The sequence below is a fragment of the Nerophis ophidion genome, linkage group LG25 (assembly GCF_033978795.1).
Source record: "Nerophis ophidion isolate RoL-2023_Sa linkage group LG25, RoL_Noph_v1.0, whole genome shotgun sequence".
Lineage (NCBI taxonomy): Eukaryota > Metazoa > Chordata > Actinopteri > Syngnathiformes > Syngnathidae > Nerophis > Nerophis ophidion.
Window position 1 is genome coordinate 25,164,760 of NC_084635.1, and position 72,089 is coordinate 25,236,848.

At 40.2% G+C, this 72,089-nt stretch overlaps 2 protein-coding genes across 2 annotated transcripts in view; both read left to right on the top strand.

The window, feature by feature from the left end:
• Positions 1–4,652: 4,652 nt before the first annotated feature.
• Positions 4,653–25,211, top strand: psmd13 (proteasome 26S subunit, non-ATPase 13). The gene is made up of 13 exons (XM_061887000.1): positions 4,653–4,869; positions 5,636–5,714; positions 11,095–11,129; positions 11,237–11,292; positions 11,362–11,405; positions 11,492–11,578; positions 13,951–14,122; positions 14,207–14,286; positions 14,375–14,500; positions 19,733–19,795; positions 20,383–20,463; positions 20,653–20,769; positions 24,951–25,211. Exons 1-13 carry the CDS (start codon positions 4,769–4,771, stop codon positions 25,044–25,046), a joined length of 1,137 nt encoding a protein of 378 aa, XP_061742984.1. The 5' UTR covers positions 4,653–4,768; the 3' UTR covers positions 25,047–25,211.
• Positions 25,212–42,159: 16,948 nt separating this feature from the next.
• The window catches only part of jph3a (junctophilin 3a), a 35,451-nt gene continuing 5,521 nt past the window's right edge, over positions 42,160–72,089 (top strand). The window contains exons 1-4 of the mRNA XM_061887310.1: positions 42,160–43,399; positions 64,226–65,006; positions 67,840–67,964; positions 71,252–72,089. The exon at positions 71,252–72,089 is cut by the window's right edge and continues 385 nt beyond it. Of these exons, the coding sequence (XP_061743294.1) occupies positions 43,018–43,399; positions 64,226–65,006; positions 67,840–67,964; positions 71,252–72,089 (2,126 nt within the window). The 5' untranslated portion in view covers positions 42,160–43,017. The remainder of the gene's footprint in view (positions 43,400–64,225; positions 65,007–67,839; positions 67,965–71,251) is intronic.

The window sequence follows — 72,089 nt, forward strand, 5'->3', positions numbered from 1 at the left end:
CAAAAAAGCTGTGAAAACAACGATGCTGTGTTCCAAATTTAAGTTATTTACTGAAATGGAGTGAACCTATGGCTTTGCACTTTGTTAATTATATATATATATATGTATTTGTATTCTATTTCAGTTACTTTGAATTTACAGCCCCCTGGCGCTGTTTTGTACTGTTTTTGAACTTTTTTGGATTATTGTTTCTTGTCTGTTTGTACATGTTGAAATTTCTAAATTAAGATTTAAAAAAAAATTACCATACATGAAAGACTACGGTGAGAGTAGTAGTTATAATAAACTATTCATTTATTCATTCATTTGTTATTTATCTCCTTCATTGATGTGCATCTTTGATCGATAGACAATTTTAACTCAATTATACAATTTTTCATTTACACACCAATGCCTGAGAAGGAGCAGGATGAATAAAAATCTTATATTTTCCTGCCTCCTTCAACATTATACGTAGTCTTACTTAATGGATATTGTACAAACCAACAAATACATCTAGATGTAATGAAAACAAAAAACTTCATGAAGTACAAACCAAACCAAAAAAAAATAATAATATTGATATACACCTCGCGGAATGATACAAAACAAATACAAAACCAGACAAAAAAATAAGTGAAATAATAAATAAAAGAATAAAAAGCAAAATGTAAACACTTATGGCTGTCCATATGATCTTATTTGTCAGGCTTGCCACTGACAGTATGTTTGTGTTTTAGTTTTTCCTCTGTGTGTTTAGTATTTCCTGTCCTTAGTTCTTGTCAGCACTCTTACTTTGGTTCAGCTTCCTGTTTGTCTCCCTGAGTGCTTTGTTTCCTCTCAGCTGCGGCTAATTGGCACCTGGCCACACCTGGTGTCAATCAGCCTGCTCCTATTTGTACCTGCTTTCTCTTCCAGTCAGTGCTGGATTATTGATTTGTCTTGTTGATGATTTCCGTATTGTCGCTCCTGTCGTGTCGTTTTATGTCGAGTAATTGCAGCGTAGCGGTAAGCTATCTTTCGGTATCTGTTTGTAGCTTACTGTTTTTTGTTCCCTGCTTCCGTTTTGTTTTCACTCTACAAGTAACGACTTCTGTTTTCCTTTTTGCTACCCGCTAGCTTCCACGCTAGGCCCCTTTTTGTTTCTTGCTAGCTTCCATGCTAAAGACCCTTTTGTTTGTTATCTGCCTCGTGCGCGTCCTTTGTTAGTACCATTTTGTTTGTACTTATTCTATGTTTTAATTAAATTATATTTTCTCACTCCATGCCTGCCGCCACCTCTGCATCTTGGGGTTCGTCACAAACTATCTCTGACATTATTGTTCTGTCTTTATATATTTTTTAAAATTGGAATGTATTTCTACAATCTTTTATCTCATTGTAAAGAGAATTCCATAGTTTAACCCCACCACTGATGTACACATTTGTTTTAAAGTTGTCCTTGAACACTGATGTTTGAAATGACCTTTTCTTCTATCCTCTGTATTCTCAGAAGTGATGACAATCATTTTTGGTAAATTTGCTAGTAATGTTTTACTTTTAGCCTTAAACATGACACATGATTTCTGTAGCTTTACTAGCTCCTTTAGTTTCAATAAACCAGAATTAATCAATAAAATGTTAGTGTGTAATCTACTTTATGAATAATCCTTATAGCTCTTTTCTGCAGTTGATGCAATGCCTTTATGTTAGTCTTATATGTGTTCCCCCACACTTCCACACAGTAGCTGATATATGGCAATATAAGTGCAGCATGATATACGCATTGCCCTATAACAGTGGTTCTTAACCTGGGTTAGACGGAGGCTCCGCCGCGGAGGTCAAGACACACCCGACTCATGGGTAAATAAAAACTTCTCCCTATCGGCTTTATGGATACGGCAACAGCAGAACTCAGACTGATTTCCATGTGTGTAATTTGTTGTGAGTTCATGCACTGTGTTGGTTTTGTTCTTTGAACAATGTGATGTTGATGGACGGTTCATTTCGTGCACCAGTAAAAAAAAAAAACATAACTTTTGTCTTGAATTTGAAAAAAAAAACGTTTAATTTTTCACTAAAGAAGGGTTCGGTGAACGCACGTATCAAACTAGTGGGGTTCGGTATCTCCAACAAGGTTAAGAACCACTGCCCTATACTCCAACACATTTTACCTTGTTTAATATAAAAATACTCTTAGATATCTTATTCCGTACATGTGCAATATGAGATTTCCATGTCATCCAGTATCATTCCTAAAAATCAAAGTCCAGAAACCCATCCATCCATCCATTTCCTACCGCTTATTCCCTTTGGGGTCACGGGGGGCGCTGGTGCCTATCACAGCTACAATTGGGCGGAAGGCGGAGTATACCCTGGACAAGTCGCTACCTCATCCCAGGGCCACACAGATAGACAGACAACATTCACACTCACATTCACACACTAGGGCCAATTTAGTATTGCCAATTAACCTATCCCCAGGTGCATGTCTTTGGAAGTGGGAGGAAGCCGGAGTACTCGGAGGGAACCCACGTAGTCACGGGGAGAACATGCAAACTCCACACAGAAAGATCCCGACCCCGGGATTGAACCCTGACTACTTGGGCCTTCGTATTGTGAGGCAGACGCACTAACCTAAGGGTGTCAAACTCATTTTAGATCAGGGGCCACATGGAGAAAAATCTACTTCCAAGTGGGCCGGACTGGTAAAATCACGGCACGATAACTTAAAGACAAATTTTGATTGTTTTCTTTGTTCAAAAATAGAAGAAGCACATTCAAAAAATGTACAAATCATAATGTTGTTGTTTTTTTTTTTTAATTCCCTGTTGCGGTTCATAGTATGCTATCTTTATTTGTCGTTATTTATATTTTCTGAATAAATGATGTGATAATGTTCATTAGTCAACTCATTGTTGTTGATTTTCAATCTATCAAGATAAAGAATTATGTCAAAATGAAATTACAGTATGTTATTAATGTAGTTTGCTCATTTTCCTCAACTGATGTACCAACACAGTGGTTCTCAACCTTTTTTCAGTGATGTACCCCCTGTGAACATTTTTTTGATTCAAGTACCCCCTAATCAGAGTAAAGAATTTTTGGTTGAAAAAAAAGAGATAAAGAAGTAAAATACAGCACTATGTCATCAGTTTCTGATTTATTAAATTGTATAACTTTTGTAGTGGTCTTTCTTGAACTATTTGGAAAAAAAGACATAAAAATAACAAAAAAACTTGTTGAAGGATAAACAAGTGATTTAATCATAAATAAAGATTTTTACACGTAGAAGTTATCATCAACTTAAAGTGCCCTCTTTGGGGATTGTAATAGAGATCCATCTGGATTCATGAACTTAATTCTAAACATTTCTTCACAAAAAAGAAATCTTTAACATCAATATTTATGGAACATGTCCACAAAAAAATCTAGCTGTCAACACTGAATATTGCATTGTTGCATTTATTTTCACAGTTTATAAACTTACATTCATATTTTGTTGAAGTATTATTCAATAAATATATTCATAAAGGATTTTTGAATTGTTGCTATTTTTAGAATATTCAAAAAAAATCTCACGTACCCCTTGGCATACCTTCAAGTACCCCCAGGGGTACACGTGCCCCCATTTGAGAACCACTGTACTAACATCATGTGGTTTATTTTGTACATATGTAGCATCATCTATAACGGGGGTAGGGAACCTATGGCTCTTGAGCCGGATTTGGCTCTTTTGATGAATGCATCTGGCTCTCAGATAAATTTTAGCTGACATTGCTTAACACGGTAAGTAATGAATAATTCCGCTGGTAATCACAGTGTCAAAAATACCGTTAAAAATATAAAACATTCGCATACATTTTAATCCTACCATCCGGTTTCTACTGCACCTGTCCAAGAAGTTGCTTTAATGGTAAGAAGTTTTTCATTTATTGTTGGTTAGCTTCAGAATAACAATGTTATTAAAAAAGAATAAGACTCTTGTTATACTCTAAAAATGTTGGTCTTATTTAAAAATACACGCATTTGGTTGTATTCAGTCTTAAAAAAATATATTATATGTCTCTCACGGAAATACTTTTGAAAATATGTGGCTTGTATGGCTCTCTCAGCCAAAAAGGTTCCCGACCCCTGATCTACAAAGATACAAACAATTGCTATTGTGACATCTATTGGACACATTTAGGACAGCTGTTTCCTTAATTCAAAAATTTCAGGTTAATTTTAATACTTAGCAAACTCATCCTGCGGCGGATAAAACCTGTTCGCGGGCCTGATCCGGCCCTCGGGCCGCACGTTTGACACCCCTGCACTAACCCCTCCGCCAAGTTCAGAAACCCTTTCAATATCAATTCCATCTATTGACAGTTTGATCGTTTCCTATCCCTTTTCATCTTACAAAAAACATAAACTTTGTTTTTTAACATTTAATGATAATTTATTGACATCAAACCATCTCTTAAGTTTAATCATTTTCTGTTCAATAAGGATTGGTAACGCTTTTAAGTCATGTCCCGAACTATACAATAAAACACATTTCAATAACTTTGATACCTCACGTAATAAACTAAATTAACATGTACGCATCCAATCGTTATTTACTCAATTTAAATATGTATCTATAAAAAACATGTCTATAATATTACGAGGACAGCAGTGGGTCATACGTTTTATGTAACTGGCTGCGCTTTCTTATCCCACAATGCATTGCGGCAACCACGGTAGCCCAACAACACCACAAGCTAGCTGACGTTAGCTGTAAAAAAAACCCTACAGGAGTTAAATTTATTTGTATTTTGTCGCCATAATGAAAGATGTCGGCGGGTTCCTCAAACAACAGCAGAGTAACAGCTCCACTCCGGAGATGGCGACTGAGTGGCACACTTTGGAGGATTTGTACAACAAAAGGTAAAAATCTACTAGCCCATTGAAGTGAAATGCTCGCTGAGTCATGGGCAGAACTAGCAATAGCCACATTCTAACAGCTCTTTTTGCTCGTAATATAAACGAAAACGTTTCCCCACTGCATTAAATACGCTAATTGTGTGTTTTAGTTTGAGTTCTTAGCAGGAACGTTGGATACGCAGAGGAAGTGAACTAGTTTACAGCAAGTTTGAAGGCTAACGGTTATTGCAATAAGGTAGCACGGTGGAACAGGGGTTAGTGCATGTGCCTCGCAATACGAAGGTCCTGAGTAGTCCTGGGTTCAATCCCGGGCTCGGGATCTTCCTGTGTGGAGTATGCATGTTCTCCCCGTGACTGCGTGGGTTCCCTCCGGGTACTCCGGCTTCCTCCCACCTCCAAAGACATGCACCTGGGGATAGGTTGATTGGCAACACTAAATGGTCCCTAGTGTGTGAATTTGAGTGTGAATGTTGTCTGTCTATCTGTGTTGGCCCTGCAATGACTTGACGACTTGTCCAGGGTGTATACCACCTTCCACCAGAATGCAGCTGAGATAGGCTCCAGCGACCCCAAAAGGGGCAAGCGTTAGAAAAATGGATGGATGGATGGTTATTGCAATGAAGAGTAGTGATAAAGTTTTCCAAAGGTATAATCTGCCTACACATTACACGTTTACCTTGTTTAGCCAAACGCACTGCCCATTGACTCTGTCCTGACCATCTTTTACCTCTTGTCTATGTGACTGACTGTAATTCATTTCATTTGACAGGCTGTGGCATCAGCTAACACTGAAATTGACAGACTTCGTTAAAGAGCCCTGCTTTAAAACCGGAGATGGCCTAATACAGGTAAAAACACTCTATACAATCGCTTTTGACATAGGGCTGGGCGATATGGCCTTTTTTAAATATCTCAATATTTTAGGCCATATATCAATACACAATATATATCTCAATAATTTGTCTTAGCCTTGAATTAACACTTGATACATATGATAACAGCTGTATGATGATTCTATGTGTCGACATTAAAACATTCTTGTTCATACTGCATTAATATATGCTCATTTTAAACTTTCATGAAGAGAGGGAAATTACAACTAAGTCAATTGACCAAAACTTTATTTATTATACATTTAGTAAAGGGGAACATTATCACAATTTCAAAAGGGTTAAAACCAATAAAAATCAGTTCCCAGTGGCTTATTTTATTTTTTTGTTTTTTTCAAAAATTTAATTAAAAAGCTTTAAAGTGCCTTATTTTCACTCTCTCGAAGCCACTGTTCATTTCCTGTGACGTCATACAGTGCTGCCAATACTAACAAACAATGGCGGATACCACAGCAAGATATAGCGACATTAGCTCAATTTCAGACACGGATTCAGACTCTGATTTCAGCGGTTTAAGCGATTTAACAGATTACGCATTTATTGAAACGGATGGTTGGAGTATGACACTGGAGCAACTTAAATCCGTCGATTGGTATGTGTTTTTTTGGCATTAATTGTGGGAGGAGAGAAAGGCTGGATGTAAATATAGCTACAAATGAAGCATAATGCTGCAATATGTACGTACAGCTAGCCTAAATAGCATGTTAGCAGCGATTAGCATGCCGTGCTAATCGATGCACATTCTACGTAAATCAACTTGAATCCGTCCCTGATCGTGTTGTTACACCCTCCGACAACACACCGACGAGGCATAATGTCTCCAAGGTACCGGAAAACAGTCGGAAAAAACGGAAGATAACAGAGCTAATTTGAGTTGATGCGTGTGATGTGGTAGGGAAAAAATGGCGTTGACTACCTAGGTGACGTCACGTTCTGACGTCGTCACTCAGAGAGCGATAAACAGAAAGGCGTTTAATTTGCCAAAATTCACCCATTTATAGAGTTCGGAAATCGGTTAAAAAATATATGGTCTTTTTTCTGCAACATCAAGGTATATATTGTCGCTTACATAGGTCTGGTGATAATGTTCCCCTTTAAGAAGTGGCACAAACATTCATGTAATTTCAAAACAGAAAGTGCAAGATTGTCAGATACATTTTAACACAAGCTATTGGTGCACTTTGGTGCATGATGTCAATAAGATGACATATCAAAACAACACTAAATTAATGTGCACTTTTTGTACAGAAGGCCACTACGATAGTTAAAAACAAATAAAGTGCACTTTTGTGCATGATGTCACAAGATAATTCAATAAGTGTCAAATAAAAATGAGCTGCATAATAGGAAATCAAATAGTGTATGGCCTTTGCAATGTGGTAGTTTACTGCGGACATTATCTCCTTTTGTTGTTAACTGTTTTTTTCATACGGTGTTAATGTGGAAATGTTTGCCTCAGTATTTTCTTGGTGTGGCACCGAATGGAGGTGTTGAAAAGCGGAGTAAGCTGTCTTCATTCTCTAGCAGGTGACTTTTAAAATGATGCTACATATTAGCAGTAATGCTACTTTCGGTAGCAACGCTTGTGTCCCACACTTGACAAATTAAAGTTGTCTATTCGACATATTCCCGCTTGAAGCCGAACCCCCGCCAGACAATGGACCCCCTGCTGTTTTTCTTGGGAATTAATTATTCCTTCAGTTGTTACTAGATTCGCAACTTCTTTCTCTTGTATTAACACTCGCACGGCTTTGCTAGCATCACAGCTAACGTTACCCATGCTGCTACCTCTCTGCTCCGCGAGGGGGTATACGTATGTGACGTATGACGTGACAGTATGTGACGTGTGTAAGAAGATGCGCTTACTGTCTGTGAGAAGGAGACACAAGAAGGAGTGGGAAAAGCCTGTAGTAGTGTAATGCATGAGAACGTACGTATACTCGAATATCACGATATAGTTATTTTCTATATCGCGCAGAGACAAAACCGCAATATTTCGCGTATATTGATATATCGTCCAGCCCTATTTTGACACACTGTATATCTTAAGGCAGACCTGGGCAAATTAAGGTCCGGGGGCCACATGCGGCCCTTTAAGCTTTTCAATCTGGCCCGTCGGGCATTCTCAAATATTTTTTCTAGATCTTTCAGATGGAAAGTGTAGCTGCCATTATGATGTGTAGTGATGTTTTCAAATTACCATGAGTCTTGAACTATACAACATATTTCAATGGTTGGAATCTGTGCTTTTGTATGATGCTTTAGTGACTAGTGTTGTCCTGATACCAATATTATTTTGATACTTTTTGGTACATTTCGATACTTTTCTAAATAAAGGGGCCCAGAAAAATAGCATTGTTGGCTTTATTTTAACAAACAATCTTAGGGTGTGGCGAACCGGTACTTTTCAGAGGCGGTATGGTACCGAATATGATTCATTAAAATCGCGGTACTATACTATTAGCCGTATACCGTACAACCCTACTAGTTACTATGTTAATCTACGTCACAGCAGGTCAGACGAGGCACCTAGCAGTGTGGGTGGGGAGCGTTTCCACAGAGTGTTTCCAAAACGGCCAGCCTGGAATATGTGGGTGTCAGGGACAAACGTGGAAGAAGATTTTTACAAGAAAGTTCTAAAGCTTAGTTATGTATCATGTATATAAAAATGTTGATGTTTTTTGCTGTGTTTTTTGCATTTTTGTTGCATTTGGCTTGATTGTAAAATATGTCGATTGAGGGGGTGTGATGTTCATATATTCTCAATATTCAGGGTTTTATCGTTCATAGAAAAAAAAACTCCATTGCATTTTAAGGCGATCTGTCATAACATTTTTACCATTCAATCAGACTTTATTGTGAGGTTTTGTATTATTTTTTATAAAAATAGATATTCCGGCCCCCAGACACATTTTTTTCTCTCAATTTGGCCCCTTAGTCAAAATAATTGCACAGGCCTGTCTTAAGGATCATACTTGCGAACATAAGAAAAGGCTGTACTTTAGAGTAGCCAGTGTATCGAAGTATATTTTTACTATCCACAGAAAATGACACCACACACATCATTATAGTCCAAATAACTTGCAAACAAGTTGGTAGCAAGTTAATTGTCTTCAGTCAAGCATGGTAATGGTACTAGTAGTGTAACGGTCTGGCTGGCGTGGGGTTGCGCCAGTGCTGATTGTGGAGCTGTAGTTTGAAGGGAAATAGAAACTATAACTGAATTTTGATGTCCTAACAAGTAGTCCTGAGTTAAGTCCCGGGCTCGGGATCTTTCTGTGTGCAGTTTGCATGTTCTCACCGTGACTGCGTGGGTTCCCTCCGGGTACTCCGGCTTCCTCCCACCTTCAAAGACATGCACCTTGGGATAGGTTGATTGGCAACACTAAATTGGGCCTAGTATCTGAATGTGAGCGTGAATGTTGTCTGTCTTATCTGTGTTGGCCCTGTAATGAGGTGGCGACTTGTCCAGGGTGTACCCCACCTACCGCCCGAATGCAGCTAAGATAGGCTGCAGCGACACCAAAAGGGACAAGCGGTAGAAAACGGAAGGAATGGATAAAGCGGTGCCTAAAACAAGAAACAAGTCTATATTCCAACATAACAATGCCATATCCCATGTGTGCACTTGTCAGGCATATTTTTATTTTCCAATGTATCCACTGGGTTTTAAAAAAGTTTAAATCCAATGATTTGAATTTAAGGCCTTACTATGTCTAAAATGATCATAAAATCTCATAAAATATCTTTAACACAACTTCCATTAATATTGTTTTTATTTAAAACATGCATGAACTTCAGTCTTGCTTTTAAATGTTTTGATTTTTGAGGACGCTTTTTAACTACAAAACAGAACCAACCTGTGCTGCCCTGGTCGGAATAATCCTGCACCATCAGTTAGTGTGCTGTGCTGTGCGGACAAAACTAAACGAAAGCCCACAGCAAAGCCGAATCACTTTCATAAAATGGATAAGTGCAGGTTCAACGATTTGCGGCTCCAGAACGATCAATTTAATTCAATTTTGAAGTTGGTGAATGGAAACATATAAAGTGTTTAGGACTCTGATGTGAAGCCATCGAGCAGGGAAGCGTTTGTAAACATTGCCGTGAAAGTGAATGAAATGATCTTGAAAAAGTCAAAAATCCATGATAAGTCTCTATCGAAAGCTGCTGAAAAGCCACAAACACTTGCACAACTAGACAAAGATCAACTTAAACCCTCCAAAAAAGTGTTATGTGGGCTAAGTGGTGCCAATTGCCTAGAGAGTTTAAAATGAGCTGTTTACTGGTGAAATCATACTATTACTAACAGTAAGCACGCTAATTTCTCTGTAGTAATAGTAGTGTACTCACATTAGATTGTAATATAATTCTCATATTATTTCCGTTATTTATTCTAATATTTTCAGCTCAGCTTGTAATGTCTAATCTTTTCTCAAAGTTCATCCAGAAACTGATATTAAAAGCTATGAAGGCTGTCTGTTTAGTGTTTACACTCAGTTAATGGTGAGGTGAGGAAAGCAAGAAAGATTTGCCAATGTCATCTTGTCATGCTTAAATATAAACTATTCCTTTTTTATTAGTGAAGTGAATATGTTGATGTTTAACAGCAATATGTTTTAAATAAGTCACCAAAACGGGTAAACATGTATTCATACATACCAGATACAAAATGAGCCGAGTACGTTTGACTGTTATCCACATTATTTATATCCAAATTCTGTTTTAGGCTTGCAAGCAATAATCACCTTCTTTCTTTTTTGACAATCCCGCTTTGTTTCATTTTTTCACAACTTTGTGCAGTTACAGAAGTAGTACTGTTGCCGTCTTATCTGTTTGTTCAATTCTGACAGCCACAAAAACACTGCAGATGTTAACCATCTAGCTTTGGCAGCGATGCGAACTCTCCCTTTCACAACATATTGGTGTGCTTTCCTCTACCATTGCTGATGTTCTGGTTGGTGTTGCATTAAAACACTTGATATCAAGCACAGTGCACTTTTTTGCAATAAAACAGTTTTATGGCAAATCTGAAAATGGCTGACTCGGGCGGAAGGTGGTGTAAACCTTGGACAAGTCGCCCCCTCATCACAGAGCCAACGCATATAAACATTCACATTCACACACTCAGGCCAATTCAATGTTGCCAATCAACCTATCCCCATGTGCATGTGCAGAAAAATGAAAATGAGGGCTATTCATTACAATATGTTGCTGAGTAGCAATATAAAAAAAAATATATAATTTTTGTCCCAAATACTAGTGGAAGATATGGCATAATTTTATTGTCATTAAAATGAACGTCACACATGTTAACTGTCTATTTTTTCTTTTACAGCTTTATGAGAACTTCCTCAATGACTTTGAACACAGGTGCACACGCCAAATAACTAACCCACCATCCACCTGTATCACACTTGCACTTTCCCCCCATGTATTTCTCCTTGTTTTTAACGTGTTGTTCTTTCTCCCTTTTGCAGAATCAACCCTTTATCCCTCATGGAGATCATTCTCTTTGTTGCCAGACAAATGTCAGGTAAGTCCAGAATCATGTGATTTATTTTGTATGATTGATTTAAGGTGTTAAGAAAATGTTTGTTTCCAGATCCCAAAGATGCCATCACTTTTCTAGAAAAAACCCAGGAAAAAGTAGGTTCAGCAATACAAATTTCATCTGCATTTGTGATACAAATGACTCAATATGCACAAACTGGATGTGTCTCGGTTTGGTCCAGGTGAAAAGCAGCGATGAAGCTGTCATTCTCTGCAAGACATCAATTGGCAGTCTCAAGCTTGAGATCAATGATCTTCCAGCAACTAAGGTAAGAATGAAGAACTGTTATATTTGGTATGAAAAAAACATCACATTAACACATTGCAGTATATTGCTCCTTCTACTAACAAGTTTCACCATTAGAGTTATTTGGGATGTTAGCTGTATTTATTTATTTTTTTTGCGTTGAGTTGCAAGCCAAAATAAGGATTATGATTCAGCTTCAGATACCCCATCCAGGGTATCCGCGGATCCTTAAAAAATCTTAAAAAGTCTTAAATTCATGTGTCTAAAATTAAGGCCTTAAAAAGTATTAAATTTATTAGAAATTCCTAAGATGGTCTTAAATTCAGTACTCAATGGTCTTAAATTGTCGGGCCAGTTTTTTTTTTTTTTTCGGGGCACGTCTTTGAGTAAAAGTAAGGGATTTCAGTGTCTGTCGCGCGCATAGTCAGGTCGCGCGCGGACTCCTTCCTTTCTTCCTCGCGTCCCGCCTTTCAGTCAGCATGGGGAAATGCAAGTATTGCGAGCGTTGGCTGGAGGACAGCCGGTTTAAAAGCTGTCTTAAACCTGTTGCCAATCCCGAGGAGGCCAGGTGCATACTTTGTAAGAGGGATTTCAAACTTGGCACCATGGGAATTAGAGCGGTCGAATCGCACATGCAGTGCGGTAAGCATAAAATCGCGGCAGAGAGCCAAAAACAAACACCGGGCATCTCTCAGTTTTGCGTGGATCCAGCGCCAACGCCCCCCCAGCTAGCAACAACTGCCGCTAGCAGCACTGACCTGACACTAATCTTCGGCGGGACAGCATCATTAAAATCCGAGGTGTTATGGATCTTGCACACTGTGGTGAAACATCAATCCTACACCTCAAATGATGGGATTGGTGATCTTTTTCGTGTGATGTTTCCTGATTCTCAGGTTGCTAATAAATTTTCCTATTGAAAGGATAAAACGGCATATATTACGAGAAAAGGATTAGCACCTCACATCCAAAACCTGCTCTTCGACCAAGTCAACGGGTCTCGGTATGTGTTAATGAAATGTAATTTATTTTTACCCTCACCTCGGTTATTATGTTTTTACTGGCCTTGGTGTTGGTTTGTTTGTTTTAGATGTCAAATTTTTTGGATCTCTCAAGATTTTTAATAAGCTGTTTGGCAAAGTGGTGCTTATCAGTTTGTTTAATAATAAACATAGAAAAAGTAAATTGACTGATTGTCATTGAGGTTGTAGTACAGTGGGATCCCCAACCATTGCTTTTATTTATAGATTTTTTATTATTTTTTTCGGTCTTAAATTTCATTGAAGGTGGCATTAAAAAGGTCTTAAAAAATCTTACATTTTACTTGCTGAAACCTGCAGATACCCTGCCATCACTACAAATACTTGAAATAACCAGTTTATTGTAGTACATTTTGTTATTTTGTTTTATACCGCAATATTTACTTAAAAGTAAACTTAAATTTTTTTGACTGGCTTGCAGTGCATGTGAATTAATTTAATTAATTTCTGTTTAAAATTCAACTCATAAATCAAGGGGTTTTACGGGCTACACATACCCTTCTTTTACTCACAATTTTACAGATAGTAATTTTTGCCGTATTTCCTAGCGCATGCTTACTTTTACCGCAGGGTCAAATTCGTGACGTCACGAGTGACGCTTCCCCTGTCGTCATTTCCAAAATGGCGGACGAGGTTTTTTTTTTTTGCTTTTACTATGTGTAAACCAGGGGTCTTGTTCCACAGCTGTACAGATCACACTGATGGTTGTGATATAAAACAACTTGTCTTTAACACTCTTACTAATAAGCGCCACACTCTGTGAACCCACACCAAACACCATGTTCTCAAGAAATGTGTTTGGTGTGGGTTCACAGAGTGTGGTGAATATTAGTAAGAGTGTTAAAGTTGTTTTATCACAACTATCAGTGTAAAAGGTATGGCTGTTGACCAAGTATGCATTGCAATCTCGCATGAGAAGCAGCGATATGCATGCGTCCGACCGGCACGCAGATAGCATGGTGTAAAGGTGGGCGCGATGACATGTTGTAGAGCAGTGGTCCCCAACCACCGGGCTACGGCCGCAGAATAATTATTGATTTATAATTTTTTTTTTGTATATCACACTCAATTTTTTACTGCATGCCATTGATAAGCGCAGGGGTGATAAGAGGTTTTAAAATTATTAGCGCATGCTTACTTTTACCGCATGCCTTGAATAAGCGCAGGAGTGAGAAGAGGTTTTAAATTAATTAGCGCCCCGGCGGATATTCAAGAAAATACGGTATGTTTAAAAAGATGACTGTGATGATTTTTAAATAGATGTGTCGAATTGAATGCTGTTTTATTCACCACCCTGTTAAAAATGTCCAGATTTCATTGCCTCCTGTTTTTTTGTTTTTTTTCCCTCCCCTAGAAACTTGTTGAAGAAGTTGAGGAAATGTTAAATAATTTGCCTGGTGTTACATCAGTGCACGGCAGGTTTTATGACCTCTCCAGCAAATACTATCGCATCGTTGGGAACCACGCTTCTTATTACAAGGATGCTTTGAGATACCTTGGATGTGTAGACATCAAAGACCTTCCAGGTTAGATCATGATGCATGAAGATAGGAAAATTGAAGCTAAATGAGTTTATCTTGTAAAAATAACCATTGCTGTTGACTTCACAGAGACAGAAAAGCAGGAAAGAGCCTTCACGTTAGGCCTGGCTGGTCTTTTGGGGGAAGGCGTTTACAACTTTGGCGAACTGGTGCGATACTCTTTTGAATCTGTCTTCACTATGTGTTATTTTATCAGTACACTGTGGCATTGAACATGTGTGCTGCTTGTTCTTGCAGCTGATGCACCCTGTGCTGGAGTCCCTAAGGAACACAGACAAACAGTGGCTCATTGATACACTCTATGCTTTCAATGGAGGCAACGTGGAAAAATTCCAGGGCTTCAAGTCTGCATGGGGCCAACAGGCGAGTCAAATTTATGTCATGGATCCCACATATGGATATAAAATACTGTAACATCTGCCTGGGTGTTGAAAAGATGGCAAAGACGTGGTCTATAAACAATCTTTATTTAAACAAACATGTTATTGTGGGCTGAAACCATGCCAAAATCCATCCAAATAATACCTACAAATATCTCCTTAACATCACGTCTGCTTTATTATCACAAAACTTGTTCATCCAATCACTATTCAAGACATTCACGACCTCACAGTCTGAAATGATAGAACTCTGTTTTTAAACTAGGGTTGTCAAACGATAGATTTAAAAAAAATTTTTTTATTTGGATTAATCACAGGTTAGAACTTGCTTGCTTAATTTAAATCAACTTAAAAAAGACAGAGATGCAATTTTATTCTCAGAATGTCATCCAGGAATGATTTTTAAAATATTTTAGTTTAATGCACGTAATTATATGCTCAAAACGTGGTAATAGTTTTATATTAAGTCCTGTCAGGGTGTATTTTAGAGTAAAATTTTCCAGTAAGCACACCGGAAGGAGTCTTCTCACATAGTTTTGCACTTTGTGTATGCATTGACCTTAACACTGACCATATTACTATGGAGTGAAATTACTGCCAAAACTCCACAAACACAAAATAGTTTATTTACTCATGCCCAATGAGTCGCAAATAAAAAAAGAACAACAACAACAATGTTCTTCAATTAAAAATCGATTCCCCCAAAAATTTTTAAGTTAAAATAAGTTTTGCAAGTACAAAAAACATTTGTTCAAATAAAAATGTAATCGAAGTATAAAACCATCTTTTGGCAGTAATATTCCACCCTGTGCATCCATGTTTCACACTCTCCAATGACAGGTAGTCCTGCTGAGTCAATATAAGGCCGTCAGAGGTACTGTTATTTGCGCATGCTGGTGTCTACCAAAATTAACTAAGAAGCGGGTGGGGAGTAAAATGGTCGACAGAAGAAGCAAACTTACAGGTTAACTTACAGGTTGCGCTTGTTTTCCCTCTCTTCTATCCACCATTTTACTCCCCACTCTGCTTTTTTACTTACAGAAAATGATTTTTATACTTTTTAATCATTGTTTTACTCTCAAAAAAATGTTTTTCATTTGCAAATATTTTTTTTTAGTTGAAGAAAATTGTTTTTTACTTGCAAATTGTTGGGCGTCAGGAAAAACATGTTTGTGGAGTTTTAACAGTAATTTCACTCCATGTAGAATAACCCTTGTCACCTTTCACGTAACCATCTACGTTAAAGGTAAAGCAGCATGTATGGTAAAAATACATTTTTATTAATTTGTATATATACATGATTACTGTGATAAGTTTTTTGTGACTAATCACATTAGTTAACTAATTTATTTCTGACAGCTCTAATTGTAACAATTTTGTTTATAAAAAAAAACAAAACAACAACTTACGATTGCAAACATTGGTAGTTGGCAGCTCTGCATCCAGTCAGACATTAGAGCAAGGGTGTTCAAAGTAGACACATTTTGCCCAGCAAGTCGTTCTATTTGACCCACCAAAGGATGGCTTCCCAAATTTAATTCATTTTCATACTGACCTCTATCAAGCTCTCAGTGGAAATCAAACTTGGCAACCAGTTAGCCTTGTGGACATGCCATCAATGATATATGGCGGTATGAGACTAAACTCCTCACTCATGGTGCTGCTGTATGCTTACAAAAGTCCGCTTACAGGTCCTCAATTCCGCCCATAAAACTCAATAAAAAAACATCCAAAAAGCGCAAACAATACTCCATTTTTATTTTGTGACTTGAATAATAACCAAGTATTAGTGATATTGTTATTATAACGCGCTAATGCAGAAAAACTATTTATAGCGGCGCCCTGATCACAAGCTTGTGTGCCAATGTTGACATGGTTGATGGATCAGCTGCTTCCTCGTTTCCTTGCTTGACAAACTTTATTGTAAATCATGCCTCTCACCTGTATAGTAGAGGATTGAGGACATATTCTGACAAGTTGGTACACTTTGACAGCCAATTTAGACTCAGGAATGGCAAGATTGACACGAAATGACCCTTGGTTCCACACCCCTTCTTTAGCAAGAATTGAGTCATTCTTCATCTAAATGGGAATTTATGAACATCCTAGCAGTCGGCATCCTAGTGGCAGCAGACCTTGTACCAAAAGCAGTGTTGGGTTAGTTCAGCGTTTCTCAAAGTGTGGGGTCGGCCCCACTGGTGGGGAATAGAGACATGACAGGTGGGGGGCGAGGAACGGAATGACATTTCACTTAAATATATATATATTTTTTTTATTGTATTCTTAGATTTTTTTTTTTACTATGCTTTCATTTTCTATACACACTGTAAATCACTTTGTGATTCTGTCTGTGAAATCCGTTATATAAATACATGTAAATTACTTATTTTTCCTATAGGCTTTACATTTTTAGGTAGGAGCGAAAGTTTGACAGACATAGCAACAGTAACTAATGGGGGCGAGGCTAAGCAGAACAATCTTTCACGCGGATGGGTAGCAGGCTAATGTGTGGACCACAATTACACAAAATTGATAAATTTGTGACTCGCACCTCAAAGGTCGTCGAGCCAGAGCCTGCAGAGAAACAAAAATCTGACGGGCTTAATCAACCAAAAAGCCAACTGAAAAAATATGATGAAGGGTATCTTGCTCTTGGATTCACGGCAACGGTGGTGGGGGCAGAGGAGAGACCCCTGTGTGTTCTGTGTCTAAAACCGCTAGCAGCAGACAGCATGAGACCCAACAAATTAAAGAGACACCTTGAGACCACACACCCCAATCACGTCAATAAGCCACTTGATTTCTTTCAAAGAAAACTGGCAGAGTAGTTATTTTATTTATTATTGAACTTGATGCAAGTTATACCACAGCTGCACAGTTATTTTATTTATTATTGAACTTGATGTTATTTTATGTTATTGAGTTTGACTGTATACCATTTGAATGTTACTTGATATTCAATAAATTTAAAAATGTTAAGCTTGGCATTAGCGTTCTGTTGGGGCGATGGGGGCAGGTGGGGCTTGAACACTCCCCCTTGTCCAAAGTGGGGGATGACAAAAAAAGTTTGAGAACCACTGGGTTAGTTACTGAAAACCAGTAACTAGTTCCAGTTACTAGTTACTTTATTTCAAAAGTAACTCAGTTACCAACTCAGTTACTTACACCAAAATGTAATGCGTTATTGTAAAAACTAACTATTTAGTTACTTATTTAAAAAAAAAAATTTAGGCTATCATTAATGCCCTTTCAGCCTTCATTTCAGTACTGTTATTGCACTGGAGAATAATACAATCTGTTGATCAACTTGACATGCATTTGCATCACTGAACACATACAAAACACAAAGACAAGATGTTTCAAAGGGCCAATTTATTATAGGCCAGAACAAATTGAAAAAACTAGTTTAAATAGCTGCAACATAACATACATAAGTAACAAACTGCACGATCACATGTCACAACATAGCTGTAAACCTGGCTTCACCCAAGGAAGGCACACATGACATGGCATATAATGTCACTAGATACAGCACACATACTGCTAGACACATGCCTATCCAGGCATTTTTTTTTTCTCAAAGAATTGTGAAATAAAATCATGTCTTCATGAGATCAATACTGTACTGAAGCCCAGAACCTTACGCATTTCCCCAGTTTTAGTTTGGAAATAAGGAAAAATTGTCCTGGCCCACTAGGATCCCTCTTTATGTTTGTGAACTTTATAGTCCATACATTTAGAGTGATGTGATAATCAAACACTCTAGAAGTCTTGAATGAAAGAGTATATAAGTGAATTGACAGTGTGTGTACCTTCAGTGATGAATGATGAGCAGAGGCAGAGTTTGGAGTGTCTTCTTTAGCTTGCTTTCCATTTTTATGTACTCACTGTCCACTGTGTCCAGCTGCCTGAAATCGGGTGACTCCACTGTAGAAATAGCCTGCATGTCTTCTAGCACATACGCTGCAATGGCTCTATCAATGTTGTCCTGGCTAGCAGTCCCCCCGTTAAAATCCAGCCGCTGTGTGTCTCTCTTTACTAGGTTTGTCGAAGCACGTTGCTTTTGTAGCTGTTTCAGCAGATTTGAATTGTTTTGGGCAGTAGACAGGATCTTTGATCCAAGACACAACTTAACTAAAATGTTCTTTTCTTTGTGCTCCACAAAATAGAAGTAGTGAGAATATCTCCATGTTAAGAAACTCCGCTTCGGCTCTGCCATGATGTCTTGTCAGTAAACACAGACGCTACCCCCCCCCCCCCCCCCCCCCCCCCACACACACACACTCACACACACACACACAAAGACCGTGCGGTTCGCCCCTTCCTTGTGACACAGGAACATTCAGAAAAACGACACCGCAGCAATAAAACACACTTGGATCTTCTAACTTTCTAGCCGATACTATATAAAAAAATAAGGTAAAGTAACGCATCATGTAGTTACGGTAACTGTGTTACTGAATATAAATACTGAATATAAAAAAATAACGCGTTGGACTACTAGTTACCGCAGAAAATAACTGCATTCTATTAAGTTGTAAGTTCTATTATTTGTTGCCTCTCATAAACTATGTAATGACCACTAATCAGTGATGTTGGGGAAAAAAGCAAATGTGATGCATTTTTTAAATAATGCACCCCGTTGCCTAAAAAGAGCAAAATAAGTAAATATTACATGTTATTATAAATGTGCCTGTTACTGTATTACATATGTACTTACAGTGTGTATGTGAAACCTTATATGGAGATGTTTGGATGTTTTTTTAGGCAGAATAGAGCAACTCTCATAGACTCCATTGCAAGCAGACTTTTGATCGCCTTTATTTAATATTTAGAATGCATAAAAAATGCATCTCTCATCATGTCTTTCATAATGATTGTGAACGATATGAAAATTCCAAAGAAAGTGCAGTTCCCCTTTAAAGTCTGTGTTTAGTCCACAGGCTATTAGCACATTTTCACTTTGGGTCCTTAGAGGCAAAACGTTTGGGCACCTTTGCATTAGAGGTTCAAAGAACTTCGAGATAAGCAAAGTGCTTTTCAAGAGGGAATGTGTAGTAAAGTTGATTGATTTAATATTTCATTAATTTAACGTATTTAGGTAGATGACACAAAAGCTTGCAAAGTTTTTTTTGTTGAACTCCTATTTTTATAATTCTTCCTTGAGGTTATTAAAATTGAAGAACCTCCCTCTCTCCCTATTTTTTGATTGTAGCCTGACCTTGCAGCACATGAAGCCAAACTGATGCAAAAGATCCAACTCCTCTGTGTGATGGAGGTAAGACTGTAAGGTTCCATTCTAGAAGTGGATATTGGTCTGTTTTTGGGCAGATTTTATTGTCAGAAGGTATTTGGATATGTCATGACTCACTACTATATACTTGGAATTACAAATGTTTTTCTACGGGTACTTAAGCTTTCTCCCATGGTTTAAAAGCATTCATGTCAGGCTACTGACTGGTATAGAGTTCAAGGGGTAGGAATATTAAGAATACTGTACCAACTGACAGACACGGTGGTGGAACACATCAGAATTGGGTGTGTAATTGGTAAAAGCAGGTCCGTGCCAGGTTTAAGTTGACTCTACTAGTTCTGCCAAGGGTAGTCACCAAATATACAGTCATAGTTATACCAAGTGTTTGATGATGGTCACAGAATGTGCTTTGTCTGCGTGAAATATTCCATCAATCAATTATTGTTGTTTTTTTAGATGAAGATGTCTGTCGTTTTCCAGCCTCCAAAAAGACCCATTGGTCTATATATTTAAAATACCCAAATTAATATGATAACAAGTGTATGTACACTTCTGAATAGATCAAAATGAAATTTTTTGCCGTAACAAGCGCTTCTTCTTTGAACTCGCAGATGACTTTCACACGTCCTGCAAACCATCGACAGCTGACCTTCACCGAAATAGCTCAGAGTGCCAAAATTCCTGTAAACGAGGTAGGATGATATATGACAATATTCTAGCAATGCCTCAAGAATGTCTGTAAAACCATTCAAAACATCAACCATAATGATCGCCTAGGAGTTGAAGAATGAATAAACAGGCTGATCTACACATGTGTTTAAAGGTTTTGCTTGGTCTATTATGATACTACATTTTATGTGTTGTGTGTGATTTATGTGCAGGTGGAGCTTCTTGTGATGAAGGCTCTCTCAGTTGGCCTAATTAAAGGTAACATTGACGAGGTAGACCAGAAGGTGCAGATGACCTGGGTGCAGCCTCGAGTGCTAGATCTGAAGCAGGTAACATGTGACTTTATTCCCCAAACAGAGGGTACTTTCATGGAAGGACCCACTCTTGCCCTTCATATATACATTTGCCAATCTTTAATATCACCTGTAAAAGCTCTAGTAAGTGTATTGTAGAAGTAGATCATTCAATCATCTTGCTTTTGGATCTTGTCTATTTTATGCATCCTCAAATATGTACAGTCACCTAAATATTTTACTTGGTGAAGAATGATAATTGTAACTGTCATTATAGAGTGGAACCTTAATTTACAAACTTTATTGGTTCTTGAAGATGGTCCATTAACTGAAACGTTTGTATTGTAAGATTCTAAGTAAACATGCATAGATTTAGATTTAGATTTAGGTTTATTGGTCCCCGTTGGGGAAATTCATTTTCACTGCCGTACATTTATACATATAGACATTACACATCACAAAACAAAAATAACAAAAAGACATCATACATGACCAACGCATTTACAGGCTTTATCAGATGGGTCGGCTGGGCTAACAGGGCGGCTATAGCTGCAGGGATAAGGCTTTTCCTGAGGCGGGCCCTCTGGAATTTGATGGTTCCGTATCTGCGCCCTGATGGTAGTGGGATTATGTATTTGTGGGTCACAGTACAACGATCTTTATTTTTTATCCAAACAACATTACAGCAAGCATTAATGCCAACACATACACAAAAGTCTTGTTAGTGCGCTCCAAAATGTTAACCACTATGTTGCTACAAAAATCCTTGTGTTTGCTAACATTTTTGTTATTGTGATTGTTGAACACTGTGGGAGTTTCGGAGTGATAAACGATCAGTGGCTTTACATACCGGTAGTCTGTATACATGATCAAATAGGCTTGATCATGTATACGGTACTCCCGCCACCCCGCAGGGGGCAACAGCGAGGCACATATGTGTTACAATGAAGCAGCAGTAAGGTGAGTAGAAGACTACTCATTCACTCCTGTGAAAAAAAATCTAAATAAATTGCAAAAATCTGACTTGGTAACAACGGCTGGACAACAAAGTATGAATGTTCTGTCCCGAGCAAGTACGAGGGTCGTTGTTTTCTGGCGGAACTTTCAAGCACACTGATCCAGAGAACTTTCAAGCACACTGATCCAGAGAAGTAGCAACAAAAGTAGAAACCCCAGCATGTAAACTTCATCACAAAACTTGGCCAAATATTTGTAAGTAGATATTATGTATAAAAATATTTAGTTTTTTAATTTCAAGTTATTGAAATTGCTGACTTCGTGATGTATTTTGTACTCGTGGCCGTGATTGTGTAAGTTTTTGTTTGCGAGTAAGTCTGCCAAGCAAACCAGTTTTAATACATCCATCCATTTTCTACCGCTTGTACCTTTTGGGGTCGCTGGAGCCTACCTCAGCTGCATTCGGGCGGAAGGCGTTTACACCCTGGTCGCCACCTCATCGCAGGACTTTTAATACATGTAGCGCTAAATTTGACCAGTGGAAGGTCAAATTTAATTGTGATAAGTCGCATACAGTGTGTCCAATGTTTGGTGTGTAAATGTTGTGTAATTTTTTTGTGTGTACACATTTGTAGTTTATTGTGTGAATACATTAAGACTAAACCTTCTATTTTATTTATTTGAAATACATAATGGAAATTATTTAAAATATACAATGGACGTTATACTTTTGTTATGTGTATTACAAACCTAAATGAAGGAAGAAGTGTAAAGAAATAAAAATAAGGAAGGAAAATAATTTAAAAGAAGGAACATTAATCTTCAACAAAAACTGGAACTTTTTTTTCTTCATGCTTTTAACTAGCTGCACATGCTGGAAACGGGTAGTACAAAACAAACTAAATATCTTTATGCACAAATTATATCTACTCACAAATGTTTGGCCAAGTTTCATGATGAAACTTTCACGCTGAGTTTTCTACCATTGTTGTTGCTTGTCTGGCTCAATGTGTCCGTCGTTTAAAAGGTCCGCCAGGAAACAATGACTGCAGCATTTGCTTGGGGTAGAACATTCATACTTCGTTGTCCAGTAGTTGTTAAGTCAGGTTTTTGCAGTTTATTTAGTTTTTTTTCCAGGTTTTAATGAGTAGTGTGTTCTACTCACCCCACTCCTGCTTAATTGTATGCAGTACTCCCAACTCGCCTGCGGGATGACGGTGGTAGTGCATACAATCATGATCAACCCAAGTTTTATTGTTTTCATCAAGCCCATTTGGGTGATTTTCGGCATGCCAAATAAAAAACATTGACGGGCTGGATGTGGCCTGTGGGCCACAATTTGGATAGACCTGGTTTACAGCATTTAAAAACCTAGAATTGAAAATCCCCGAAAATTTGCGGTTTTAAAAGCTATGATCATCAAAATTATTATAAAGACATTACATATCTCTTTTTGTATGCAATGAGGTAATTTCATATTTTAGTTTCACATTTGAAGTTGAATTGCTGACATGATTGAAATGTTAAACCATATTCTAATTGAATGAGTTTTACCTGTAAAATGGAAATATTTGTAAAAATGTGTTCGGAGGAAAACATGCAACTTTTCTCTGGCTACAATTGAACATTCACCTACCGAAAAAAGAGTGTCTAGTTTGATGAATGGTTGCAAGCTTTTGACCACAAGCATGTTCACTGCTTGGTGACATTCATCTAGCTACAGCAATGAACTGGATCTGCTACTGCCTGCCTCAAAACAAGTCAGCATTTCTCTTGTGTTATTCCTATCAAAATGAAAAAGCATTTGTTTCAAATTAACAACTAGTAACACTAACATTAAAAGCAGTGTTAGTACCTGTTGTATTTACGCCAGGTGACTGCTGATGGGATGACATAAAAGCGGTTCAAAAAGGTGACATTCATTTATAGTTATTGCATGCTGTGTGATCAAATGGTTCAGCATATTGCTTGTATGTCCTCAACTTGATGAAGTAGTAGCTTTGCAATTATTACAAGAAGCGCTGTTATAATCTTTCTTTGTAAAAAGACTTTGGTGTGTTTCTGCCGCCCACCTCATCAAAATGGCTGAGCTTGCGTGTACAGCAGGGGCGCTCACACTTTTTCTGCAGGCGAGCTACTTTTCAATTGACCAAGTCGAGGAGATCTACCTCATTCCTATTTATAATTTATATTTATTTATTTATTTATGAAAGAGACATTTTTGTTAACAAGTTAATGGTGTTTAATGATAATACAAGCATGTTTAACACACATAGATTTCTTTCTTTCATGAAGACAAGAATATAAGTTGGTGTATTTGATTCTGATGACTTGCATTCATTGGAATTAGACAGTGGTGCTGATAACGTCCGCATTTTCAAATGGAGGGAAAAAAGTCCTCCTTTCTGTCCAATACCACATGAAAGTGGTTGGATTTGGCATCTCATTTGTCCAACTTGCATACTCGTTTTTAAACACTTTGTTATGAGAGTAGCATATGTGTGTGGCCCTTTAATGTCTGGCAGCAGGTGAGTGACGTCAGTGACTGTGCGGGTGGGCAAGCAAGTGAGAAAGCGGTCGCTGAGGGCGGGGGAGAAATACATAGGCATCAAACTCCGTAGCTTGCTAGCTTGTGCATGCTAGCTTTCTGAAACTCTTATTTTGTTAGCACAGGCAGGATGAAACAGGTCTTTTATGGTGAAGACAGGAACTGTGCTGTCGGTCTTTAGAGTTTTGACAGTAGGTACGGAGTCTCTAGAAATAAAATGTGTTTCTCTGCGTCCGCCCTGTTAGTGATTTTTTCCTTAAATATGAGCTCGCAGCAGCCAGCGTCATCTCACAAGATCCTCGGGTGCCGAGAATGTCAAACAACTGACGAAAGTGAAGTCTTGGTATGATTGATGATTGCTCATTTTTATGTCTATTTTTTAATGCCTGGCTTGAGATTGACTGACACACCCTCCGAGATCGACCAGTCGATCGCGATCGACGTAATGGGCACCCCTGGTGAACAGGAAGGAATGTCATCAAAATGGCAGTCCCTGATAGCTTCAAGCTGCACGCCAAATGAATGAATAAATGAAGTGTTTGTACGTGAGACATGATTCGCACACAGAAGCATGTTTGGCGTAATGTAAACGCTCATGAACCGAAAACATCACAAATAGAGGTGTTTTGTAAATCAAGGTTCCACAGTATTAAACATGGGGGAAAATATATATATATTTTACCTTTCCATGTTACTCCCCATTTAATTTCAGATCAAAGGTATGAAGGAGCGTTTAGACTTCTGGTGTGGAGACGTTAAGAACATGGCCATGCTGGTGGAGCAGCAAGCCCATGACATCCTCACCTGAACCACCTGCCCACTTCAATCCACGCCACCTCCCTCTCTGACCAGTAATAACTTCTACTCATTTTCTTTCTGTTGGTCTTCAATCCTGATGTTACAGGCACTTCTCATTACCAACTTGTAAATTACACTGTAGTGTTTTACAAATAAATGCTTGTTTGTAACATGATCACAAGCTGGGTTCATATCTGTGCTTTCTCTAGTTCAACAGCGGTACTCGTTTAAGTCGACTACTTGAAAGGTGGGCAACTGTGCCGTGTGCTTTATACTAAAAAAAGTGCCCGCTTTAAACTGTTGTCAACCAAAATTCTGAGACCTCAAGGAGTAATTTCTTTGAAAAAATGGGTAAATTTATGTTGTGTTGTATTGTTAACTTAGTTATCGCTCATTTTTGTAGCAAGCAGACTGATGTTTGGCAGAATAAATAAAAACAAAGAAGGGTGGGAGACGCAGGAGGAATGACATACGCAGAATAACTCAAGTACAGCGGCACAGCTTTCTAAACCAAATGCATAATCTTGGTCATCCTTGATTCAAATAAAAACTCAGAGAATATAATTCTGGAATCTGGTGTCTGCAACACTGGCAGTTTTTTTATTAATTGGAAGGAGAAAAATGCTATAGTATTTGTTCTCTACCTAAGGAAATTAGATAAGCCTCCTGTACATGTTCCATAGGTGAGTAGTGTCAGCAACATAGGAAACTGACACTAAAGACGAGTTACTCCTTAAGCATGTCGGATGGAGACAAAGACCAGGTGATGATGATGGAGGTTTAAAGGCACTACTGCCCTGTTGTCTGCTTGTGGATACAAGTACTGTACTGTATGTCAATGAGGTAGAACTGATGACTGCAATTTAAGCCCATCTGCCCTTCCACATTACGTTTTAAAGATATTTTTTTTGATTTAGAACAATTAGAAAACTCACGCTCCTTTAAATATCTTTATCTGTCTTTTCAATGGATTGAAACATAGCAAGATGATAGCATCAGCTAGGACACCACTATTTAAATGTAACTCGACATAATTGATTCATGAATTATATAGATAGTCTGCGACCCCAAAAGGGACAAGCGGTAAAAAAAGGATGGATGGATAATCAATAGCATATTGATGGGTGTACTATAAAAATAGATTACACAATATTTGCGGTGAAAGGTGTTCTGATAAATGAGCTGATGGTAATTTTTCAAAAACACCTTGCTTCCTGTTAAAAACCTGTGTTTTATTTTAAAACCAGTTTTACAGGAAGTGAATGTGTATGTTTTTTTATCGGCTTTTGATAAGTTCAACACCAAGTCAAACTCTCCTACTTTGTAAATTTCAGCTTTTTTTTTTTTGGAGAGAATAAGTGCTCATAATTGAATCGTCCACCTGGTCATAAGCCGTCCATCCATCCACCCATTTTCTACCGCTTTTCCCTTTCGGGGGTGCTGGAGCCTATTTCAGCTGCGGTGGTTCTCAATTATTTTCGTATCTCCCCTCCTTGGGGGGACAGAATGTTTTCACGCCCCTGTGAAGTGAATGTTTATTTAGCCCTATGTGTCAAGATAGTCATATGACGCCACAGGTTTTTTAAATAAATGTTTTTAATTTGTCCTCAAATATTGTATAATATGATACGTTGTGTTGCTATTACTTTCTGGGATAAATGATCTGATCACATGGTTTGGAAAGAAACGCTGATTTCTGATATGATTTTAAATAGAACGTCACCCTTTTTGGAATGCATTTAAAGGTTTGAGAAAATATCTGAATGTTTTAAGAAATATGTCTTAACAATTGGGGAAATACCAAAGCCCCATGCCACTTTACCTAATTAACCACAGCACCACCTAGTGGTTACGAGTCTTAGCTGTATAGCAGGGGTCGGGAACCTTTTTGGCTGAGAGAGCCATACAAGCCAAATATTTTAAAAAGTATTTCCGTGAGAGCCATATAATATATTTTTTAAGACTGAATACAACTAAATGCGTGCATTTTTAAGTAAGACTAACATTTTTAGAGTGTAATATGTCTCTTGTTCTTTTTTAATAACATTTCCATTAATAAATAAAATACTTCTTACCATTAATGCGACTTCTTGAACAGGTGCGGTAGAAAGCGGATGGATGGATTAAAATGCATAAGAATTCTTTATATTTTGAACGTTATTTTTGACAAAGTGATTACCAGTGGAATTATTCATTACTTACCGTGTTAAGCAATGTCAGCTAAGATTTACCTGAGAGCCAGGTGCAGTCATCAAAAGAGCCACATCTGGCTCTAGAGCCATAGGTTCCCTACCCCTGCTGTATAGTGTACAGCAGAGGTCTCAAACTCACTTTACCTGTCGGCCACTGGATGCAGAGTCTGGGTGAGGCTGGGCCGCAAGAAAAACATTTCTTAAAATTTTTTTTGTAAACTCCTCAGCATGTGTAGTTGTATAATGATGTTTCAAATTGTGTTCCTTGTGTGCGACAACTTTCTCTGTGCAAATAAGACACGTCGGGGTTCCCCTGTGCTCAACAAAGAAATATTGAATCTCCCACTTTTCCTGGAATTGTCTTTGCTCATCACTAACCTTTCTCTTCACTTCAGGCTTTAAAAAAGACATATTTGGGGTTGTGGAATATATTTGTATTCAGCCGACGCACGGAGAAAATGTTATTTCCGCAATGTATGTCGCTTTACTTTTCCTCCCTACAGCAACAGTGCGGTCGGCGGATAATAGCCGGGAAAGTAGCGGGACAGCAAGCGCAAAAAAGTGAGGGCTCTCGGAGTGTTATCCGGCGTCATATAGAAATATATGTAGTTATCATCGTGTGAGGCAATGCAAATTAAACAAAAAAAACAAATAACTTTTTGAATTGGTCCAGGTTATCGGGGACTGTTACTACTAGGTGTCGCGGTGTGACTGCAGCCAGGCACGTAAGAAATCCCTCATCTCCATGGCAACGGTCGCGTTCACTCATTTGCCGTTTTTCCACCAAGCAGGGGTAGGCAACCCAGAACGTTGAACGAGCCATTTTGGACTCAAAAAACAACGCTGTCAAGCGCCATTCATATAAAACTTGCAGGCTGCTCTAACATTAAACTTTCATATTAAGGTGGGGGCCGCGTGTCTGAGATCTTTGGTGTATACTATCTATCCATCCTTCAATTTTCTACCGCTTGTCCCGGGGTCTCGGGGGTGCTGAAGTATATTAAAAATGGTTGCTTACAGGCCAAAAATGACTTTTGTCCATACATCCTCATGAGCGAGAATCCGTCCAAGGAGACTGAAGTGACCATTACATGCACGTTTAGCTCCGTGACACTCGACCATCCCAACGCTCAACGTTGGCTCCGCAGCCCCGTCTCTTCGTCCTCGTCGGCCCAGGCTTCTCCATATGGAGTCGTGTAGCAGAGAGCCAGCAGCTGGTCTCCGGTGCAAACATTGCCATGGCCCAAAGGTTTCCCCAGACAGATCCATAAGTTCACAAAAGTTGTTGCGCAGTCCCAAAAGGGCTTGAACCAAAAGGCAAAAAAAGACATGAAAACAAGTAGGAAACATCAAGAAAAAAGGACAGACTCGAGCGCAGAGCAGCTATGTCTCTATTAGATAGGCTGACCATATTGTGAAATCCCAAAAAGAGGACACATATATGCGTGCCAAGGCGGGCAGCACGCCAAGGCCGGGACTAGGTGACAATTTGCGAATGATACGTGAACTTGCTCTATAAATATATTTATTTAAATAACACATTTTTCCTCCTCTGTTGACAGCAGTGTTGGCGCTAGGAATTTTCAAAATCATTAAAATGGGGTCCCACAATAAATTTTTGGGGTCCCACTTATTTGTAAGCGTTTTGAAAACAAATGATAAATGTATGCAATCTCCTGTTATATCTCACATTCTATATTGTGTTTTGGAAAAAGGTTGTCATAAACGTTACTAAATTCATTAAAAAAATAATATAAAAATAAGATACATTTGTATGCAAATGTAAATGTATTCAGTTATAAACATTCATTCACTTTCTTCTTTCCTTCATGGATCTAAACTTTACCGCTGCTGGTAGTTTTTTCTATGTTTTTATTTAATAAGTTGCAGGTGTATTTATTTCAGTATAAAAGTGTAAAAAGTGTTTTGCTTGGGTCATGAAATTATGATAATGGTGTGCCAGGGCATACATACATTTTATATTTAACGCTTAAATCTCTGGAGTCTACATCAACTTCACATCTATTCCTCATTTCAAAATGTTTTAGTTTTTTTATGTTGTTTTTTGTTTCCCGCCCTTTTTTGTCAGACAAAACTATGATTTTAAAAGCAAACACACAAAATATGCAAAAGCTTTGACCAAAAATATTTCTCAAACTGGAATATTTGATGTGACATAATCGGAACCTTGGATAGGTCAATAATTCATAATAACATTGATTTTGATTCAATATTATGTTTTGAGCAATGACAGTTTGAAAGAAAAACAGCTTTGTGTTATTAGTCAACATTGCAATTTTTTCTAAATTACATTTCACCTTTAAGCTTTTTTTATTTCACTTTTGTTCTGTTTTTATTTTAATAGAATTTTAGAATGCACTGTGGGCCTTTAAAACATTAGCTGTGGGCCGCAAATGGCCTCCGGGGCACACTTTTGACACCCCTGCTATTGATAATAAAAAATATTTAATCTGATAAATCTATCAATTAAAAAGCAGAGCCTGGCGATGCATGTGTATCATAACACTCGCTCTCCCTGTCTGTGCCCCTCCCTCCAGATGTTGGTGCGTGCGCACACCTTCACAATTTGTTTTGTTTTTAACCCCTTCTGAACCCCGAACGTATATTGAAAAAACACGCAACCCTAACTCAAAATGCCGGACATTTTAAGCATTTAAGAAACTCCGCCCGGACAGCCCCGTAAAGGAGGACATGTCCGGGGAAAAGAGGACCTATGGTCAGTCTAGATTAGAAAGGCATAAACTAATTTTCAGGTTTATGTCTTCGTTTTATTGAGCATTTATTTCATCAGGTAATACAAGTTTGCTCTTTATTCAGCAGTCCTTGAAGCACCACAGTTATGTGTATGAGCAGCAATGGGCAGTAACAAGCTATATGTAGCTAAACTATTTGGCTTGACTACATTTTCCTGTAGCTTGGCGGTAGCTTAGCTAATTTTTTAATACGTAGCTTAGCTACTTTTAGACTCATCTAGCTAGGTACCTTACATCAAAGCTACAAGCTACAAAGAAAGAAAATGGACCATGATTCCAGTCTGAAAACAAATACAGAGAAAATACAACAACATGGATGAATAATAATAATAATACATTTTATTTATAAGGCGGCTTTCTGGGCACTCAAGGACACCATACAAAATCCAAACAATAAAATCAAATTGGATAAAAACAATAATAACAACAACAAAGATGGATAAGTTAATTAAAGTAAATAAGCAGTCCGAAATAGGTGTGTTTTGAGTCTTGACTTGAAGAGGGATATTGAGTCCAAGTTCCGAAGGTCGGTTGGCAAAGAGTTCCAAAGATGTGGATCAGAGCGGCTGAAAGCTCGGGCACCCATGGTGGACAGTTTAAATAAAGGGACAGTGAGATGGATGGATGAAGGGGATCTTAGGGAACATGAGGGCGTGGCGACATGGATCAGGTCAGAGAAATACAGTATGATGGAGGGAGGTTATGGATGGCTTTGAAAGTGAGGAGAATTATTTTAAAGTGAGTAGGATGTGTGATGGCTAGCCAGTGGAGTTGCTGCAGAACAGGAGTGATGTGCTGGATTGAAGGGGTTCTGGTGATTATCCGGGCTGCAGAGTTCTGGAGAAGCTGAAGTTTGTGAAGCGACTTGTGAGGGAGACCAAACAGGAGAGAGTTGCAATAGTCCAGGCGAGAGGTGACCAGGCTATGGGAACATCCCTGATGATTGGTTAGTGTTCGTATGATGAGTCACAATTGGTTAAGGTTAGGGTGAAACATTACGGTCTGGCCAATCAGAGGCAAGATAAGGCGGCTCATCGAAACCAGTAAGTAAAATCTCAACAGTCACACAGGGCAATATTTAATGTGAACATATATTTTGTATCTATGTATTTTTAATTCTACATACCTACAATTATTTACCGATTTACCAATAGTTTACCATATTTAAAAAAATATTCTTCTGATATACATATTTACTAAACAAGACACTGTGGTGACTTATCTGGCATTATGTTGAACGGCTACTCGTCAAATCACCTCAAACAGAAGACGGGGACCTCTTCTTTGGAACAAACTACAACCAGCTACTGAATCCACGACTCCTTTTGATGTTTAAAAAAAATATTGTAGAAAATAATGATTTTAGAGTGAAATATGATACATTTGTTTGTTGTGTATGATATTTATTGCATTTTACTTGTTTATTCTTGCTGCTGTGATGTCTAGGGGAGGGGGCTTTACAAGACCTTAGGGTCTTCTTAACCTTTCCTGCAAATGTGGTTTTCTTTTAATTGTGTATAGTCATTGCTAGTGTGTGTGTGTGTGTGTGTGTGTGTGTGTGTGTGTGTGCGTGCGTGTGTGTGTGTGTGTGTGTGTGTGTGTGTGTGTGTGTGTGTGTGTGTGTGTGTGTGTGTGTGTGTGTGTGTGTGTGTGTGTGTGTGTGTGTGTGCGTGCGTGTGTGTGTGAGAAAACAAAAAAAAAATACATAGAAAAACATTTTCATACAACCAAGTGTCTAGTCCCACGTTGATAGTATCAACAACTAGAAAATGATCTGACAATAGTCTGTATTATTATGTGAATCCATCCATCCATCCAATTTCTACCGCTTGTCCCATTTGGGGTCGCTGGAGCCTATCTCAGCTGCATTCGGGCGGTAGCCGGGGTAAAACCCTGGATAAGAGACCACCTCATCGCAGGGCCAACAGATAGACAGACAACATTCACACTCACATTCACACACTAGGGCCAATTCAGTGTTGCCAATCAACCTATCCCCAGGTGCATGTCTTTGGAAGTGGGAGGAAGCCGGAGTACCTGGATGGAACCCACGCAGTCACGGGGAAGACATTCAAACTTCACACAGAAAGATCCCGAGCCCGGGATTGAACTCAGGACTACACAGAACCTTTGTATTGTGAGAAAGGCGCACTAACCTACTCAGTGGCCTAGTGGTTAGAGTGTCTGTCCTGAGATCGGTAGGTTGTGAGTTCAAATCCAGACCGAGTCATACCAAAGACTATAAAAATGGGACTCATTCCTTTCCTACTTGGCACTCAGCATCAAGGGTTGGAATTTGGGGTTAAATCACCAAAAATGATTTCTGGGCATGGCACCGCTGCTGCCCACTGCTCCCCTCACCTCCCAGGGGGTGATCAAGGGTGATGGGTCAAATGCAGATAATAATTTCGCCACACCAAGAGTGTGTGTGACAATCATTGGTACTTTAACTTTAACTAACCCCTCTTATGTGAGCCATCTTGATTAATTATGAGTTAATTCTGGAAATGGTGAAATGTTGGAATTGTTACACTGCCCAGTTAATCGCAATTAATTGGGAATTAACCGCGGATAAAAGTGTGATTAATCGTGATTGAATATTTTAATCGTTTCACAAATGACTGTGGAATTGTTTGGGGAGATTTTGAAATGGTTGCAGGGCTGGTTATGAATAATGAAATGGTAAAAACCCATAAAAAAACAAAAAATTTAATCAATTAGAAAACTGTAAGGGGACAAACAAAATCTTTTGCTGCACAAACGATTTGAACGAGTTTGGGGAAATTTGGACAAGGCAGGGGGCGCCACAAAAAGTTTATAACTTAAAGATTGTAATGTTAAATATATAATATTTTTGCAGCATAGACGTATGTTTGGGTGATTTTAATAACACGTTAATGACATGTTAACTTGAGAACTGTAACCGCTAAAAAGAAAATTTGTTTATGAATATTGAAATGTTAATAACTTAAAAACTATAATAATTTAGACCAAATGTTCCTGCAGCACCACCATAACATGTTTGGGGAGATTTGGACAAGGAAGTTGACCAAGGTTGAGCATTGTCCAAACGATGAAGTGAACATCAGCAAAAGCATCTCCCAGCCTACTACAGCAGACTCGTCATCCTCCGATCGTGCATCCTGGCGCATGTCCTCCTCGAACAAACACACCGCACACCCACCTGACAAAATGATGTAAGAAAAATCATGACTCATCATAACATGCCTTCCTCCCTTTCACTCCCATCAAGAGTCCATTTTAGGTCTGTTATGGGGTCTTGCACAATGAGCATAATATTCTCATTGTTTTATTTCTAGCCCGTAATTTGAATGTAACTTTTAAATGTTCATTTTATCAATCAATCAATCATCCATCCATCCATTTTCTACCGCTTATTCCCTTCGGGGTTGCGGGGGGCGCTGGTGCCTATCTCAGCTACAATCAATCAATCAATGTTTATTTATATAGCCCTCAATCACAAGTGTCTCAAAGGGCTGCACAAGCCCCAACGACATCCGTGGTACAGAGCCCACATAAGGGCAAGGAAAAACTCACCCTAGTGGGAGGTCGATGTGAATGACTATAAGAAACCTTGGAGAAGGCCGCATATGTGGGCAACTCACCCACCCCTCTAGCACTAGAAGACCCTGGATTTTTTGCTCTACCTATAAAACCTTGAGGGCAGCCGATCGGCTGGAATGCCCACTGTGAACCTTCCTTTTGTTATGTAAAAGGATCAATCCCTGGGGGACCACAGGAGGGGACATGCTGAGCCACTTCACTCAAAACACCTTGACATAAAATGGGGGAGGGGAAGAGTCAGATAGGAGCTGCCAACTGACTGTCTGTCTTTAACCAGTTTCCCAAGGTGGCAGCCTGGGCTGAACATATGAGCTGAATCAAAATGTAATATATGTTATATATGTAGAAGGATGTAAAGGGCCCTAAAACCCTAAAACACTGGGCTTCCAACATCCCCACCAGACACATAGGAAAAGTAAAAGAACAGAACCACATTTAAAAAACACTCAAAATCTGTAGTAGCCCCACCAGTCATATACAGCAGTGGTTTTCAACCTTTTTTCAAGTACCCCTTAATCAGAGCAAAGCATTTTTGGTTGAAAAAAAAGAGATAAAGAAGTAAAATACAACTATGTCATCAGTTTCTGATTTATTAAATTGTATAATTGTAGAATTGGTCTTTCTTGAACTATTTGGTAAAAAAAGATATAAAAATAACTAAAAATTTGTTGAAAATTAAACAAGTGATTCAATTATAAAAAAAGATTACTACACATAGAAGCAATCATCAACTTAAAGTGCCCTCTTTGGGGATTGTAATAGAGATCCATCTAGATTCATGAACTTAATTCTAAACATTTCTCCACAAAAAAAAAAATCTTTAACATCTATATTTATCGAACATGTCCACAAAAAAACTAGCTGTCAACACTGAATTGCATTGTTGTATTTTTTTCCCACAGTTTATGAACTTAAATTCATATTTTGTTGAAGTATTATTCAATAAATATATTTATAAAGGATTTTTGAATTGTTGCTATTTTTAGAATATTTAAAGAACAATGTCACGTACCCCTTGGCATACCTTCAAGTACCCCCAGGGGTACGCGTACCCCCATTTGAGAACCACTGATTTACAGAATTGCTCATCAAGATGATATCTGTACAAGAAAATGATTTATTTTATGTCCCATTTTTTTCAAACTGAGATACACCAGAAACGTATTTGATTTGTTTTATTTTAGAATTTGTATATTGTTTTTGCCTGTTTTGCTCTTTCCCTCTATTTTCTCTTTTCCTGTCTCTCCCGGTCTCAACTCATAGATAACCAGACTGACTGTTGCTGTTTGCACATACTGTAATGTGAAGTTATGTCAAAGATATGATATTATATGTCTGATATTGCTGAATTTCCCCCAGGGATCAATAAAGTACTTTCTATTCTATTCTATTTCAAAATACCAGTTATGGATTTGAGCTGTGCCAGGTTCAGTTATGGATTTGAGCTGTGCCAGGTTCTGCTCAACTCCTCAGGTTGCCTTTACGCAGAAGACAAAAGACATCTCACACCTCAATTCTCAGATGTGCTCAGAGAACGCACCCAAAGGGCACTGCCATGCCAATGACCAATGTGGCCATAATGGCTCATGTGATTGCCTCGTTTACATAACAAAAGGAGGGCCTTCCAGCCGATCGGCTGACCTGTGGACAGATCCAGCTGGAGACACACCGTGAACACTGGACTGAATGCTGGCGAGGCAAAACTCCGCCAGCTTGCAGATGAGAAGCGAGCTCAGAGAAAGAGCAAGTAACTACATCCTGTAGCTGACTCGACCTACAAATGTACCAAGTGCAACAGAGCCTGTCACTCCCGTGTGGGTCTGTACAGCCACAGCAGACGCTGCATGACCAACTAAAACATATCCAAGGGGCGCCAATCCATTGTCTTCCGAGACTTACGGATGCCAACAACAACCTACAGTCTATCTATATATTGACAAAAAAACAAAAATGTTGTTTGGGAGCAGTTAGTAATGATTATGTGCAGTAAAACTTTTCATTAACTCAACTTACTTTAATGTGTGTTGGACGTCTTATGATTTTGGTTTACAGTGTAAACAACTAAAAACTAAGGTTAAATAAATTATAAATAGGTTATACTTGTATAGCGCTTTTCTACCTTCCAGGTACTCAAAGCGCTTTGACACTACCAGATGTGACGAGGTTGGTACTAGGTGGGGATTGAACCAGGTACCCTCGGGTTGCGCATGGCCACTCTACCACTGCGCCACGCCGTCTCTAGGTTTGGGGCATTGTTTTCTCTAAATGCATACATCTGTCTAAAAATGGCCAAGGACACACATTATTGTGGGTTTCCTTCACGTCATCTTCATCACGAAAGGAAAAATCTAATCTGCATGCAGGAGAGAATCCCTCTGCCATTTTCAGTTGTTTCTTTTTTTGGAGTCTTCAGCTTGAAGCGTCCCTCTGTCTCTGACTCACTCGTCGTCATCATGTGACATGAGTGTGTGTCTGTTATGATTTTGCTTACTATTCTCGTCGATCCGCCTTATCTTAACTTATACTAGCCTTAGCCACTCATCATACGAACACCAACCAATAATCATGGATGTTCTCCATATATATGGATGTTCTCTTTCATCCATGTCATTGTATTTTCTCTGTATTTTTTTAGATTGGATTGACAGTTCATTTTCTGTTTATGTAGCTTTGATGTAAGGTACCTAGCTACATGGGTCTAAAAGTAGCTAAGCTACAGGAAAATGTAGTTAAGCTACATAGTTTAGCTACATGTAGCTTGTTACTGCCCGTCACTGCTCATTGTCATGCTTCAGTCAACTCCTGGGTCATATTCAGACGGCCGGGAAAAAAAGATGAGCATCTGCTTTGTGCATGCTATCATAAACACAGTCCTCTTTAGTTACAAGCATGAACTACTTGGTGAAGGTCATTACTTATACTAGAATATTTTATCAAATGTTTTACTACAGTAATTAATAGGGGTGCACCAAAAAATTGATCCACGTCCGAATCTCGATTCTGATCAACCCTGATTGTAAATTGTTTGATCATTTAAAAAAGACAAAAAACAAAAAAAAAACATTTTTAAATGTTTTATGTTTTTTTTTTAATCACTTTGTCAGGCTCACGCATTGCCGCAGTAGTCGTGACCCCAAGATGCAGGAGACATGAGGGCCATGTGCAGGTAAGACAAGTATTTCATCAGCAACACATGCAAAATTGTCAGAATCCAACACATCAACAATTTTCCAGAACTGACTGCAGGGCAGACTGGCTTATAAGGAAGCCTGATTGGCAACCATGAACTGGTGTGCTCAGGTTGCCAAGTGAGGAAAACAGCACTCAGGCCAGAGTGGCGTAGCCAGACTGGAAGTGAACAAAATAAGAGCTTTGGGCAGGAAACAAATACAGAAAATAAGGAAAGACAAGAACGTGTCAGACATGACACAACAGGTTGTGAAACAATTTTAAAAAGTATGTTTTCAAGCCATTTCCATGCATACTAAAGGAGCTTTTCTAACCTGTTATATGTGTTGAAATAGTTTCATTATAATCATTATAGCAAACAATACATAGCGAGAATAGGTTTGAATCAAGAATTGTTCAACAGGTAATCATGTTGAATAGAGAATCAATTCTGAATCAAATTTTCACTCCAGGAATCGGAATTGGATCGAATCGTTAGGTGGCCAAAGGTTCACACCCATAGGAACTATTTTATTGCACTTTTTGAATCCTTGTAGCAAGACAAAACTTATAAAAATATGCACACAATGACTTCCTGTACAGTGTAAAGTAAACTTCAAAATAAAAGCATGGCTGTGTTAACCTGGAGTTTCCCATATCAACTAACAAAAAGCACCTATTTAAAATATTTATTAATTTTTCCTTAGGTCTTTAGGAAAGATTAGTGCATGTATGAAAAGCTAAATTGTCATTGTAGTCAAATTATAACATTACCGCAGCACCTCTGTTTGGTAAAGATACAACATTTATGGAAACAGAAGAATCTAAAAAAGATATGCATAAATGGAGGAAAACTATACATGTCAACAAACTGCGGTAGCCTCTAAAATCGTTTTATTGCCTATTCTTATGACACTGGACAAAGTCATAAGTAAAAGTGTAAGCAAATGCTAATTTTGATTATGTGTATTGTAAACGTAAACGTGTATTTGATGTGGTTATGGGTCCTTTTGGCTGCTTATCTCTTTTTTTGGAAATAAATGCTTGCATATTTTTTACTTTTATACAAGACCAGAAAAAAGTTCCACCTACCAGAATCTCAGTTGTTTTTCCAACTCAATGTCTTGTGCAGAGTTACATGTGTGAGGCTTTTGAGCACAGTCCCCAGTTTCTCTGTCAAGAGCTCATTATTGAGTACAGGTGGTGTTCTGTGTTGGGCACTGTGCTGTAATCTTCACCTTTGACCTCGTCGGCACATTTCAGCTTGCGCTCAGGTGTTGAGCAGCAACCAACAGCCAATCGTCTGCTTTTCAATTTAGTAAACACACACAGAATTGTGTAAAACGAAAGTGAAAATACATGTCGGATGTGACAGAATCGGTTGATCGTACATGGTTGATGGCTGCGATGAGGTGGTGACTTGTCCAGGGTGTACGATGCCTTTCGCCCGATTGTAGCTGAGATAGGCACCAGCGCCCCCCGCGACCCCAAAGGGAATAAGCGGTAGAAAATGGATGGATGGATAGATGGTTGATCAGTGTTTCACGGTGCACCTCTTTCTCTGTGATTATTATATTAAAATGTTCGAGATGGCTGAAACTTAAAGGCCTACTGAAACCCACTACTACCCACCACGCAGTCTAACAGTTTAGATATCAATGATGAAATATTAACATTGCAACACATGCCAATACGGCCGGTTTAGTTTATTAAATTGCAATTTTAAATTTCCCGCGAAGTGTCCTGTTGAAATCGTCGCGGAATGCTGACGTGTACGTGTGACGGCACGGACTGTTAGGAAATATTAGCGCTGCGCACACACACAGCTAAAAGTCGTCTGCTTTAACCACATAATTACACAGTATTTTGGACATCTGTGTTGCTGAATCTTTCGTAATTTGTTCAATTAATAATGGAGAAGTCAAAGTAGAAAGACGGAATTGGGAAGCTTTAGCCTTTAGCCACACAAACATACAGTGATTCCTTGTTTGAAATTCCCGGTGGTGAAACTTTACTATGGATCAGAGCGGTCAAGCGAACATGGATCCCGACCAAATGTCAACCAGCAGGTTTCGGTGAGAAAATTGTGGTAAAAAGTCGACACTTACCGGAGATCAGCAGAGGTCCGTACAGCTGCCGTTGACTTCCATCAGACACTGGCGTCAACACACCCGTGGATACACCTTTCCGACTATCAGGTACTATTAAACTCACTAAAACACTAGCAACACAATAGAGATATAAGGGATTTCCCAGAATTATCCTAGTAAATGTGTTTAAAAACATCTGAATCCGTCCCAATGCAATTGCGTTTTTTTTTTTTTCTATCAATATCCTCAAACACGAATCTTTCATCCTCGCTCAAATTAATGGGGAAATTGTCGTTTTCTCGGTCCGAATAGCTCTTTTTGTTGGAGGCTCCCATTAAAAACAATGTGAGGCTGTGGGGAGCCATCAATGGGTCACGTCATCGTCTGCGACTTCCGGTACAGGCAAGGCTTTTCTGTTAGCGACCAAAAATTGCAAACTTTATTGTCGATGTTCTCTACTAAATCTTTTCAGCAAAAATATGGCAATATCGCGAAATGATCAAGTATGACACATAGAATGGACCTGCTATCCCTGTTTGAATAAGAAAATCTCATTTCAGTAGGCCTTTAAATGCATGGGGAATAGGAGTGGGAAAAATTATCTGTTCTTAGATGCATAACGATTTGGACGTGGCCGATTCTGACTCGATGTCCAAACATCTAAGTATCAATTATTTAAGCATGTTGAATAAAGTAATACAGGCGGTTCTAAAGTATTGAAGTAGCGCGGCCACATGGAGCAGAAACACGGCAGGAGGAGAGGCGAAGCTATGCTGGTTGCTGAACTAGCCTGTATGTGCTAAACAGCGTGCATATATATACATATCCATCCATTTTCTACCGCTTGTCCCTTTTTGGGGTCGCAGGGGGTCGCTGGAGCCTATCTCAGCTGCATTCAGGCGGAAGGCGGTGTACAGCCTGGACAAGTTGCCACCTCCTCACAGGGCCAACACAGAGAGGCAGGCAACATTCACACTCACATTCACACACTAGGGCCAATTTAGTGTTGCTATATATATATATATATATATATATATATATATATATAAATATATATATATATATATATATATATAAATATATATATATATACATATATATATATATATATATATATATATATGTATATATATACATATATACATACATATATATATATATATATATATATATGTATATATATACTGTATATATATATATTTATTTATTTATATATATATATATATATATATATATATATATATATATATATATATATATATATATATATATATATATATATATTTATATACACTGTTTCGCAGGTTTCATTCGAAAATAAAATGCCCTGACGAGAAGGGATGATATAGCCTCTTGTGTGGATAAGTTGTAACACGTGGCTTGGCATTGTCAATGACAGGGGCGTCAATGACAACGTTGCTTGAATGGCAACATATGTTGCTCCAAAACCTGTATGGACCATTCAGCATTAATGGTGCCTTCACAGATGTGTAAGTTACCCATGCGTTGGGCACTGATACACCTCCATACCGTCACAGATGCTGGCTTTTAGACTTTGCACCTAGAACAGTCCCGATGGTTCTTTACCTTTAGGTCCGGAGGACACGATGTTCACCGTTTCCAAAAAACAATTTGAAAAGTGGACTCGTCAGAACACTTTTCCACTTTGCATGTGTCCATCTAAGATGAGCTCGGGCCCAGAGAAGCCGGTGGCGTTTCTGGGTGTCGTTGATAAATGGCTTTGCATAGTATTTTTAACTTGCACTTACAGGTGTAGTGACAAACTGTAGTTACTGACAGTGGTTTTCTGAAGTGTTCCTGAGCCCTTGTTTGTGAATGACTGAGCATTTCACAGAAGCTGCTTTTATACCCAATCATGGCACTCACCTGTTCCCAATTAGGCTGCACACCTGTGGGATGTTCCAAATAAGTGTTTGATGAGAATTCCTCAACTTTATCAGTATTTATTGCCACCAGTCCCAACTTCTTTGTCACGTGTTGCTGGCATCAAATTCTAAAGTTAATGATTATTTGCAAAAAAAAAAGTGTTTTTCAGTTTGAACATCAAATATGTTGTCTTTGTAGCATATTTAATTGAATATGGGTTGAAAATGATTTGCAAATCATTGTATTCCGTTTATATTTACATCTAACACAATTTCCCAACTCATATGGAAACGGGGTTTGTATATATATATATATATATATATATATATATATATATATATATATATATATATATATATATATATATATGTATATATATATATATATATGTATATATATATGTATATATACATATATATATATGTATATATATATATGTATGTATATATATATATATATATATATATATGTGTGTGCGTGTGTGTGTGTGCGTGCGTGTGTGTTGTTGTGGCTTGAGACATTTGTAATTAAGGGCTATATAAGTACATTTTAATTGTGGTCTGTGCCGTTTACACTCCCCCGTAAACTGTAACATCATGCAGCATTTTATGTGTGGTTACCAATTGTTTATTTTACTCCTGTTTGTTTTACAATAGGTTAAGGGGAAGGAGTCGCAGCCCCGCATTGCCGTGTATCTCTTGCTTGGTGTACTTGCACAAAATATTTGCTTGCCTAACATATTTGCCATTGCGACACCCAGTGGACACATTCTGAACAGCAGTTTCTTTCATTTAAAAATACAGCTCAATTTTACACTTAGCTAACTCATCTCACGGGCCGGATCAAGTTCAATCCGGACCGCATGTTTGACATCATTGCTTAAGAAATTATATGTATTATTATTATGCAGCTGAGATAGGCTCCAGCGACCCCCCGTAACCCCAAAAGGGACAAGCGGTAGAAATGGATGGATGGATTATTATTATTATTAGATAATATATTAGGAGTTTTGTGTTGAATCAAGAATCGATTCCGAATCGAAATGTCACCTCAAGAATACAAATTAAATCGAGGTACTCAAAGATTCTCAACTCTAATAATTATTAATAATGTAATAATCAAAGATGCATGAATAATCGATTTATAATCAAATTGTTGCCTCTGAATCGTAATCTAATTGTTGGACCGAGTGGAACAGGATCACTGACCTCACCAAGCAGTTTGCTGACTATCCGGATTCAAGCCTGAGAGGAGGAGAGTAAAAGGAGGTTGGATAATTAGGAAAAGCAGGCTGTATCCCCAAAGGGAGAGCGCACTGAGCTTCATCCATGCTGCTGCTGGCACCATCCTTCCGTGTCTATCGCTTTAAGAGCCAAGGAGCGTGTGTGCGTGTGTGTGGGGGAGGGGTATTGGCAGGGGTGGAACAGTCCTGTAATGAGTAGATTTTAGAGAGACAAGCGATGGGAGAATTAGCGAGAGGCCAAAAACAGAAAAGTGCAGATGATGGAATTGATACGACAACGATCCTGCTGTAGGAGGACGCTCGGATAGAAGGCAAAGGAGATGAAGGGGTTTTTTCTGCTTCTCTTGGCACCTTGAGAGAGCCTCCTCTTTGGATCACAGAAGAGTGGAGAGAGGGGAAGGAAATCAGAGATCATCTCACTTTGCTTTTGGCCTCGGAGGTCTGTGTGCTAACAACTCGGATCACAGCAGATGTCTTATTTTTTAGGGAAATCTTTTCAACTTCTCTGCTCTTTTTTTTTTTCCAATGACGCACCAGTGTGGCAGCATCCTTGCACCGTGTGCAGGTGCAGCAAGGATGCTTGGATGCTGTAATAGCTAACCGAGCTCCATTGCTGCTGCAGCTGCTCCGCTACTACTCTGTGGGCCTACGGGACTGCCGGAAAAGCCTAGCCATCTCTTGTCGGGACTAAGACGACGGCAAACTCCCCGACTGCCCCCAGGGTGGAGGAGGAACCGGCGAAGGATGAGGGGCACTGTTAGCCTGCATGCGCATGGGATGCAACCCGTACGAGAGCTGTATTCATCACTCCAGACACATTGCTGAGGCTTCCATTCCTTTTAGATGATGCTAGTCAGACCTTCCAAAGCTAATTTTCACGAGAAACTATTTCGCAATTAGAGGCGAGGAAATCAGCGGCCTGTGCTTCCCCTGATACCGGGTTCAAGCAAGGCCTCCACCCTTCTTACTACTTCTGAGTAAACTAGGCCTCTGTTGCTCTTTTTCTTGACATTCTAAGGATTAGCCAAAACCTGTTTCATGCATGTCCACTGGAGGCAGGTTTGACTTTGATGATGGGGGGTCGTACTGCGGGGGGTGGGAGCAGGGAAAAGCCCACGGTCGAGGGGTCTGCACGGGGCCACAGGGTCAGGGCGAGTACGCAGGAGCGTGGAGTCACGGCTTTGAGGTCCTGGGTGTGTACACATGGCCCAGTGGGAACAGCTACCAGGGCACCTGGGCGCAGGGCAAACGGCACGGTATCGGAGTGGAGAGCAAGGGCCGCTGGGAGTATAGAGGGGAATGGACACAAGGCTTTAAAGGCCGCTATGGGCAACTGGAGAGCACGGCCAGTGGCGCCCGCTATGAGGGGACGTGGAGCAACAGTCTGCAGGATGGATACGGCACTGAAACCTACTCTGATGGAGGTAAAGATGATTTCCTCTCACAGGAATGTATGTCTCCTAATGTTGCCATACACTTTTTCTTCTTCTTGCTTCACATTAAGTCGTTGCTTGGCCTTGTTCTAATGCACAATAACATAGTGTAAATGTGTATCAGGAGGGTTGTGTCTGTATTATTCATTAAAAACAAAGCCAATGCAGGAAGTGAGACACCATTACAAGATCACAACACTTTTCGCATCCACTCAGAATCACACTCTCTGTGCTGTAGAGTCCCCATGGTAACGTGGAGACAGCGGGTCAGCGTGTCACGAGAGACCCGAGCATGGCTCCTCTGAAATCTGATTGGCTGTCCGTCCCCCGTCAACCTCTTCCCTGCTTGCCTCTAATTTAGGCCTGCTTAAAGACGGATTCAGTCCGAAGTTGTTGGAGTTCAAAACCGATGCAAGTGGAGACAAAACACGGTTTTGTAGTCTTGTTTGCAAAGCTCTGACAAAAATAAAACATGGAAAATATAAACCCGACGCTGTGCACGGGTGGGGAAAAACACACTGCGTCACGCGACACGTCTGCCCCATTATTCTGGTCCCAGGGAGGATTGCTGACGGAGAAATATAGCTTGCTGTTGCTCTCCAAGCACACAACACAGCAGAGGCAACATCGGACATGATTTGTTTGTCTTCAGAACCACAGACAGCTCCTGGACACATAGTGGCCCTTTAAAAACTCCATTGGAGTAGTTTGCACTAGGGGTGGGTTTATACTACAAGTTTTGTATTAATCCGATACCATGTAAGTAGGACAATTATTACCGATATTTTATACATTTACGTTTTTTTTCAAGATCCTCAAAGGGCTTTGTGATTTTGTGCTGTCAAACTAATATTTTTTAAATCAGAGGAATCAAACTTTTGAATTTGGATTAATTATTATTATTCGCAGGTTATTAATCGCTTGTATAAGTCAAGTTAACCTAAAAAAAACTGTCCAATATTTGGACACAATTCCAATTTTATTGTCAGAATGTCATCCGGGAACATTTTGTTTGTTGGTTTTACTCTAATGCTTGTCATTTATTTTGTCCAAACTTGATGAAATATGTATTTAAAGTCCCATCCCATCAGTGTGTGATTTGAGGTCAAATTTGCCATCTGCAGTTCCAGAAAAGGAGCATGTACGACAGGGCTATTCAACTACATGATGAAGAGGGCGGAAGTTTAAAGAGCCTGGGATCAGAGGCCGGACATTGAAATCTGGATGTTTTGTCTCCGCAGGTTATATGTCTTTGAGACTGCGTTTACTTAATTGCAAAGTAAACATATCAGCTTTCACACTGCACTGTCAATAAATCCAATATTCTGCCCTCACTACTAGTTTCCAGTGTGTGCAGATAGTTAAAAGCATGAAGAAAAAGGAGCTCCAGTTTTTGTTGAGGATTGATGTTCCTTCTTTTGAATTATTTTCCTTCCTTAGTTTTGTTTCTTGACATCATATATACAAACCTTGATTTAGGTTTGTCAGACTGAAAATATAAACATAAAATAAACAGAAGAAAAGTATAACTTCCATTGTGTATTTTACATAACGTGCATTGTGTATTTTACTTAAACAAAACAGAAGGTTAAATGTTACTATATTCACACAATAATCTACAAATGTTTACATATTTTAGAAATTACACAACATTCACACTGTAAACATTTCACACACTTTATGTGACCTGTGACAAGTAGCGTTGTCCGCCTCTACTGATCAAATTTAGCGCTACATGTATTAAACTAGGTTTGATCGTTACTCTCAGACAAAAAACAACAGGAGCACACATACAAAAGACATCACAATGCCAGCAATTTCAAAACACACAAAATATATTTGTACACAATATATATTTAAAAATATTTGACCAAGTTTCTTGATGAAGCTTACAAACTCGGATTTCTACCTTTGTTGCTGCTTGTCTGGAACAATGTGTCCGTCATTTAAAAGGTCTGCCAGAAAGAATGACTCCAGCACTTGGACAGGGCAGAACATTCATGGCTTGTTGTCCAGTCATTGTTAGAATTCAGACTGATGCAATTTATTTAGAATTTTTTTTTTCAGGGTTGAATGAGTAGTCTTCTTCTACTCACGCTACTGCTGCTTGACTTTAACACATATGCCGCGCTGTTGTCCCCTGCGGGGTGGCGGGAGTGCTGAATAAATGATCAACTCTAGTTTTAATGTTTTCATCCAGCCATCTTCTTCTGCTTATCCGAGGTCGGGTCATGGGGGCAGCAGCCTAAGCAGGAAAGCCCAGACTTCCCTCTCCCCAGCCACTTCGTCCAGCTCTTCCCGAGGGATCCTGAAGCGTTCCCAGGCCAGCCGGGAGACATAGTCTTCCCATCGTGTCCTGGATTTCCCCGTGGCCTCCTACCGGTTGGACGTGCCCTAAACCCCTCCCTAGGGAGGCGTTCGGGTGGCATCCTGATCAGATGCCCAAACAACCTCATCTGGCTCCTCTCGCTGTGCAGGAGCAGCGACTTTACTTTGAGTTCCCCCCGGATGGCAAAGCTTCTCATCCTATCTCTAAGGGAGAGCCCTGCCACCCGGCGGCGGAAACTCATTTCGTCCGCTTGTACCTGTAATTTTGTCCTTTCGGTCCTAACCCAAACCACATGACCATAGGTGAGGATGGGAAATGTAGATCGACCGGTAAATTGAGAGCTTTGCCTTTCGGCTCAGCTCCTTCTTCACCACAACGGATCGATACAGCGTCCGCATTACTAAAGACGCTTCACCGATCCGCTTGTCGACCTCACAATCCACTCTTCCCTCACTCGTGAACAAGACTCCGAGGTACTTGAACTCCTCCACTTGGGACAAGATCTCCTCCCCAACCCGAAGATGGCATGCACTCCACCCTTTTCCGGGCAAGAACCATGGACTCGGACTTGGAGGTGCTGATTTTCATCTTAGTCACTTCACACTCGGCTGCAAACCGATCCAGTGAGAGCTGAAGATCCTGGACAGATGAAGCCATCAGGACCACATTATCTGCAAAAAGCAGATACCTTATCCGGCAGCCACCAAACTTGACCTCCTCAACGCCTTGACTGCGCCTAGAAATTCTCTCAATAAAAGTTATGAACAGACAAAGGGCAGCCTTGGCGGAGTCCAACCCTCACTGGAAACGTGTCTGACCTAATACAATGCGGACCAAGCTCTGACTCTGATCGTACAGGGAGCGAACCGCTACAATCAAACAGTCCGATACCCCATACTCTCTGAGCACTCCCCACAGGACTTCCTGAGAGACATGATCGAATGCCTTCTCCAAGTCCACAAAGCACATGTAGACTGGTTTGGCAAACTTCCATGCACCCTCAAGAACCCTGCCGAGAGTATAGAGCTGGTCCACAGTTCCACGACGAGGACGAAACTACACTGAATCCGAGGTTTGACTATTCGGCGTAGAATCCTCTCCAGTACACCTGAATAAACCTTACCGGGAAGGCTGAGGAGTGTGATCCCATGATAGTTGGAACACACCCTCCTGTTCCCTTTCTTAAAGAGAAACCACCACCCCCGATGTACACGCGATGCTGCAGAGTCTTGTCAACCAAGACAGCTCCACAGCCTTAAGGAACTCCGGGCGGCTCTCATCCACCCCCGGGGACTTGCCACCGAGGAGCTTTTTAACTACCTCAGCAACCTCAGCCCCAGAAATCGGAGAGCCCACCCAAGATTCCCCAGGCACTGCTTCCTCATAAGAAGACGTGTTGGTCAGATTGAAGAGGTCTTCGAAGTATTCCCTCCACCGATCCACAACATCCGGAATTGAGGTCAGCAGAACACCATCCCCACCATAGACGGTGTTCACAGTGCACTGCTTCCCCTTCCTGAGGCGGTGTGGATGGTTGTCCAGAATCGTTTCGAAGTCGTCCGGAAGTTGTTTTCTATGGCTTCCCCGAAGTCTTCTCATGTCCAAGTGTTTGCCTCTGCGACCGCTGAAGCTGCACACTGCTTGGCCTGTCGGTACCTGTCCGCTGCCTCCGGAGTCCAATGAGCCAAAAGAACCCGATAGGACTCCTTCAACTTGACGACATCCCTCACCGCAGGTGTCCACCAACGGGTTCGAGGATTACCGCCACAACAGGCACCAACTACCTTGCGGCCACAGCTCCACTCAGCCGCCTCAACAATAGAGGTGGTCCACTCAGACTCAATGTCCAGCACCTCTCTCGTGACAAGTTCAAAGTTCTTCCAGAGGTGGGAATTGATACTCTCTAGGGTGTCCTGGTGCCAAGTGCACATATGGACACCCTTATGTTTGAACATGGTGTTTGTTATGGACAATCTGTGACGAGCACAAAAGTCCGATAACAAAACACCACTCGGGGTTCAGATCTGGGCGGCCATTCTTCCCAATCACGCCTCTCCAGGTTTCACTGTCGTTGCCAACATGAGCCTTGAAGTCCCCCAGTAGGACAATGTAATCACCTGGCGGAGCACTTTCCAGTACTCCCTCGAGTGTATCCAAAAAGGGTGGGTACTCTGAACTGCTGTTTGGTGCGTAAGCACAAACAACAGTCAGGACCCGTCCCCCCACACGAAGGCGGAGGGAGGCTACCCTCTCGTCCACTGGGTTGAACTCCAGCGTGCAGGCCTTGAGCCGGGGGAGGAACACGAATTGCTACCCCAGCTTGTCGCCTCTCACTGCGTGCAACGCCATTGTGGAAGAGAGTCCAGCTCCTCCCTAGAGAACTGGTTCCAGAGACCTTACTGTGCATCGAGGTGAGTCCGACTATATCCAGCCGGAACTTCTCTAACTCGCGCACTAGCTCAGGCTCCTTGTGACTTTGGCTAGAGACATCTGGAAAATGGGCAATAAAAGACTGTTGGACATATGGCAGTTTGATGACATGTTTTTTGTCCATGTGGGTTTACGAAAGTACCTTAGGTGTATGAGTTAAATTGGCTCTGTGACGCAGCTCGAACCTCATAAAAGTTGTATTGCAAAAAAGCGTGGCCCATGAAACATGCTTTTTTAAAAGAAAAACTATTCAATACAATGTAATAAAAACAAGTATAGTAGTTTTTTTTAAATTAATATAATATTCATCTGCAGCACTCACCTAAGAAAGCAGACTTCTACGGTGTCTCGTTCGAGCTGCTTCTCTGCCAAACCCGCCACACATTCACAATATTTTCATGGATAAATGTCTGCTGTTATATTATACATATCCGTTCTTGGCTTACATTATGGACTCACTCTGCTTCTATGCAGTCTAGCAGTGCTAACCTCTAAAACGCTTCCCAAGTCAACTACACACACGGTCATGTTTTTTTGATAATTTTTTTCTTTAATTTAATGCATATCATCCACTTCTTGACTTTCTTCATTACCCTGGTCGGAAAGACAGACTTCTAATAGATGAATGGTATTGTGTATTTTAGTTTAGTGCATCCAGAAAGTATTCACCACGCTTCACTTTTTCCACATTTTATTATTTTACAGTCTTATTCCAAAATGGAATTAATTAATTTATGTCGTCAAAATTCTACAGACAATACCCCATAATGATAATATGAAAAGTTGCATTTTTATTCAGCAAATTCATTCAAAATAAAAAATAATCACATGTTTGTAAGTATTTACAGCTTTTGCTGAATACTTTGTTGATGAACCTTTTGCAGAAATTACAGTCTCATGTCTTTCTGATTATGACGCCACAAACTTGGCACATCTATCTTTGGGCAGTTTTGTACATTGCTCTTTGCAGCACCTCTCAAACTCTATCATGTTGAATGAGAAGCGTTGGTTTTCATCAATGATGTCTCTGTTTATTGCTGCATTCATCTTTCCCTCTATCCTGATCAGTCTCCCAGTTCCTGCCACTGTAAAACATCCAGATAGCATAATGCTACGCTTCACTGTAGGGATGGTATCGACCTAATGATGAGTGTGCCTGGTTTCCCCCAAACATGACGCCTGGCATTCTTGCCAAAGAGTCCAATCTTTTTCTCTTTAGACCAGATAATGTTGGTTCTCATGGCCTGAGAGTCTTTCAGGTGCATGTTGGCAAACTCTTTACTGAGAAATGGCTTCCGTGTGGCTACTATACCATACGAGCCTGATTGGTGGTTTGCTGCATAGATGGTTGTCCTTCTAAAAGGTTCTCCACAGAGGAATGCTGACAAAGGGACCATTGGGTTCTTATTCACATCTCTGACTAGACTAAGATGAATAAGCAAAGTACAGAGACATCCTGGATGAAAACCAACACTTTCCATCAAACCTGAAGAAGCTTCAAAGGTGCTGCTAAGAGGAATGGGAAAAACTGCCCATAGATAGGTGTGCCAAACTTGTGGCATCGTATCCAAAAAGATGTGAAGGTGTGACTGCTGTTAAAGGTGCACCAACAGAGTACTGAGCAAAAGCTGTGAATACTTGGGCACATTTTTTTCTTTATTTTTGTAATTTTTAATACATTTGCAAAATAAATTAAAAATATTATTGTGGGCTATTGTCTGTAGAATTTTGAGGACACAAATGAATGCATTCCATTTTGGAATAAGGCTGTAACATAACACAATGTGGAAAAAATGAAGCGTTGTGAACACTTTCTGGATAAACTATATGTGGGAATTTTTACATAAAGTGATTAGAAACAAATGTAACATGCATTTAAAGTCCCAGGAACCTACAGTAATGACAGCAAAAATATGTTTTAACCCCTACAGTCTTGCAAAGTTAATATTTTTTTCCTGCCAAAATAATGTTTGCACTGCTTTTTATTGGTACATGGTTTTGCATTATTCCTGTTTGTGTGGCCTATTTGAAAAGGAATACACAATATACTGTAATTGGGACACAGAAAGTGTCCCAATTACATGCTACATACTAATTATACACAGATCCAACCCAGCAGTGATCCTCTGGGAAAACAAGACACGGACCCTCCTTGTTCTTCCATCTCTGCGTGTGCAATCAGTGCAACATGTTGCCTTTTAGTGCCTGTTAACTGTCGCACATAAGCAGCAATAGCTTCATGATATTTAGCCTGCAGCCACAGAAAACAGCAGCGGTCCTCTCCTAATAGTATATCCTTTTTAATCCTTACAAGCCAGCCAGATTCATTTGGCTGTGTCGTGTTGTGTGTTATGCAACAATATCAACTTGCCTGAACCTGGGAAACGTGTGCACTGTGGAACTGGCACAAGGGTTTTGACCAAAAATAAATAAATAAAAAGTGTTGCAAAGACTTCTTTCACCCTGCAAAAAGTCAGTGTTCAAAAACAAGAAAAAATATTTTAAAAAATGTCTTGACAACGGATTAGTTTCACCTGCCTCATTTGTTTGAACTCACGCACCTGTTGTTAATTATGTCACTATTTAAGCCTGTCATTTTCTGTTGGTCGTTCTGGTGTCGTTGCTCTTGTTTTTGCTCTGTCCATGCCATAGTTCGTACTGTTGTTAATTGTTCATGCTGCCTTGATCATGTCACAATAAGTGTTGTTTGTTTTATGTTCATAGTTTATGTTTAAGTATTAGTTTTGTTCCCTGCGTTAAGTTTTGTGCCTCCAATGTGAGTGCCTTTTGTTTGTAGCTTTTGAGTTAACATGATTTTATACATTATTTTAATCTTAACTCAAAAGCTACAAACTAAAGGCACTCACAGTGGAGGCACAAAACTTAACACACGGAACAAGACTAATACTTAAACATAATGTATAAAATCATGTCCCGTCACCTTCCCTTGCATTCCGGGAAAACAAACCACACCATAGTCCTTGTTATGACAAAATTAGGGGTATTTCATTTGAACTAAGCAAAATTATCTTTCAATAGAACAAGAAAATTTAGCTTGTGAAGACATTCCAAAACAAGTAATTTTAGCTAACCTCAATGAACTCAAAAATACCTTTAAAATAGGTTTATTCTCACTAATAACAACTGTACTACTATATGAGTACATATTTTCAATTGTTTCTTAAAAATAAAACAGCAAAGTCCTTTTGGCCGTCATCTGTTTTAATTAGAGACACAATTGTGTCAGTCATGATTTTTTTTTTTTTTTACATGCTTGAAATAAGAAATGATTCCTTTAAAAAAGTAGTTTTATACTTGTGAGTGTTGATGACACAGCTTTGCAAAAGTTGATATTCTAGTTTCAAGCATGTTTTACTCAATATAGGTCATAACATCGTAGCAACAAGCTGTAATATCTTACTGAGATCATTTAGGACCAAAACCCTTAAAACAAGTAAAGCTCTCTAACATAAAATCTGCTTAATGAGAAGAATTATCTTATCGGACAGAAAATAAGCAAATATCACTCTTAAATGAGATATTTAATCATACTTAGATTTCAGTTTTTGCAGTGCAGAGTTAATGGTTTGGGATCACACGAGCAAACTCTGAAAGGTAATAATGCATAAAGAATGTGTTTAAAGTGGATTCATGCCACTTTAAAGCAGTCCACTAGTGCCAGGCGAGTACAACGTGACCTAGATCAGAATTTCATATTTGGCTGATTTTACATCTTTGGGTTAACATCTTTCGTCTATTAGGTCAGAGGCATGCATTATTAATGAGGATTCACAAGTCACCTCTTAGGCTAAGCGCTCCTGTAGATTAATTTCATGAGACGTAAAGCAGAATAGATACTTTGTAAGTAGACATACACCCTGCAGTGTAAACATGGCCATATTTGGCATCCGAGTGGCAACCAATCCACCAAGTGCGTGTAATGTTTATGTGTTTCTGCCCATGTCTGAATTTGGCTTGATTGTATAAGCTAATTTACATAACTCCGCCCCACAGTTTCCCCACTCACAAATGAAAGCTTCCTGGGCGAAGACATTGTTTTGTCTTTGTCTTCATCTGCCATCAACTACACAAAAACAACTCTAATTTCAAAGCCCAATACCAAAAACCCATCAATATTGTTCAAGTTGAAAAGTTAAAGTACCAATGATTGTCACACACACACTAGGTGTGGTGAGGTTATCCTCTGCATTTGTTACACGGCTCAAAAGATGGGCTACCTCTTTCGTTGTGCGACACAGGATCAAGCTGCAAAACAATTAACACAGCGTTACAACCGGAGCTTGATGCATCTGCTTTTTTTTTCATATCACGTATTGACAGACTTCTTCTACAGAACACAATGTCTGGAGTTGAACAATTTTACAAATATTACAAAAATATGTTTATATATATATCATATATATATCATATATAAATATATATATATATATATATATACATCCATTTTCTACCGCTTATTCCCTTTTGGGGTCGCGGGGGGCGCTGGCGCCTATCTCAGCTACAATCGGGCGGAAGGCGGCGTACACCCTGGACAAGTTGCGACCTCATCGCAGGGCCAACACAGATAAACAGAAAACATTCACACTCACATTCAAACACTAGGGCCAATTTAGTGTTGCCAATCAACCTATCCCCAGGTGCATGTCTTTGGAAGTGGGAGGAAGCCGGAGAACCCACGCATTCATGGGGAGAACATGCAAACTGCACACAGAAAGATCCCGAGCCTGGATTTGAACCCAGGACTGCAGGAACTTCTTATTGTGAGGCAGACGCACTAACCCCTCTTCCACCGTGAAGCCTATATACATATATATTTATATATATATATATATATATATATATATATATATATATATATATATATATACACACATACACGTACATACACACAAAAACCCTTTTTACTGTTTTTATCTACCTTTGAATCATGTTTCTAATCACTGTTTAAGAATATATGGATTGTATTTATATGTATTTATTATATATGTTTACATGTATTTATTTATGTCATTTTATCATTACTTGTACTCAATCTACCGTCCTATGTGCGACTGTACATCTACTGCCTTAGCACACACTAATTGTCGTTCAGTTTTGGCACATATCTGATTGATTGATTGAAACTTGTATTAGTAAATTGCACAGTTCAATACATATTCCGTACAATTGACCACTAAATGGTAACACCCGAATACGTTTTTCAACTTGTTTAATCAATTCATGGTACAAATATATACTATCATCTATCATCATAATACAGTCATCACACAAGTTAATCATCAGAGTATATACATTGTATTATTTACATTATTTACAATCCGGGGGGTGGGACGTGGGGCGGGGGGTGTTAGTCAAGGGTTGAAGTTGCCTGGAGGTGTTGTTTTAGTGCGGTTTTCAAGGAGGATAGAGATGCACTTACTTTTACACCTGTTGGGAGTGCATTCCATATTGATGTGGCATAAAAGGAGAATGAGTTGAGACCTTTGTTGGATCGAAATCTGGGTTTAACGTGGTTTGTGAAGCTCCCCCTGGTGTTGTGGTTATGGCGGTCATTTACGTTATGGAAGTAGTTTCACATGTACTTCGGTATCAGGGAGGTGTAGCGGAACCTTTTTGGCTGAGAGAGCCATGAAAGCCAAATATTTCAAAATGTATTTCCGTGAGAGCCATATTATTTTTTTTTCTGAATCCAACTAAATGTGTGCATTTTTAAGTACGACCAACATTTTTAGAGTCTAGTAAGTCCCTTTTTCTTTTTAATGACATTGTTGTTCTGAAGCTAACCAATAATAAATAAAATACGTCTTACCCTAATGCGACTTCTTGAACAGGTACAGGTGCGGTAGAAAAACAGATGGATGGATTAAAATGCATGAGAATGTTTTACATTTTGAACGTTATTTTTAACACTGTGATTACCAGCGGAATTATTCATTACTTATCGTGTTAAGCAATGTCTGCTAAGATCTATCTGGGAGCCAGATGCAGTCATCAAAAGAGCCACAGATAAAGAGCCATAGGTTCCCTACCCCTGGACTAGGCTCAGTGCAAGTTGTTTTACTCTAGTGGGCTAAGAATCAATACAACACTCAAAAGTTTGTTTAGCATGTCTTTGTAACATAAATGGCATTTAACACTCAATTTTCAAGTATCTGAGGATTTATGTTGTGAACTTACTCTTAAAATAAAGCTAACTGTATTTTTGCTTTGTCACCGTGGTTACCGTCGGACCAACGTCCGCCATCTTAGAAAACAACCCTGAATGTGAAATGGTAAATGGTACAGTAAATGGGTTGTACTTGTATAGCGCTTTTCTACCCCTTTTTAAGGAGCCCAAAGCGCTTTGACAGTATTTCCACATTCGCCCATTCACACACACATTCACACACTGACGGCGGGAGCTGCCATGCAAGGCGCTCAACTGGTCCCTTTAGGAGCAAGGGTGAAGTGTCTTGCCCAAGGACACAACGGACGTGACTAGGATGGTAGAAGGTGGGGATTGAACCAGTAACCCTCAGATTACTGGCACAGCCACTCTACCAACTTCGCCACGCCGTCCCTTGACTTGTTAAAAACAAGTCACTTGACCGTGACTTGTTTTTAACTCATAACATTCACAAATCAGACCTTAGCTCAACATTGCTTACCCTAAAAGGTACAGAATAAATTCTACAACTGCTTTTATGTGTTATATGCAAACCAGCTTACCTGCAAAACAATTAACACGGCCTTACAACCGGAGCTTGATGCGTCTGCTTTTTTTTCATTTCACGTAGTGACAGACTTCTTCTGCAGCGCCAGCTACTGATACCAACGGCACCAAGCGCCGTGACATCACAAAAAAAATTAGTCTATAAACAGTATTTAAATAGAGTTTTCTGAGCTTGAAGAGTTTTTAATGGGGGGCAACTATTTTAATCAAAGTAAGTGCCACACATTTGACCCATAACCCTCACCACAGGGAGATGTTGTGAGCAGCATTTTTGGTGATTTAACCCCCAAATTCCAACCCTTTGATGCTGAGTGCCAAGCAGGCTCCCATTTTTATAGTCTTTGGTATGACTCAGCCGGGGTTTGAACTCACAACCTACCGCTCTCAGGGAGGACACGCTAACCGCTAGGCCACTGTTTTTCAATCACTGTGCCACGGCACACTAGTGAACCGTGAGATACAGTGTGGTGAGCCGTGTGGGTCGATGTCCATCCATCTATCCATCCATTTTCTACCGCTTATTCCCTTGGGGATCTTGGGGGGCTTATCTCAGCTACAATCGGGTGGAAGGCGGGGTACTCCCTGGACAAGTCGCCACCTCATCGCAGGGCCAACACAGACAGACAGACAACATTCATACTCACATTCACACAGTAGGGACAATTTAGTGTTGCCAATTAACCTATCCCCAGGTGCATGTCTTTGGAGGTGGGAGGAAGCCGGACTACCCGGAGGGAACCCACAAATTCACGGGGAAAACATGCAAACTCCACACAGAAAGATCCCGAGCCCAGGATTGAACCCAGGACTTCCATCAGTCCGTACGACCGGCCATGTGGGAAATGATGCTCAACATAGATGTGTCAGCCACAGCTTTTTACAAAAAACCAACCCCAACACTAAATTGGGATAGGTTGCCAGTCAACCTATCCCAATTTAGTGTTGCCAATCAACCTATCACCAGGTGCATGTCTTTGGAGGTGGGAGGAAGCCGGAGTACCCGGAGGGAACCCACGCAGTCACGGGGAGAACATGCAAACTCCATACTGAAAGATCCCAAGCCCGGGATTGAACTCAATAATTATAATCCGCAAATAATGTGCCGTTGTGCCACGTCTAGAGCGTGGCAGAGTAACCATGTAATACTCCTCCATATCAGTAGGTGGCAGCAGTTAGCTAATTGCTGTGTCGATGTTGGGAACATGGTTTGTCGTGATCACAATATGCGGGAGGCAGTGTATTAGGTATCTAATGCTTAAACCTAAAATAAACAAAAGGCGAGTGCCGCTAAGAAAAGGCATTGAAGCTTCGGGATTGCTGAGTAAAACGAAACTACAACTGAACTGGCTGCAAAGTAAACAAAAACAGAATGCTGGACGACAGCAAAGACTTACCGCGTGGGGAGCAGCAGACGGTGTCCACAAAGCACATCCGGACATGACAACATTACACACGGTAAAACACCAAGAAACCTAAAAATAAGTCATGGCGTGATGTGACAGGTAGTGACAGAACACCTACTTTGAGACCAGAGCTATAGCGATGCATGCTTGCTTATGGTTTTAATTTATATCCAACAATTGCGAGAACGACTTTTTATTGTTAATATCGGCTACTGAGTTTAATTTTTTTATTTTTTCTGCAAGTGATGTGCCTCTGGATTTTTTCAATGAAACAAATGTGCCTTGGTACAAAAAAGGTTGAAAGGCCACTGAGCAGGTAAATGTAAATATTAATAATATATCTTATTGATAATATAATATGTTGGATGCATAAGTGCAAAATGGTTTAATTTTATTATAATGATCTAATTTAGGCTGACCATATTGTGAAATCCCAAAAAGAGGACACATATATGCACGCCAAGGCCGGAACTAGGTGAAAATTTGCCAATGATACTTGAACTTGCTTTATAAATAATATATTTATTTAAATAAAGCATTTTTTATCCTCTGTTGATTGCAGTGTTGGTGCTACGAATTTTCAAAATCAAGTCATTAAAATGGGGTCCTGCAGTAAATTTATGGGGTCCCACTATTTTTTTAAAGGGTTTTGAAAACAAATGATAAACGTATGCATTGTCCTGTTATATCTCACATTATATATTGTGTTTTGGAAAAAGGTTGTCGTAAACGTTACTTAATTGATCAAAAGAAATAATAAGAAAAGAATACACATTTGTATGCATATGTAAATGTATTCAGCTCTTTCCTTCATGGATCTCAACTTGACCGTTGCTGGTAGTTTCCTCTCTGTTTCTATTTGATAAGTTGTAGGTGTTTTTATTTCAGTATAAAAGTGTAACACGGTTTTTGCTTGGGTCATAAAATTAGGATAATGGTGTGCCAGGGCATACATACATTTTATATTTAACGCTTAAATCTCTGGAGTCTACATCAACTTCACTTCTATTCCTCATTTAAATTTTTTTATTTTTTTTTAATGTTGTTTTATTGTTTGTTTTCTGCCCTTTTTTGTCAAACAAAACTTGTTTTTGAATGGCAAACACACAAATTATGCAAAATCTTCCACCAAAAATATTTTTCAAAGTGGAACATTTGACGTGACGTAATCGGGGTTGAGGTGGGAGGTAGGGTGTAGCGGGGGTGTATATTGTAGCGTCCCGGAAGAGTCAGTGTTGCAAGGGGTTCTGGGTATTTGTTCTGTTGTTTTTATGTTGTGTTACAGTGCGGATGTTCTGTCAAAATGGGTTTGTCATTCTTGTTTGGTGTGGGTTCACAGTGTGGTGCATATTTGTAACAATGTTAAAGTTGTTTATACGGCCACCCTCAGTGTGACCTGTATGGCTGTTAAACAACTATGCCTTGATTGAAAATCTACCTTTCACTACCTCGCTCTCTCGCTTTCTCTGTCTCTGCCACTCCCTCACGAATGTTGCTGCGTGCGCACACCTTCACAATTTGTTTTGTTTTCAACCCCTCTTAACTCTGGACGTACATTGAAAATACACGCAACCTTGACATAAAACGCCAGACATTTGAGGCATTTAAGAAATCCCGCGCGGACACCCTGGACAGTCCCGCAAAAGAGGACATGTCCGGGGAAAAGAGGACGTATGGTCATTGTTTTGCAGGTCATAAGTAAGTCTCAAGTCTTTGCCCTCAAGTCCCGAGTCAAGTCCTGAGTCAAGACAGGCAAATCCCAAGTCAAGTCCAAAGTCAAGACTGGAAAGTCTCAAGTCAAGTCCCAAGTCCTGCATTTTGAGTTTCGAGTCCCTTCAAGTCCTTTTAACCACAGACTAATATATTTACACAGATTGTGTATGCTTTTAAAATGCTGTTTTTATTTATTAAAACAAGTGCATTTGAAATTATAGGAAAAAAATTGTGCTGACATTGCACTTCATAATAGCACCATAGACCAGTCATTTTAAACATTTAACTTATTCCTTTACAGAATAAACACTTTTGAAAAAACAAGTGCAACTGTACTTATTTGCAAAAAAGTGTTATTATATTTGCATAACATATTGCATTGTAAATAGTTCCACAGCAGTTTCTATCCTGTTCTTACCTTATCTCATTGATCTCATCTCATAATGTAAGTGTTGATGTGTGCGTACACATGGAAAACATAACAAATACATGAACATAACAATGAACAGAGTTGTACTTTTTAGATGTCAGGACCCTATGCATTACACATACTTAATATAGTATACATTTTAACTGACTTTTATTTGACTATGTTTGTCTTTTTGTATGTGGCTAAAATATGCGGTGTTGCTGACCGCCGTCTAACGTGACGTTACTCTGTGTGATACATTGACTAACCTAACATTCTGTGTAGGTACCCCATGCAACCCTGCTTAAAAAAAAATCACTTGACAAAAAGTATAAATAAGGTAGCGAATTGCAGTGGACGCAACAGATTGCCGTGTTTGCAATGGCGTTATAACTTAGACATCCTATAGGTAGACACAGCATTGGCTGCTGTGACGCGAGAAATTTGGCCACCATCTTGAAGTGGTGATGAGGAGTGGGCGAGCAGCCTGAACTGACAGTTGACAGGTAGAAAACAAAAAAGGTGTTCAGCGTTTTCCTGCTCAAATGTGCAGACTGTTGAACATAGGAATCGGGGGATTACTTGGTTGTATACATGGCCCCATTCATTCTTTCCTTAACATGAATCAATCATCCTGTCCCCTTAGCAGAAAAAAGCCCCAAAGCATGGTGTTTCCACCCCCATGCTTCACAGTAGGTATGGTGTTCTTGGGATGCAACTCAGTATTCTTCTTCCTCCAAACACGACAAGTTGAGTTTATACCAAAAAGTTCTATTTTGGTTTCATCTGACCACATGACATTCTCCCAATCCTCTGCTGTATCATCCATATATCCATTTTGGTATAAACTCGACTCGTCGTGTTGGGAGGAAAAAGAATACTGAGTTGCATCCCTAAAACACCATACCTACTGTGAAGCATGGGGGTGGAAACATCATGCTTTGGTGCTGTTTTTCTGCTAAGGGGATCGGACGACTGATCCGTGTTAAGGAAATAATGAATGGGGCCATGTATCGTGAGATTTTGAGCCAAAACCTCCTTCCATCAGTGAAAGCTTTGAATGGTTGACCAAATACTTATTTTCCACCATGATTTACAAATACATTCTTTAAAATTCCTGCAATATGAATTCCTGGATTTTTTTTTCACATTATGTCTCTCACAGTTGAAGTGTACCTATGATGAAAATTACAGACCTCTGTCATCATTTTAAGTGGGAGAACTTGCACAATCGGTGGCTGACTAAACACTTTTTTTGCCCCACTGTATGTTGCTCCAAAACCTGTATGGACCTTTCAGCATTAATGATGCCTTCACAGATGTGTAAGTTACCCATGCCTTGGGCACTAATACACCCCCATACCATCACAGATGCTGGCTTATGAACTTTGCGCCTATAACAATCAGAATGGTTATTTTCCTCTTTGTTCTGGAGGACACCACGTCCTCTGTTTCCAAATATAATTTGAAATGTGGACTCGTCAGACCACAGAACACCTTTCCACTTAGCATCAGTCCATCTTAGGTGAGCTCGGGCCCAGCAAAGCCGGCGGCTTTTCAGGATACTGTTGATAAATGGGTTTGGCTTTGCATAGTAGAGTTTTAACTTCCACTTACAGATGTAGCGACCAACTGTAGTTACTGGCAGTGGTTTTCTGAAGTGTTCCTGAGCCCATGTGGTGATATCCTTTACTCACTGATGTCGGTGTTTGATGCAGTACCGCCTGAGGGATCAAAAGTCTGTAATATCATCGCTTACGTGTAGTGATTTCTCCAGATTCTCTGAACTTTTTGATGATTTTACGGACTGTAGATGGTAAAATCCCTAAATTTTTTGCACTAGCTCGTTGAGAAATGTTGTTCTAAAACTGTTTGACAATTTGCATACAATGTGGTGACCCTCACCCCATCCTTGTTTGTGAATTACTTAGCATTTCATGGAAGCTGCTTTTATACCAAATCATGGCACCCACCTGTTCCCAATTAGCCTGCACACCTGTGGGATGTTCCTTATCAATCAATGTTTATTTATATAGCCCCAAATCACATATGTCTCAAAGGACTGCACAAATCATTACGACTACAACATCCTCGGAAGAACCCACAAAAGGGCAAGGAAAACTCACACCCAGTGGGCAGGGAGAATTCACATCCAGTGGGACGCCAGTGACAATGCTGACTATGAGAAACCTTGGAGAGGACCTCAGATGTGGGCAACCCTCCCCCTCTAGGGGACCGAAAGCAATGGATGTCGAGCGGGTCTAACATGATACTGTGAAAGTTCAATCCATAGTGGCTCCAAGACAGCAGCGAGAGTCCCGTCCACAGGAAACCATCTCAAGCGGATCAGCAGCGTAGAGATGTCCCCAACCGATACAGGCGAGCGGTCCATCCTGGGTCCCGACGAGCGGTCCATCCTGGGTCTCGACTCTGGACAGCCAGTACTTCATCCATGGTCATCGGACCGGACCCCCTCCACAAGGGAGGGGGGGGGGGCATAGGAGAAAGAAAAGAAGCGGCAGATCAACTGGTCTAAAAAGGAGGTCTATTTAAAGGCTAGAGTATACAGATGAGTTTTAAGGTGAGACTTAAATGCTTCTACTGAGGTAGCATCTCGAACTGTTACCGGGAGGGCATTCCAGAGTACTGGAGCCCGAACGGAAAACGCTCTATAGCCCGCAGACTTTTTTTGAGCTCTAGGAATCACTAATAAGCCGGAGTCTTTTGAACGCAGATTTCTTGCCGGGACATACGGTACAATACAATCGGCAAGATAGGCTGGAGCTAGACCGTGTAGTATTTTATACGTAAGTAGTAAAACCTTAAAGTCACATCTTAAGTGCACAGGAAGCCAGTGCAGGTGAGCCAGTACAGGCGTAATGTGATCAAACTTTCTTGTTCTTGTCAAAAGTCTAGCAGCCGCATTTTGTACCAACTGTAATCTTTTAATGCTAGACATGGGGAGACCCGAAAATAATACGTTACAGTAATCGAGACGAGACGTAACAAACGCATGGATAATGATCTCGGCGTCTTTAGTGGACAAAATGGAGCGAATTTTAGCGATATTACGGAGATGAAAGAAGGCCGTTTTAGTAACGCTTTTAATGTGTGACTCATAAGTGTTTGATGAGCATTCCTCAACTTTATCAGTATTTATTGCCACTTTTCCAAACTTCTTTGTCACGTGTTGCTGGCATCAAATTCTAAAGTTAATGGTTATTTGCAAAAAAAAAAGTTTATCAGTTTGAACATCAAATGTTATTTTTGTAGCATATTCAACTGAATATGGGTTGAAAATAATTTGCAAATCATTGTATTCCGTTTATATTTACATCTAACACAATTTTCCAACTCTTATGTAAACTGGGTTTGTATGTTGATGTTTAAGTATTTGGCAGACGCTTTTATCCAAAGCAACATACATAAAAAATACACATAAAACAATCACTGTAAACATGATCATTTAAGGGAAGAATGTAATGCAAAATATCAATACAAAGTGTCAAGACAGAATAAACTCTCTGCTGCTGCAGAAACAGACATACAGTATATAGGTCTTTAAAACATATAGATATCTAATGTATTCATACATTGTTTATGTAGGATACAGGCAGGTATATAAAACCTAATCATATTTTTTCTTCAATTTAAAAATAGCTGACCGTTCTTTCCCTGGGATTAAATTCCCAGTTTTGATCTTGGACCTCTGGTCATTTATAGCATATCTTGCCGATTGTATTGTACCATATGTCCCGGCAAGAAATCTGCGTTCAAAGGACTCCGGCTTATTAGTGATTCCCAAAGCCCAAAAAAAGTCTGCAGGCTATAGAGCGTTTTCCGTTCGGGCTCCAGTACTCTGGAATGCCCTCCCGGTAACAGTTCGAGATGCCACCTCAGTAGAAGCATTTAAGTCTCACCTTAAAACTCATTTGTATACTCTAGCCTTTAAATAGATTCCCTTTTTAGACCAGTTGATCTGCCGTTTCTTTTCTTTTTCTCCTATGTCCCACTGTCCCTTGTGGAGATCCGGTGGCCATGTACTGCTTGCCTGTGTATCGGCTGGGGACATCTCTGCGCTGCTGATCCGCCTCATCTTGGGATGTTTTCCTGCTGGCTCCGCTGTGAACGGGACTCTCGCTGCTGTGTTGGATCCGCTTTGGACTGGACTCTCGCGACTGTGTTGGTTCCATTATGGATTGAACTTTCACAGTATCATGTTAGACCCGCTCGACATTCATTGCTTTCGTCCTCTCCAAAGTTCTCATAGTCATCATTGTCACCGACATCCCACTGGGTCATCATTGTCACCGACGTGCCACTGGGTGTGAGTTTTCCTTGCCCTTATGTGGGCCTACCGAGGATGTCGTAGTGGTTTGTGTTGTGGTTTGTGCAGCCCTTTGAGACACTAGTGATTTAGGGCTATAGAAGTAAACATTGATTGATTGATTGATTGATATAAGAATATTCTATTACTGTTAAGCAAACTATGACTAATAAAACTTGTGTCCTTTATCATAGCTACACGTTTGACAAAAAAGTGCGTGGAAACCAGTGGTATTCAGTGAGGTAAGATGAATTAAATGCGCTGACAGTTCATTGCTCCTGCCAAATGAATTGCACTGAGTAGAGCGGATCACCACTCCAACATGGCCGCCCCGCGTCACGTCAGGGCCAGTAGGCAGTAGCGGTCGATGCTGCGTACCCTTATAAGATGTCTATGGTTATAACGTTAGCAGTGTGTTTACAGCCTCACTGATTTAACTACACAGCAAATAAAAGTTATATTACTTAGCCAATAAACATTATCTTACATTCAAAACTTACCCTTCTTTGTGCAACTTCAAATGTCAAACGAAGTTAGAAGTTGTTGTGTCTCTTTCTGTAATCTTCGAACCGCACGTTTTGCATACTTGCAGTTAGTTTTTTGTTGACCAACTAATACCCGAACAAAACTATCTTTGGCATAGCTTTTCCTCACTGCCGCGTTGTTTGACAGCTCTTCTTCATTGGTTGTCCTGCAATTTGGATGAATGCTGTGGGATTAAAACAAGTCGGATGTAATTTGATCTGCCACCAAGCAAGAGTAAGATTACTAATTCAGTATAATTATTTGAATGGGCCCCAGGGGTTAGTGCATGTGCCTGACAATACTAAGGTCCTGAGCAGTCCTGGGTTCTTTCTGTGTGCAGTTTGCATGTTCTCCCCGTGACTGTGTGGGTTCCCTCCGGGTACTCCGGCTTCCTACCACCTCCAAAGACATGCACCTGGGGATAGGTTAATTGGCAAAACTAAATTGGCCCTAGTGTGTGAATGTGAGTGTGAAGGTTGTCTGTCTATCTGTGTTGGCCCTGTGATAAGGTGGTGACTTGTCCAGGGTGTACCGCCTGAATGCAGCTGAGATAGGTTCCAGCGACCCCCCGCGACCCAGAACTGGACAAGCGGTAGAAAATGGATGGGATCCGTAGTGGAAATGTTCGGCACCAAGGTCAAAAAGGTTAACAAACCCAAAGTGTAACACACAACATTTTTCAAATACACTGAATTGGTTTAAGCATGTTTAATGTACAAAACATACCAAAGTTGCCCCCCTCATTCTTTTATTTTTCAGTATGTGACCCTCTTTGGAAAAACATTTTTAAACAATGCAAAGAATGTTGTATTTATACTTGTTATGCCTATGAATTGTCAGTATACACTCCACAGCTTTGCACTCAGCAAACATAGAAAATGATGGTGTAATGAAAACAAGTCATACTTGTCACCCTTCTGACTCTCTTTGTGTCTCTGTGTATGTCAGGAACCTACCAGGGCCAGTGGCTGGGTGGAATGCGTCATGGGTACGGTGTGCGGCAGAGCGTACCATACGGCATGGCAGCCGTCATCCTCTTCCCTCTGCGAACATCCATAAACTCTCTCCGTTCCGAGCACAACCACGGCCCCCCTGCTGTGTTCGAGGATGGCACCGCCTCCACGCCCACGGACGGCGTGGTGGCTGGGTTGGCTGGTAGCCCGGTGGGCCGAGGTGGCTTTGCCCTGACCGCTCCAAGTGAAGCTGAACGCCAGAGAAAGAGGAAAGGCCGCTTCCGGCAGTCTATCCTAAGCGGACTGAAACTGCGACGCTCTGAATCCAAAAGCTCCCTGGCAAGTCAGCTCAGCAAGCAAAGTTCCTTCTGCAGCGAGGCTGGCATGAGTACAGTCAGCTCCGCCGCCTCCGATATCCACTCCAATGCTAGTGAGAACGAACAGAGTGCCCCCGTGGATGCGACGGTGACAGAAATGTACGCGGGCGAGTGGCGTAGCGACCACAGGGCCGGCTGGGGGGTGAGTCGCCGTTCGGATGGCCTTCAGTACACAGGCGAATGGGCGGCGAACAAGAGGCACGGGTACGGATGCACCACCTTCCCAGACGGCACCAAGGAGGAGGGGAAGTACAAGCAGAACATGTTGGTGAGCGGCAAGCGCAAGAACCTGATCCCACTGAGGGCCAGTAAAATTCGGGAGAAGGTAGACAGAGCTGTGGAGGCTGCTGAAAAGGCTGCAGAGATTGCCAAGCAGAAAGCTGAGATTGCCATGTCAAGGTATTCATTTTATTATTTAAACATGGGTGCGGGGTTGGGCATGCATGGAGTCCTGTTAGCGCAGACCTGGGTAAACTAAGGCCGGGGTGCCGCATGCGGCCTGTTAAGCTTTTCTATCTTTGGCGTGAATGCCAGGTGTCACGTTTTGGAGAAAACCAGGCACCGCTCATCATTAAGCCAAAATATCCAGTGAAGCATGGTGATGGGGTGGGATGTTTTTCCAGCGAAAGGAACCGGCAGACCAGTCAGGATAGAGGGAAAGACAAATGCAGAAAAGTACAGAGACATTTTGTATGAAAAACAATGCTTCCCATCCAACCTAAATGGAGCTGGTGAGGTGCTGCGAAGAGGAATGGGTAAAAAGGAATGGGCAAACCTCTCCAAAGCTAGGTGTGCCAAATGTGTGGCATCGTATTCAAAACGACTTGAGGCTGTAATTTCTGCTAAAGGTTCATCAACAAAAGTTCTGAACAAAGGCTTTGAATTACTTACACATTTTTTTTATATTTTTGATACATTTGCAAAACAATAAACTGCATTTACATTGTTCTTATGGAGTATTGTCTGTAGAATTTTGAGGATTTTTTTTTTCCCATTTTGATATATATAACAAAATGTGGAAAAAGTGAAGCTCTGTAAATACCATATTTTTTGGATTATAAGTCGCAGTATTTTTCATAGTTTGGCTGGCGGTGCGACACATACTCCGGAGCGACTTATGTGTGAAACTATTAACACGTTACCGTAAAATATCAAATAATATTATTTATCTCATTCGCGGAAGAGACGAAGGAAATGTCAGCAATCATCACACACACGTCAGCAATCGTCACACACACGTCAACCAATAAGACTTCGGCAGGGGAGGGTCATGGCGGAAGTGCATTGTGGGTCATGGAATGCTAACTGCTATATGCTATATGCTTCTGCCATAGCTATTAAAATGGATCATTTCATTGTTGGCGGTAACTCCATGGAGGCTGATCCATGGTCAACTGATAACCTCTATACCCCTGAGAGTGGGGGGCAAAACAGAAAAGAGAAGAGGAGCGGCAGATCAACTGGTCCAGAAAGGGGTCTATTTAACCGCAGGAGTACACAAATGAGTTTTAAGATGGGACTTAAATGCTTCTACTGAGGTGGCATCTTCAACTGGCATTGCAGAGTACTGGAGCCTGAAAGGAAAACGCTCTAAAGCGAGCCTGGGCAATTATTTTGACTCAGGGGCCACATTTAGAGAAAAAAATGTGTCTGGGGGCCGGTACATCTATTTTTAGGGACATTAATATAAAACCTCACAATAATGTCTGATTGAATGCTAAAAACGTTATGATAGACCGCCTTAGGAAACGTAATGGAATTTTACATTTTTCTATGAAGGATAAAACACTGAATATTGACAACATTTAAACGTCACACCCCCTTTCAATCGACATATTTTACAATCAAGTGGAAGGCAACAAAAATGCAACAAACTGTGAAATATAAACACAAAGGGTACAAAATAAACCCACCTACAATCTGATATATCTGATACATCACTAAGCTTTACAACTTTGTTGTGAAAATCTCCTTCCGCGTCTGTGGAAACGCTTCCAACCCTCACTGCTTGGTGCCTCGTCTGAGCTGCTGTGACGTAGATTACCATCGTAACTAATTAGATGACCATAGTAACTAAATAGATTACCATCCATCCATCCATCCATTTACTTCCGCTTATTCGAGGTGGGGTCGCGGGAGCAGCAGCTCAAGCAGCCACTTGGTCCAGCTCCTCCCGGGGGATCCCGAGGCGTTCCCAGGCCAGCCGGGAGACATAGTCTTCCCAACGTGTCCTGGGTCTTCCCCGTGGCCTTCTGCCGGTCGGACGTGCCCAAAACACCTCCCTAGGGAGGCGTTCGGGTGGTAATAACTATTTAGATTACCATAGTTTTCAAGACTAGGACAATGGTGTGGATTGTTTTCCCGAGGTGCGAAGCGACTGGATCAGACATGGCGTGAAGGTAATGACATCTTTTGATTTTAATACTCAAAAGTACTACAAAAACAAAGGGTATAAACAAAAACTCGCACAAAGGCAGAACTATGGACATAAAACAAAACTTGCAAACAATTGCATGAATAAAGACAACTTACTTGGAACAAGAAAAGAGCATGACAAAGAGCAGCATAGATCATCAGCATTAATAACAAGGGTATATAGTGGCTGATGTCTCCAGGCTGACTGCCTGGCAACTGCAGGCTTAAATAGTGATGTGGTGATTAACAACAAGTGCATGAGTCCAAATGAATCAGGTGCTGAAAACTAATGAGTTGTCATGGAAACAAAGCATGGAGTGAAAAAACAGGAACTGACCAAATCCAAAAACTAAACAGAACATAGCAAACTAAACATGATCACCAGGACATGACAATAGTAACCAGTATATCATCCAAAAGTGCAGATTCCAGCCATTGAAATACTTTGTATAGTTCAAGACTTACAGTCATTAGAAAACATCATAATGGCAGCTACACTTTCCATCTTAAAGATCTAAAAAAATTATTTGGGAATGTCCGGCGGACTGGATTGAAAAGCTTAAAGTGCCGCATGTGGGCCCCCGGGCCTTAATTTACCCAGGTGTGCTCTAAAGCCTGCAGACTTTTTTTGGGCTCTGGCAATCTGAGTTCTTTGAACACCATTTGTTCTTATTTGTTGTATTGTTCTTTGTTGATTTTGAGATGTTTCTTGTCAGTCTACTTCCCAAAGACAAATATAAAAAAGATAGTCAGCGACATAACGCAAAGAGAGTGCAGAATGCCTTTACATGTTCTTGTTTCTAACTGTTGTGATCAGAATGAGCCACGCTCGGGGAAAGGCGGAAGCGGCTGAGGGAGTCGCACAGAAGGCCGTAGAAGAATGCCGACTGGCCAGGATAGTCGCCAAAGAGCTCTCACCCTCCTTCTTCATCTATGGCAATGGTGAGTGACTGACTTTGGACGAGGGGCGGAGTACAACCTGGACACAATTACACTTGTGGGAAATGTAGAGAATTTTTGTATTATTATATTGTGTTACTTTCTTTAATATAAGTAGATAATCCAATTTTAGCCAGATGTTTGCATTAACTCGCCATGAGCATTCCTTTTGGATGATTAATTTGAAATGTTTTTTTTTTCCAGGGTGGAATTATTCTATAACATAAATGTTCAAAGTGTGATCTATAAACAAGAGTTGGGTGCACACATTTTACTTTTTCTAATATACACTGGGTTAAAGTTATAAATACAGCCTCATTTATATACTGTACAGTGGAACCTTGATTAAGGAACCTAATTGGTTCTTGAACAGGGTTTGCGGATATACATTTCCATTCATCCATCCAACTTCTTCCGCTTATCCGAGGTCGGGTCGCGGGGGCAGCAGCCTGAGCAGGGGGGCCCAGACTTACCTCTCCCCAGCCACTTTGTCCATCTCCTCCTGGGGGATACCGAGGCATTCTCGGGCCAGCCGGTAGAGATAGTCTTCCCAACGTGTCCTGGGTCTTCCCCGTGGCCTCCTACCGATTGGACGTGTCCGAAACACCTCCCTTGGGAGGCGTTCGGGTGGCATCCTGACCAGATGCCCGAACACCTCATCTGGCTCCTCTCTATGTGGAGGAGCAGCGGCTTTACTTTGAGCTCCTCCTGGATGGCAGAGCTTCTCACCCTATCTCTAAGGGAGAGCCTCGCCCCCCGGCGGAGGAAACTCATTTTGGCCGCTTGGACCCGTGATCTTGTCCTTTCGGTCATTACCCAAAGCTCATGACCATAGGTGAGGGTGGGAACGTAGATCGACCGGTAAATTGAGAGCTCTGCCTTCCGGCTCAGCTCCTTTTTCACCACAACGGATCGATGCAGCGTCCGCTTTACTGAAGACGCCGCAACGATCCGCCTGTCGATCTCACGATCCACTCTTCCCTCACTCGTGAACAAGACTCCGAGGTACTTGAACTCCTCCACTTGTGTGTTTTGTTTTTGTTTTTTGAATAGAAAGTTAATATTCAGTATCGTATTGTATTTTATTTTATTTTGTGTTCCAAGTGTACACAATTTTACTGAAATTCTAAATGTCGAGGCTGGAACACATAATTCATATTTACATTGTTTATAATGGGAAAATTGCTTCAATATACAAACTTTTCTATGGTAAAACGGTCATACTTTTAAAGCGGTTTTCTAACTTTTTTTTAAGGAACTCAAAGCGCTTTTGACACTATTTCCACATTCACCCATTCACACACACATTCACACACTGATGGCAGGAGCTGCCATGCAAGGGGCTAACCAGGACCCTTCAGGAGCAAGGGTGAAATGTCTTGCTCAAGGACACAACGGACGTGACAAGAATGGGAGAAGGTGGGGATTAAACCAGGAACCCTCAGGTTGCTGGCACAGCCACTCTCCCGACCGCGCCACGTCGGACCATACTAACTTTTCTATTTACAAACCCTGTTCGAGAACCGATAACGTTTATAAATTGAGGGTCCATTTCTTTAAAAATTCCTGAGATTTCATCTCAAACAGAAGCTTTTTTATGGCTACAACAATCTTGGTAAAAATGCTTGATAAGAATCCTGGCTGAATATTTGACTTTTCTTCTTTGCAGAATCGGAACTTCATTTTAATTGGTATGGTCTCTTGCAAGCATACTTGCCAACCTTGAGACCTCCGATTTCGGGAGGTGGGGGGCGTGGTCGGGGGTGGGGCGGGAGTCGTGGTTGGGGGCGGGGGGTGGGGGGGCGTGGTTAAGAGGTGAGGAGTATATTTACCGCGAGATTCATAGATTCACCAAGTCAAGTATTTCCTATATATATATATATATATATATATATATATATATATATATATATATATATATATATATATATATATATGTATATATATATATATATATATATATATATATATATATATATATATATATATATATATATACATATATATATATACCTATATCATTATTGACGATTCATCTATTCATTTATAGAAATGGGTAGGATGAAATAAGCTGTGCTTCTTTCTGTTCCTTTTTGGACATAATGAAAAAAAAACTGGAATTATGTGATGTGCCATACAGTAACTGTATGTATATTCAAAATAAACTAATTCCATAACCATATCCATAACCTTAGGTTGGAAAGCCTCACCTTGATGTCTCAAAACATCCTTCTTCCCATTGTAGCCAAGCAGCTTAAGCTTTGTCTTGTCTGACCAAAACAACCTTTATCCAGAAGACATTTGGCACATTCAAGTTGAGTTTGAAGGTGTCTATTTCGAAAGTTGGGGCTTTTTACTTGGTTGTAACCCTTTTAGCCCATGGTGATGTAAAACTCTCTTCACGGTGGACAGCGTCACTGACATTTTAAGTTCACAGTTTTTGGCAGACTTGGACATTGATGGCTCCTGCGTTGTTCTTGAATATTTTAACCAATTTGGTTTCATCTGTGGGTGACCATTTGGATCTTCTTCCAGACTATGGCAAAGTCATGACACATTCAAATAACAAACTTAAGTACTATTGTATAAGATCTGATAATGTTGGAATAAGCAATTTGGAAATGGCTCCAAAATACTTTATCTTATGAGTGTTTTGGACTTTGCCATCAATCTGAGTCTTGATTGGTCTATCCAATGAATAGTGTAAACAACTACTTGGAGAAACCATCAGCCGGTCAATCATAACCACTAACAACAAGGGAATGGAGTTTGGTTTGGTGAAATCAAAATACATTTTAAACTTTCCGCTCTAGATTTAGGTGACTATATGTACACAGTGTAATGGAGCTTGTGTAGCCAATTCTTGTTTTAAAAATCCTCAAATAAATTCCTTTTAGATCCACTCTAAAGAAAATTAGAATGGTCCAAATAAATAATTAAAGCACTAATTGAATATAAAATCCATGCCTATGATGAGTGTATATAAACGTAATACTTGAAACTTGGAGAGTATATAAATTAAATTTAGAAACAGCTCTAACTGTGACCCAAAGATGTTCCAGACTACTGCATACTACATCCACGGTAATGCACACTCTTCTTGAAGACTGGACATAACTGACTGCTTATTGTATTTGTTTTGTTGTTTGTCTTCTGTTACACAGCAAGCTATTAACACAACCCCATGCTCAGACACACAGACACACAAACACCCACTAGCAATGTAATGAGCTCACTGTGGAATTTTGCCAGATCCCTTCATTGGTTTTATTGTCCAACTGTTTTCTAAGGACTCGAATGTCAGAGGCCTCAGCACCAAGACGCCAAGGAAAAAGACCACGAGGTCATCTCTACAGGAACAGACAGTCCGGAGCTGTGTACTCCCGACACCACACCGCCTGTAATTACACCCGAGCTTAGCCCCGTGCTGAATGTCTCCATCTGTCCACCCCGCAGCCCACCCAAGCATGTCCATCGTTCTAGAAATGCTTGCTTTATGAGACAAAGTGCTGTGGACGATCAGGGTGGAGCAGAAATCCAGGTACTTGTTGAAACGCGGGGGATGGAACTATTGAAGGGCGAGGCAATCAACTGGGCAGATGACATGTACCCCGATCGAGGATGCAGCAGCCGCTCCACCACACCCTCTCTACTCGAAGAACAGGAGGGACATATGAATGGCCACGATCCAGCTCCTTTGTCCAACCACAAGCTACGGGAGAAATCCATGTCCAATCACAAGGTCAGGGAGCACACTTCCTCCCACAGAGCGTGGGAGCACTCTTTGTCCAACCAAAAGTCATCCAAACATGCCTCTTCCAATCACAAGTCAAGGGAGTACACGTCATCCAATCACAAAACATGGGATCATTCTTCTACCAACCATAAGGCTTGTGAACATGTCTCTTCCAACTACAGGCCACAGGTGCACATTTTGTCCAATCACAAGGCCTTGGAACACAACATGTCCAATCACAAGACATCTGAGCATGCTTCCAACAATCACAACTCCCAAGATTACATATCTTCCAATCACAACCCCAAGGACCACGTTGCCTCTAGTTACAACCCCCGAGAGCATGCCTTCTCCAACCATCTAACGCAGCACAATTCCTCCAACCACAAGCT

What these genes read in the sequence shown, in the direction of transcription:
- psmd13 (XM_061887000.1), top strand. Translation starts at nt 4,769, where the DNA reads ATGAAAGATGTCGGCGGGTTCCTCAAACAACAGCAGAGTAACAGCTCC. An exon ending in AGACATCAAAGACCTTCCAG is followed by an intron (nt 14,123 to 14,206) that starts GTTAGATCATGA and finishes TTGACTTCACAG; the next exon opens with AGACAGAAAAGCAGGAAAGA. An exon ending in TTTACAACTTTGGCGAACTG is followed by an intron (nt 14,287 to 14,374) that starts GTGCGATACTCT and finishes TTGTTCTTGCAG; the next exon opens with CTGATGCACCCTGTGCTGGA.